This window comes from Quercus robur, chromosome 7 (assembly GCF_932294415.1).
Source record: "Quercus robur chromosome 7, dhQueRobu3.1, whole genome shotgun sequence".
NCBI lineage: Eukaryota > Viridiplantae > Streptophyta > Magnoliopsida > Fagales > Fagaceae > Quercus > Quercus robur.
In genome coordinates this window covers 22407484-22479572 of record NC_065540.1, presented here as the reverse complement: position 1 = coordinate 22479572, position 72089 = coordinate 22407484, and the positions used below count along the sequence as shown (strand labels likewise).

General features: G+C 35.1%; 3 protein-coding genes and 2 non-coding genes across 6 annotated transcripts; 2 read left to right on the top strand and 3 right to left on the bottom strand.

The window, feature by feature from the left end:
• Positions 1-773: 773 nt before the first annotated feature.
• LOC126693853 (U2 spliceosomal RNA) lies at positions 774-969 on the bottom strand. Its single transcript, XR_007645564.1, has one exon. It is a non-coding gene; the product is annotated as a U2 spliceosomal RNA (small nuclear RNA).
• Positions 970-17361: 16392 nt separating this feature from the next.
• LOC126693815 (U2 spliceosomal RNA) lies at positions 17362-17557 on the bottom strand. Its single transcript, XR_007645537.1, has one exon. It is a non-coding gene; the product is annotated as a U2 spliceosomal RNA (small nuclear RNA).
• A 10421-nt stretch (positions 17558-27978) lies between these two features.
• On the top strand, positions 27979-31992 carry LOC126692778 (arginine-specific demethylase JMJ22). The gene is made up of 2 exons (XM_050388541.1): positions 27979-29324; positions 31585-31992. The coding sequence occupies exons 1-2, from the start codon at positions 28042-28044 to the stop codon at positions 31820-31822; spliced, it is 1521 nt and encodes a 506-aa protein (XP_050244498.1). The 5' UTR covers positions 27979-28041; the 3' UTR covers positions 31823-31992.
• Positions 31993-35784: 3792 nt separating this feature from the next.
• On the top strand, positions 35785-38358 carry LOC126692777 (pentatricopeptide repeat-containing protein At5g06540). Its single transcript, XM_050388540.1, has one exon. The coding sequence runs from the start codon at positions 36016-36018 to the stop codon at positions 37885-37887; it is 1872 nt and encodes a 623-aa protein (XP_050244497.1). The 5' UTR covers positions 35785-36015; the 3' UTR covers positions 37888-38358.
• A 1510-nt stretch (positions 38359-39868) lies between these two features.
• Positions 39869-50981, bottom strand: LOC126692776 (uncharacterized). Of its 2 annotated transcripts, none has more exons than XM_050388539.1 (14): positions 50476-50981; positions 48121-48194; positions 47885-48023; positions 47505-47593; positions 46629-46779; positions 46346-46548; positions 45860-46056; positions 45673-45771; positions 45094-45215; positions 42947-43048; positions 42399-42508; positions 42148-42235; positions 41487-41683; positions 39869-40255 (listed from the first exon to the last, which is right to left on the bottom strand). In XM_050388539.1, exons 1-14 carry the CDS (start codon positions 50578-50580, stop codon positions 40039-40041), a joined length of 1893 nt encoding a protein of 630 aa, XP_050244496.1. In that variant the 5' UTR covers positions 50581-50981; the 3' UTR covers positions 39869-40038. The 2 variants fall into 2 exon arrangements, with proteins under 2 accessions (XP_050244496.1, XP_050244495.1); XM_050388538.1 differs by having other exon boundaries at positions 45860-46065; positions 50476-50979.
• Positions 50982-72089: the final 21108 nt, after the last annotated feature.

The window sequence follows — 72089 nt, the reverse complement described above, 5'->3', positions numbered from 1 at the left end:
CTATTTTCTTTAAATAATCATTTTTTATTCATCTTTAAAATTATTTTAGCCTACCTACACATCAGAACACACACACTCTTAACCCCGCCCCCCCCCCCCCCTCCCGCGCCAGCCTCCATGGCTCAAATCTGAAAACTCCCTCCACTCAAGTCTCCATGGACGAGCATTCTACCAAAGGTCAATTTACAGTTTACTGTTTAACATTATGTTATATTTGTTTCTTTAATTTTACTTCTTGTTATTGATTTAAAGCTTATGTGGTGAATTTTAAGCGTTGGAATTGGCTGGGAACACAATGAGAGACAATAAGAAGACTTAGGTAGTGCCTAAGAAAACCGGTGCTGGTTCCAAATGATGGCTATTTTGCATTTGCCTAAGAAAACCAATGTTGTTTCCGAATGGGTTTTCCCTTGGGTTTGGGATGGGTTTCGGTTTATTTTGGTTTAATTTCCATTTATTTTAGTTCAATTTTGTGTTTGGAATATAAAGATGTTGTAATGGATCGTGATGGTGAAGTTTTATAATTAAATTTGAATTTTACCCCAAGTTTATTTTGTTTTGATTTTCGTTTACCTTCTGAAGTTCTTAAAGTTCTTTGTTGATTAGAATTGCTTAATTTTTTTTTATTTACACATCGTAAGTCTGGAGAGCGCAGGATTTATTAGCCTCTTCCATGAAATTATAGGTACGGTACACCGAACAAGTTTGGATACTAGAATTGAATAAGCCTTCAATGCGGCCCACTCACTTCATAAATATTAAGACTTGAATTGGTGGGGTGCGCCAGGCCCGTGCAGCAGTGCAACGCATGGGCGACGCTTAAGAGCCCCAGTAGCAAGCTACTGTGGTGGGCTCTACCCCTCAAGAAATAAATTTAATATCGTGTGGGCCGATGACCCACATATCAGATATTAAACTGATAAGAACAGATACTACACTTGATCTTAGCCAAAAGGCCGAGAAAGGTATGAATTGGTCAGAGGCCTGACATGGTCTTTTATTTCCTGATTTACTTCCCTCTCCTGTTTCTTATACGATGTGGGACTAATCAATTAATAGTTTAAGACCAACAACGGCAGCGATGATTCATTGTGGCCGTATATCATCTTATCTCTATGCCTGTCCCTTGTTACAGTTCCAGTAACTGCCTTCTTCAATTGGCATTTAGATTCTTTGTTTTGTTCTTCCAACTTGCAGCTTTTCAAATCAAAACCAAAGGCTGTTTCAGTGTGGGCAAATAGATATGGATGGGGATCGTTTCAAGTAAAAGGTATTTACAGCTAGTACCCTTCAAGGTCCCTTTTAAAAAAAAAATGTAGTACGCAAGATACCCATGTGGATGACCTTCATCATGTTTGGGGTTGTTATCTCCATAGGAAACACTTATTTCATAGAGCAAGCAAAGGATATGAATCAAAAGGTCGGAAAATGGAAGATCCCTCTTCCCATATTTAAACTATTCTATGACCTTGTAAAAGACTATTTCCCTAATCTGTATGTCAAAGTAACTAAACTAGTTATTAGAGAAAAATATAATTAGCTATAGCACTATACTGTTCACTTACCCATGTTACCCCCACGCACACAGAACACCTCTCAGTGGGGGATATTGGGCTTTTGCCCTTATTTTGTAAAAAATCTAACACAATATTTCTATTTTGAAATTATTTAGATTTGTGTCCCTGTTTTAGTACTCAATTTTAAAAAAATCAAGTTACAAGTGGAACTTGACATTAGTAATGTTGAGTTTTATGCATATTTTGCCACTTAATTTTAAAAAAAAAAAAAATTAAGTGAAACTCGATTTTGCTAAAGTTGAGTTTCAATTAAAAATTTATATTTAACTCGATTTTGAGAATATCAAGTTTCAAAAACAGAGACACGAATCTAAATAGTTTCAAAATATAGACATATTGCTATTATTTTTGCAAAATAAGGGCAAAAGCCTCATATCCCCAAGTTTCCTCTTGTAGTTTTCTTATATTTATGGCGTAAATGCACTTTTAATCCATACATTTTAACTTTTTTTCATTTTGGTCCCTACATTTTAATTTTACCACTTTTAGGCCCTAAACCAATTAGCGTGTGTTATATCAGTCCTTGCCATCAGCCAACTAACAAAAAAAGCTTATGGCACTATTAAAATTAAAAAAAAAAAATTTATTTTGGCATTAAAAAATGCCACATTAGTATTTAAATTAAAAAATTAATTTATTAATTTTAACTAAATAAAAAAATTAAAAACAGAATTAAAATATATATATATATATATATATCGTGAATCGAGATTTAAGAGTGCCTTGAACAAGAAAAATAAGAACACAAATTCAAATTTAAGAACAAGAAGAAAATTTTCCTTTATTTGACATTTTCTCTTTTTTTTTTTTCTTAGAAAACAAACACAAGATTAAGCAAGAACACAAACACAAATGCAAACAAATCCAGCAAAAACAAAAGCACAAATCTAGCAAGAATACAAACACAAACCCATCAATCCATCTTCAACAAAACGAGCAACAACCCAATTCGCTCTCTCAAACTATCTTAATTTTTCTTAAATTTTCTTGTCAACCAAACACAACATCATCAATAAACACAAAACTCAAACTCATTTTCATTTTCCTATCTCTCTCTCTCTCTCGGGTCAAACACTCAAACTCCGCTCTCTCCCTCTTTGCTTTCTCTCATTTCTTTTTCTCTTTAAGTTCAGGTTGTAGTTTTTGGGATATGGCTTTGATCTGGGTTTAGAGAAAGAGAGGCTGAGATGTGGTGGTTTGGATTTGGGTAGAGAGAGAGGGGCTGAGGTCGGCGGTGGTTTGGATTTGGGTTTAAAGTGCATTTACCTCCAATCTCTCACAGATCAGTGGGTCTCTATTATATCAGTGGGTCTCTCTCTTTCGTCTCTCAATCTCTCAGCTCGGTGGTAGAGATTGCGCTAGAGATAGGTGGTAGAACCAAGCTCAGTGGTGCGGTGGAGATAGGTGGAAGATTTGTGGCAGAAATTGCGGTGGAGATTTGTGGGTTTGTTTCTAGGTTTCTGGAATTTGTGGGTTAGTTTCTTGAATTTTTCTAGGTTTAAAATTTCTGGGTTTGTTTATGGGTTTCTCGAATTTGCGAGTTAGTTTCTCGAATTTTTCTATGTTTGGAATTTATGGGTTTGTTTTTGGGTTTCTCGAATTTGTGGGTTAGTTTCTCGAATTTTTCTGGGTTTGTTTCTGGGTTTGATGTTTGTATGAAGGGTTTGATTTTTCATGTGATGTTCTGGGTTTGCTAGAGATTGAGGGTTGGGTTTGGGTTTGGGTTTGTGTTCTTTGTGTTTTGAACCTTTGATTTTACGTGTTCCATGTTGGCATGTTCTTGATTTTTTTAAATTTCCTCGGCAACCAAACATATTATTTGAGGAAGAACATGATGTAAAGATTTTTTTTTTTAATTTAATTTCTTTTTTAAACAATCTGTTTTAAATTTTTATTATTATTTAGTTTGTTTAAAATAGTTTGTTATTGTGTTCTTTGTGTTTTTAAATTTGAGTTTGTGTTTGGTTCTGGGTTTGTGCTCTTATGTTCTTGTGTTGATGTTTAAATATGTGATCATGTTCTTGTTCAAAATGAATTAGATCTAAATTTATGTATTTTATTGTTTTTAATGCTATTTTTTCTTTTTTCATTTAGTTAAAATAGATAAATTATTTTTTTAAAAAAATAGATGTTGATGCGGCATTTTTTTATATAATATTTTAATTCCTCCGGCAGCCACCTCAGATATTTCCGTTAGTTGACTGACGGAAAGGACGAAAATAACACGCGTTAATTGGTTTAGGGATTAAAAGTGGTAAAACTAAAATATAGGAACCAAAATGGAAAAAAGCCAAAATGTAGTTACTAAAAGTGCATTTACGCCTATATTTATTGGTGGTTTGAACCATCGAGACTATGCAAAAGTTGAATAAATTTTTATTTAGAAGGTAAGAAATTTGATTAAAATAAATCACTTTGGAATACATCTTCCAAATCTAGTGTTAGATCTTCTAACTACATATCAGTGTCTGCAAATAAAATTGCTCTAGCTTCTAGCAAGTGCATGGGCTAACTTATTACCCTCCCTTTTAACATGATGAAAACTACAACAAATGATAGAAAACATTAAAGGCCTGTTTGGTAATGTTGTTTAAGTGTTATAAAAATAGGTGAAAAAATGTTATGGAAATACATGTTATGTTGTTTAAACAACAAAAACTGTTATTCAAACAACGTTACCAAACAAACCCTAAGTGTCTAGTCTCTTCAATAATATGGCCATGCCCCTTGACTTTTTGAAATTCCTTCTTACAGTCTTAACAAAATCATAAATTATATGCAAAATATATTTGCGGGCCACCTAGATTTTTGAGGAAAACAAATACACTACACAAATTTAGTTAGTTTAGCCTTAAATTTCGAATTTGGTAAAAAAGAGAGATTAAAAAAAAAAACCCCCTCAAAAAATTAATATAAAGAAGGAAAAAAAAATCAAATCTACAATATATATATATATAATAAGGATTCTTCTTTCATCTAAAGTCTAAACATGAACTGTTAAACAAAAACCCAAATCTGGAAAAAAGAAAAAAAGAAAAAAAGAAAAAAGGAAGAAGATGAGCCCTTACGCCTCTTCCCAACTTTCTAGTCCTTGACAATTTGCCTCTCCACCCCCGAGTTGTTACCTAACTCCAATCAACTACCAGTGTCGGCTACCTCCAGATCAGTCATCACTTATCAATGTGCAATAATCTCTCTCTCTCTTCATATTTCATGTTTGAGATGTAAAGTGAGATTTTGTGAATATGTGCAAACCAAAACAAAATAAAAGCCGGTGTGTTTTTAAAATTGTGAATTGTGAATCTGTGATACAGTTTGCAAGTTCTATAGGCCGTTTGGTATATGTGTTTAAACACATGTTTTCAGTTTTTAAACAATATTACACATTTTTTCACTCACACGTATTTTCAAAAAATACAAACAATGTTCCTAAAACAACATGACCAAACGAGCCCTAATGTTTTAACAACATAAATTATTATTTTTCACTAAAACTATTATTTTATTGCCATATTCACCCAAGCAACTACTATTTTATATTCTTTCTCAAAAAAAAAAAAACCTACTATTTTATATTATTTTATAGGTGTAAAAAACAAAAGTATTCTCTCGTGGATTACTGTTTCATATCAATACAATTACCACAATTTTTGTCATAGAAAGATAATTTTGAATCTAAAAAATAAACATTGTTTTCTTTTAGAATTATGAAAGATAATTTATGACAAATTTTTTTGTCATGATTTTTTTTTTTTTTTTTTTTACTTGAGAGGGTTGTTGTATACGGTCCCCCCACCCCCCGAAAAAAAAAAAACTTGGCTCCGCCACTGCTCTAAGAGTGTTACCCTCCACTTCAACTTGTGAAGTATTGATTTCTTTAGAAAAACTGCGCCCTGCTGGCAACCATAGCCTCCACCATATCAACAGAATTAGAGAGTCTAATCTATTAACCAAGAGCTGCAATAACAAGTCCTGAAGAATCCCGAATGACTATGCCTAACCTAGCAAAAGACAAATTCTCAAAAATTGCACCGTCAAAGTTGATCTTAAAAATATACTTAGGTGGTGCTTTCCATCGAATCTCTTCTTTAGACACTATATTCCTTGGGAACTTCTGTTGCATATTGTGGTACTCTTGAAGTAATTCCGAGGCTCTCTTCACCATTTTCCCCTCACCCCATGAGTCATGAGCCATGATGGCTGTTGTGTTAGGCTTTGTGGAGTCTAGTTTTGTTTAATCCGGTTTGATGACCCAACTTGACCCGAATAATGTTGCGTGGTTTGACAACTTGACCCACTCACAAAAATCACAATCAAGAAGTATCATCATCATCATCATTATTATTTTTAGGGTAAATTCCACAAACCTACCATGAGGTTTGGACTAATACCAATAAAGTCCACAACATTTGAAAAGTGATCGTTTTGGTCCTTTTTCCCAAACGGTTTGTAACACCGTTAGCTTTTTTTTTTTTTTTTTTTTTTCATTTCTCTTTGTTCTTTCCTCTCTCTCTCTCTCTCTCTCTCTCTCTCTCTCTCTCTCTCTCTCTCTCTCTCTCTCTCTCTCTCTCTCTCTCTCTCTCTCTCTCTCTCTCTCTCTCTCTCTCTGAGTACATATTATCACTCACAACTCACAATTTCAAAAAATCAAAAATTGAAAGATAAAGAAGAAAGAGACCTCGAAAGAGACCTCGAAATCGACGAGATTGCCAGAAAGGCCAGGGCCACTAGGCCAGCAGAGGCGGTCGATGATGGCATTCATCTCGGCCTCCAAGGCGCTCCTCGTCCATCAGAGCCATTGTCTCCGATTTCACGTTCGTCGCCACCATTGTTACTAGTGTGTGTTTCAGTCACCGGCATGGTGGTTTATCAATGCCTAATTTTTGAGCGGTGCATTTAAGTTTTAGTGAGTAGTGAGTGAGAGGAGTTCCAAAAACCCGCTTAGATCTAGCGATGTTTAAGCTTAGACTAGTAACGTTTCACTCTCCTCCGCTCGAATCCGGCGACATTTCAATCTCCTCTACTCAAATCCAGCACTGTGGTGGTGGGTTTGCAATTTCTCTTCTCTCTTCCTCTTTGCGGTGGCGCTGTGGTAGGGGGTTTTGTAGTGAGTCGGTTTTGGTTTGGATTGGTGATAGAGAATTTGGTTTTTTGTGGGTGTGTTGGATTTTTGTGGGTTTTGGTTTGTGTTTTTGGACTGGGTTTGTTGTGGGGTGGTCGGTATTGCTAATGGGTTTGTGAGTTTTTTTGGTGATCGATGGTCGGTGGCTCTGGGTTTGTGGGTTTTGTTGATGCTGTTGCTTTGCTAGTGGTTGATGGTTTTGTGGGTTTTGCCGGTGGTTGGTGGTTGGTGATCGCTGGCTTTGTGGGTTCTGTACTTAGAGAAAGAGAGAGAGAGAGGCAATTCTGCAAAAAGGAAAGAACAAAGAACCAAATAATAATAATAATAATAACGGTGTTACAAACTGTTTGGGAAAAAGGACCAAAATGGTCACTTTTTAAATGCTGTGGACTTTATTCGTATTAGTCCAAACCTCAGGGTAGGTTTGTGGAATTTACCCTTATTTTTAATATTATGTTAAAGTTTATTGTTCTTTTGTTTATGATTATGTGTATTGTTATTAATAGTAAGTAGTCACAAACATGCACAATGCAAAGGAAAGTTTAATACAAAGATGGTAAACAAATTATGTAGTACCAAAATTAAATAATTAAAAAAATACAATATTTCTCAAGAATGCAAAGGTAAGTTAGGAAAAATATTCATTTCTTAATAATAATTATTTATAACATTTTGTACATCATTTAAAAGCGTGTTAGAAATTGAAATTTATTCTTTTAGTTTTAAACTAACTTTCTCAAACCCAAATTATTTTTCTTCCTAAGATCCAAATTTCCCAAAAAGTATCTCAAAAAATAATAAAGCACAACAAAACTACGATTCAAAACCAAAATACAAAAAGATTTACTTCAACACCGCTTATATGATATTAAATTTGAAGTTGGAACAAGTGATGAGAAGAAAGAATTGTGGGAAAAAAAATTAGTATATTACGGGATCCTTTTAATAGCCAAAACTCGGAAAAAATCCAATTAAATTTTAATTGGATTATCAATTTTGCGCCAAGTGTCCCATTAATTTGTAATTTTGTGCCAAGTGAATTGTTGAGTGTAAAAATCGAAGAGTCCAAATCTAATTGGATTTCAATTGGGGTGAATTATTGGATGAAAAAACTGAAGAGTCTAAGTCCAATTAAATTCTAAATCACACGTGCGCACGTGCACACACACACACACACATATATATATATAATGAGAAACCATTACATATTTTAGAAATGTATGGTTTAAAAAGTGTAAGTTAATACTATGTATTATTTGAATCTCTTCTAAAAAAAAATTTATAATTGTGATTGTTTTTAGTTGTACCCCTGCATATGCACGAGACTACACACTAGTATATATTAAAAGCCAAAGCTGAGAGAAAATCCAATTAGATTTCAATTAGAGTCTAATTTTGCGCCACGTGTTTCATCTAATTTATGTTTTTAAATTTTTGTACCAAGCGAATTAATTTAGTGTAGAAAATAGGAGTCCAATATAAATAAACCATAAAAATTTTTAATTATATATCTAACTTTATATATAAAATTAGATGTAAAGAGAGTTTGAGTGTACGTGCAAATTAGATTTGAGCTTATATAGGGAAGTAAAATAAATTATCTAACAGTACATCTACATGAGAAAGCTTGACAAGATGCTAGATTTGACATGACACTTGAACAAGAATAGGAAAGTGATGGTAAGACATGAAAAAGATGCAAATTTAAACAAGAAGAAGGAACCGATGATGAAAGAAACACAGGGTGTATGTGAAAAACCCTAGAGAAGGGATGAAAAACCATGGTTTGAGCAAGAATGTAATGTTCTTGCTTTATTCAGATTGTATTATGTGTGAAAAGAGATCAATTTCTTACAACAAGGTTGTTCCTTCCTCCTACCAACTCCCAACTCTCTTCTACCAGTATCTACTTGGGTTCTTGCCCTAAAAATACTACTACATGTTCCTCTTATAATCTGAGGAATATGACTGAGTACAAAGATAGATGTCAAGTCATCATTTCTCTATTTTGGACCTTTTCACAGTTGTGATATTATCTGCTGACTAGAGGATAGGAATTGCACCAACGTGGCACTAGGACCCATGGGTAGGTGACTTTGCCACTGCTTGGAAAACAAGTCCTAGACATTGAGAGGGACATCAGGAGTACTATGATTGATACATATGTGTCTTTGACGTGGTCCAACATGCATTCAACCAATAAGGGGTGTCCTCATAGCTTCTGACCTTAGAAAGTCACTATCTCCTTTTTTGTGAGTGCTTAAGTACCATATCAGGTGCAAATCTTACTTCCTTCCCAAGGCAGTCACACCTTTAGCACGGACCAAGACAAAATCCCTTAGCCAACACTTCCTCTTCCTTTGCTCATAGTCGTTCCACGTGTAATGTCCAAATTCAACCACTTATACATTCTCCCATGCCTTAGTGGTGTTATGTACACTGAGACATAAGCAAAGGTAATTTTCTTAGTACTCTTTTTTTTTTTTTTTAATGTTTTCTTACTCGCATGTTTAAATGTGTTTCTTTATTTTATATGCAAGTTTATAATTTTGAAAAGATTTTACCACCGCACACCCTTGGTGCGATGGCCACTCCACAAATATAAGTGCTTGTGGGGTGTGGGGGACAAGGGCCGGGGTTTAAGTTTCCAAGAAGGAGCTTCACACACATATACACTTAGATTAGGTTAGAGTAAAATTTATATTTTGTATCAAAAAGAAAATATTTTCCTCTAACTCTCTTTAGGTGTTCAAATTTCAAACATTTTTTTTTTATGTTAGAATTAGTATATATTTCAAATAGTCATTGTGTATAAAGAATACAAAGAAAGAACAGCAAATATAATATGGAAATACAAATTGTTTTTTGAATTTAAAAACAAAAAAACAAAAACAAAAACAAAAAAGCCTCTGAACACACGCTAGTTGAATATAAACCCCTCTTGCTTCAGTAGACCAATTTATGGTCATGTTACCCATGTTAGTTGTTACTCACACAGAACACCTCACAGTAACCTCTTGTAGCTTAGTTATATTTAATTATTATTTATCAGTGGCTAGCTACATTTCATAGCCTTGAACCACAGAGACTATGAAAAAGTTGAATAAAATTTTTAATTTGTAAAGTTCAAATTTCATGAAAATAATGCACACCCGAAAGAGGGCAGGAGGTTAATATTCATAAAAAATAAAATAAAATAAAAAAGAGTGTAGAAGATTAACACGATAGAATTTCAATTTGATACATGCCATGTAACATATATAACATCTAATAGAGGTATTAATAAAGGCAATAGATCACAAAATCTTATTTTAAATATTTTCTTACACTTAAAAAAGAGTATATGTTATCCTCACATTTTTAAATCCCTGCCAACATTGCTTAATTTTTTTTTTCTTTTTTGAGAACAACATTGCATAATTACAAACTCCATTTGTTTGATAACCTTTCTTGGCAATTGACTTTGCTAAAACTACAAAGCCATTACAAGAAATGTAATTCAATAGATGTAGATCTTTAGAGAAATCATGGTATAGTATGATATTTGCAGCAAAGCTGTGATCTGAGTTATATACTCATGTTTGGAACTACGGTTTTTTGGAAAAATAAAAGTTAAGGACTTTGTTAGAGATACTCAAGCCTAATAGTTTAGGTCCAAGCCCAATCCTACTTTATGTGCAAGCCAAGAACATTACTTGTACTATAAGTCTATTAATCATGGTTCAATATATGGTTAGTTTAGGGTCTAACCTTTTATAAATACCCATATAAGGTTCATTGTAATATAAGATTTGACCATACAGTAAAAATGTAACCCTTAACGGCTTTCTTCCATAAACATAAGCCGTTAGGTTGTACCACATAATTTCATGTATTCTTCTTTTATGCTTCCACTATTTCTATCTACAACAATTTACTTAACAAATATCATTTGGGAGTTTCTAAAGTGATGGAGCCATAAGCCAATTCATTGAATTAATACAAAGTAAACTTAGAGTACACAATCATCCATTGAAATTTACAAGTAAAATCCCCAACAAAAGTAAAAGAAAGGGCATGCATAGCTGTGATTGGTGGGAATCACAAGAGAGTTGTCATTTTTGCCTGGACACAAGTGATGAAGGATCAAAACCCTTTGCCATGTGTGGCTTCCAACATAAATTTTTGGTTCAAGAAGGAGATGCTCTAAATGTTATCCTCCCATTACAGAACCATCCCTTGGCGCCACAACCACATTGGTCTATGGAGAACCTGATTAAGAAACCTAGAAGTATCTTCAAATATTTCTCTGGTTGATGGGTAAATCATACTTTAGAGAAACCGATTTTGTTGCCCATAATACTAACACGTCTTTCGCTGGCTGAATACATGCCTTTGATCTACTTGTCCTCAGTCGAAAAAGATGACACTTTACCGAATCTATTTTAAAACCTTTCTCATGAGTAATGACTGAAATGGATTGGACCAACTCAATATTGCCAGCCAGCCAACCATTTTGTATTATTATTTGGCCTCAAGCACTCTTGAGGTATAGAAGGCATTAGGCTGGGTGAAACTTTATTGTCCTTCTCAAATTTTTCTTGTTTTGTTTTTGAAAATCTTCCTTCTCAATATTAAAACAAAAGACAATGGCTACTAAGCAAGCAAGCAGCAAGAAATATACTATCAAACACAGTAGAGAACATTCTACGGGAAATATATTTGTCAACAGATAAATTATAAATCACAGAAGTTCTCTTAAGCATATCTAAGAACCATAAGCTTGAACTTTGGATGAGAGAAAACATTAAGAAAAATATTTATTTGTCAATGAGCCCAAATTCAAATGGTAGTTAATAATAGGATTGAGTGAGGTTATATAGATTCAACATTGAGTCACTAGTGCAAGTGTAATTTTATCACTAAAAAAAAATGTTCATCTAGGAAGTCAAAAAAAAAAAAAGTTTTCTAGTTCATGATCTTATATAATCCATAAAAGAAAGGCGAAAACATCACTTTGGTCCCTACATTTTGGGGTCACAGTCAATTTGGTCCATACATTTTCGTAGCAGTCAATTTGATCCCTGTTATTTTCAACTTAGAATCAATTTGGTCTTTACCGTTAACTCACTAATAGAAAATGCCTACATGACTAACAATGTGCTTTGTTGGCGTACATGTGGCAAAAAATATATATAAAATCAAACAATTGACATTTAAAAGGCCACATAAGCATTTCAATAACAACAGAAAAAGCCATGTCAAACCAGAAACTAATCTGAAAAAATTAATTTTGAAAAAAAAAATAAAGAAAATGATTTTTTTATTAAAAAAAAATCCTCAATTTCTTAAATATTTTTGTGTATTCTTGCACTTTCTTGTCTACCAAACACAACCAACAATACACCAATCTGAAAATCCCAACCAAAATAAAATCCTTTACAAACATTACAGCTTAGCAAACCATACAATAAATTATTTACAAAATCCCAACCAACCCCTTACAAAACCAGACACAAAAACAACCAATCAAACCCCCAATCAAGAACAAGTTCTCATAGATCAAACACATACATCATAGATTCCCAACCCATACAATAAATTCATTTATTCACAAATAATGTGTAGCCTAATTACACAAATTAGAAACCTTGACAACCTCCATTTCACATTCTCCGATCTAAAACCTTGACAACCTCCATATCACATATCTCAAGTCATACGACATAGATGTTCCTCTAGACACCAATTTGAGAGAGAGAGTAGAATGTTTAGGTGAAACAGATAGAGAGTTATGGCTAGAGTGAGGAAGGGCAAAGGAACGAAATCACCACTAGAGATGGTGGTGGTGAGCTTGCTAGATCAGCCATGGAGGCCCGATTAGATGTCTGGGTGTCACACCCCAAACCCAAAAGGGTCCAAAGCAAGAAAAACCGAGCCTTCAAGAGGTATTGTAGTGATTTTTTTTTTTTTTTCTTTCCATTTGATAAAATAAATAAATGTATTTATCTCTCTACAATATAAGTCAGAGCTCTATGACAATCTTACAAACAATACGAACTACAAATCATGTGTCTCCAAATATACATGAAAATCCAAAGCTCCAAATAAATAAACACAAAATCACGATCCTCTCTAAGATACGTAATCTCAACAGAAAATTCTAGGCCTATCATGCCCAAGGCTAACAAACCTCAAGAGCCCAACCTCTAGGAAAATTAGCTATGGCCTTGAATAATTTAGTAAATTGAGTCACCAACCAATACTAGCATAAATCTCTCAAATAGCATAATGCTCCAGTCACCACCAATAAAACAAGCTTCATGCCCGACGTATAGCAAATTTATCTGAAAAGCTGTTAGAGGGTGGGATGAGCTAAAGCTCAGTAAGTAGCATAATTAATGGGGGTGGGGGAAATGCAAGTTTCATGATAATGAGCATTTTACAAATCATGCTATAATTTGGAAATTTTCATTTAATTTATGCAAAATCAATTTCATTAACAACACGATGAGAATGATAGAGATAATATAGCACCAAGCTTTCCAAAATAACTATGAAACTATATTTGATTCACTGTGAGCCATAAAAATATCCAATACCATTTCAAAACTAGAAACTTCACCCAAGGTGCCACTAAGAGAGAAATGTCACTAAGACATCATACCGCCACAGACAAGTCAGAACCCAAACACACTAACATGATATGTACCTCTTTTGGCATGTGGTCTATTGGAACTGCCTAGCCTCACCCACACCCTCAAGGATTTACCTATCCCCCCCATGGGCAGCAGGGGATAACACGTCATGTAGTACCTCTTTTGTATGTAGTCTCTTGGCCCTACTTGGCCTCACCTACACACTCAAGGATTTACCTCTTCCCCCTGTGGGCAGCAAGGAATGATGCGTCACACAGTACCCCTTTTACATGTGGTCTTTTGGCCATAGGCAGCAGCCTCATCCACACACTCAAGGATTTACCTGTGTCATGCAAAGTGGGAGCCTCCAACCTGACTTTTCGTCACGAAGACGGGGTAATCACACGTCTCAAAGACAAGGTAATCACACATCACAAAGACGTTGTCGCAAGGACGGGGTAATCACCAATATCATAGCACAAGGGCAAACCCACATCAACAGCTCACAAGTTAAATGTTTTCAAATACATAGTTTACTTCCTTGTAGTTTTATAAGATATTTCAATAACCAAATATCCACAATATTCTCAAAGTCCTCAAAACCATTTCTTGTCATAAATATTTTGCATAAATTTCCCAAATAATACAATTTAAGACAAAACATCTTTAGTATTTGCAAATAATACTATAAATCCATGAAATCCACTATCAAATGAATTTAATGATACTTTTCTTTTCCATGCCAATTATTCATGCATTTCCTTATATGCAAATATTAAACATGATGCATTTTTCATATATAATCACATATAGTAGGGCCACAACACAACTCTTTTTAGGAAGCATAGTTTCAAGAATTATTTTCCAAAATGTATTTAACCCAAAACAACATTTATGCAACATGATTATTTTCCAAAATCCCATTAAAAAGCTACTTACCTCAACAATCCAATCCAAATTAACCTCAACCAGGCACCGCATTCAACAATCAAGTTACTAGTTTCATCACCAAGTATGTTGGAACCTAGAAGCACAAGTATCAAGCCTATTAATAACAAGGCCTACTACAAAATTACACTATCAAATTGTCTCCATAAATTGGAAAAGATTCCCTCAAAAATCAAACCTAAGGCCCTAAAGCCTAGCTTGACCATCCCAAGACAAGTACCCCTACCCAAACGAGAACCAAACAAGCATCCAAGAAACTCATAGTGCTGACACAACCAAAACATTTTAAATTCATTACTGCAAAAATGTGCATCATAAGATAATATAACATACTCATGAATCTCTTTGACTACTAAATAATATATTTAAGCCAAGATAAGATCAACCGAGGTTTGGGATTAATTCCACAATTTCTCAACGTTTTAGTCTTACCTTCAGATTCAGTACATAGCAGGGCAGCCATTTTGTAAAAATTGTTTGGTCAATGAAAAGTTATCCGATTAATTCAAAACTTTAAGGGGACATTCCCATATATGTATACAATGTACCACAGAAAATTCAGCCCAAAACGATTTTTCTATAATTTATTAAAAATCATGCATTGTGGCTGACTCAAATCTGTCATAACAGCTTTAGAAAATTGCTATAGTTGTAAGACTAGCCCAAATTATTTGAGAATTTACTCACATCAAAACCACCATATTTAAAGCATATTAAAAACAAGGAATCAAGCCCAAAAATCTCATATAAGCAACTTATCAAATACTTGGTATGCAAAAGCACATGCTCACACTTAACTTGCATAAATTCGTAGTTATCACTCCACTCACACCCACAATTGCCAAAGTCATTTAAAATGCAAAGAACACACTTCCAAAAATCAACCCAAACTTCCAAAAAATCAACCGACACGATTGCTCAAGGAACCCAAATTTTAACCATGGAGAAACCCCAAATGATCACCATTTGTGAAAACCCTTAACCATTTACCAATTAAGTCCACCAAATCAAAAACCCATGTACTCAATCACATGTATATCATTCAAGTAGCTTAGATTAGAAAGAAATCTTACAACAACTTGAAAAGCTACCAAAATAGTTAAAGAATTTTACCTTTAAAGTTTGAGATAATGGAGCGTATGGGGTTTCTAATGGGGTTCTCCAATGAAATCTACCAAAAGTGGTGGTAGATGGCTGGTTTACCAGTGAGGGAGTGAGAGAAATAGAGGGAGCTTGAGTGTGTAGGTGTGTGGGCTTCGGTGGGTGGGTGAGATTAGGGCTGTTCACGGGTCGGGCCAGGTCGGTTTTGGGCCCAACCCGGACTCAACCCGCCGGTGTTGTGTGGAGGGCAAAGAAACCCAGAACCAACTGCAGAAAAAATCGATCAAGTCAATTTTGAGTGAGGGTGAGCATTGGTCGGTTCGGTCAGTTGTCGGAGTAAAAAAAAATCATCGAAAACTGAAAAAAAAAAAATGTTGCAGGAATCTGGAAAATCATGTCGGAATCTGGAAAACTCACCGGGATTTGGAAAATCATGCCAAAATCTAGAAAATCTCGCCGGTATCTTCAATTTTTTTCGCTAGAATCTAAAATTTTTCACTAAAAATTGCTAGAATTGGCCGGATCTAGCTAAATCCCACTAGATCTAGCCAGATTGGTCAAGATCTTGCCGAATCTGGCTTGATTTTGCAGGATTTGGCCAGATTTTTTATACAACAACGGTCGGGTTCGAGTTGCTCGAGTTTTGGAGTAGCAAACCCACCACTTGACCCGCCGGTGTCAATTCTTGAGAACTAAAACCCACCGCCAACTGACTGGACCTTTGGTTTAGGCTGGAATCGGGTCGACATCAGGCGGTTTGGCTGGGTTGTCGGGCTCCGATCTGGTCTGGACAGCCCTAAGTGAGATAAAAAGATAGAGAAATAGAGAGAAGGCCCATACGTATGGTGATAAGAGAAAGGGGGTGTGTTGATGGGAGCATTGTGGACCACTTGTTCCAAAATATCTTGGGATCAAATTACAACTTTACCCATAAAGTTTCTCCCATATTTAAATTTGCCCATTCCAAAATTAATTAAATACTAACACATGCCCAAATATTCAAAACTCCTCCATAAAATAGTTAACTACATTAATTAAAAAAATAAAGTCCAATTAAGATATTATTCTCATTGGAAAAATTGCTTTTAAAAAAATATTTGGGGTGTTACACTGGGTTGTGTGAGTGAGAGCATAAGAGAAAGTGAGATAGAGAGAGCTTTAGAGTGAGAGAGAAAGAGAGGTTTGCTGTGAGAGCTTCACGGTGAGAAACGAAGGGAATGGCCATGGTGGTCAAGGTTTAGTTAGAGAGAGAGAAGATTTTATTTTGGTAGGGATTTTCAGATTGTTGTATTGTTGGCTATATTTGGTAGCTAAGAAAGTGCAAGAATACACAAGAAAATTAAAGAAATTGAGGATTTTTTTTAATAAAAAATCGTTTTTTTTTTTTTTTTAATTAATTTTTCCATAAGAGTTTTTGGTCTGACATGGCTTTTTTGCTGTTATTGAAATGCTTATGTGGCCTTTTAAATGTTAATTATTTGATTTTATATTTTTTTTCCACGTGTATGCCAACAAAGCACAACGTTAACCACGTAAACATTTTCTATTAATGAGTTAACGATAAAGACCAAATCGAATTTAAGTTGAAAATAACAATGACCAAATTAATTGTTACAAAAATATAGATATCAAATTAAACGTGATCCCAAAATGTAGAGACCGAAATTATATTTTCACCTAAAAAAAAATAAACAAATTGCATAATTTTTGCCCAATTGCCTCTATATATTATCTTATCTCTATGCCTGTCCCTTATTAGTTATTACAGTTCCAGCGACTGCCTTCTTCAATTGGCATTTAGATTCGGAACCAAATATAGATTGCGTTATTTTGTATCAGATATGGTAATTAGCATGAAACCCCAACTGTATCTGAGCCTTAAAATTATTGAATAAGCCAACAGTGTATCAAATAGAGAATTTATCGTAATAATTAAGATGAACATCTAGAAGTTCATTACGGCCCACTCACTACATAAATATTAAGACTTGAATTGGTGGGGTGCGCCAGGCCCGTGCTGCAGTGCAACGCATAGGCGACGCTTAAGAGCCCCAATAGCAAGCTACTGTGGTGGGCTCTCCCCCTCAAGAAATAAATTTAATATCGTGTGGGCCGATGACCCACATATCAGATATTAAACTGATAAGAACAGATACTACACTTGATCTTAGCCAAAAGGCCGAGAAATGTATGAATTTGTTAATGGCCTGACCTGGTCTTTTATTTCCCTGTTTGACTTCCCTCTCCTGTTTCTTATACGATGTGGGTCTAATCAATTATAGTATTTTAAGCCTTTTAATTAAGACCAAGAATGGCAGGGATGCACATCAAAAGCAAAGGCTGTTTTCTTTTTCTTTTTTTGAGAATAAACGGCAGAATTTTATTCAAAGAATAAATTTATACAAGAATAAGGCAGTATCAAGGAGAGCCAAAAAAAAATTGCACAAGCTACAGAGCTTTCCCACCACCTATCAAAAACAGCAGCAATATGCAAGGTTACATCAAAGAAAGCCAAAGAAAAACAAGACTATCTTACAAACTCAAGACAAGCTTCCATAATTAGCTTCCAAATATTCTATAGCATGGGCTGCAGCAGACCTGGCTAGAAAAGAGGGATCAGGGCGTGGAGTACCGTAATGGGCCTCATTCTGCTTATTCCAAATCATCCAGCTAGTTATGAAAAATATTGCAATCTCTGGGTTATTTTTTCTTTACATAATTTGATCAGCCACATCCACAAATGAAAGATTTGTGCAATGAGATATGGTCCCCCTTAAGCATGTGACTTCCAAACCATATCAGAATATGTACAGCTTAGCAGAATATGGTCTGTTGACTCCACCCCATCCTCACAACATTCACATCCAGCATTAAACAAAATTTTTCTTCTAGCTAGATTTGCTTTTGTAGGCAGTATATCTCTACAAGCTCTCCAAATGAAAGTTTTGATTTTATTACATACCTTGGCCACCCAAATCACATTCCAAATTTTATTGCACCGTGAGTAATTGGATGATTGGCCATGAGAAGATCTCAGTTGTTGAATTTGTATCATCTTGTATGCACTTTTTACCAAATATTCACTCGTGTTTGTGTATGCCCAAGTTTGGATGTCTTGCACTGCTCTATTGCTCAAAGGGATGGATTTAATAACTTTAGCTTCATGCAAGAGGAATACATGATCAATCATGGATACCGCCATGATCTTGTAATTGGATCGATGAGGTTATCCATTGTGGCCATTGATGACATTGTGGAGCATGGGGTTACCACCTTGAATGATGGTGGAGTTGGAAGCCATCGGTCTTGCTAAATTCGAATTTTATTTCCGGTTCCTACTCGCCATCTCAAACCACTGTCCAAGACAGATCTGGCTGCCACTATACTTTTCCATGCAAAACTCCCTGAATTTGGTGAATGAGCATTTAAGAAAGATATATTGGGAAAGTACTTTGATTTGTAGACTCGATAGAACAAGGAGTGTGTATTTTTCATAAGCCTCCATCCTTGTTTGGCTAACATGGCTAAGTTGAAGGAATGAAGCTCCTAAAACCCAATTCCTCCCATCAACTTGGGCATATAGAGTTTAGACCAACTCAACTAGTGTACTTTCCTTTCTTGCATCTTTTGACCCCACCAAAATCTGCTCATCATCCCTTCAAGATCTTTAAGCAAACCTTTTGGTAGCAAGAAACATCCCATGGCATATGTGGGGATAGCTTGTGCCACGGCTTTAATCAAAATTTCCTTTCCAGCATGAGACATCATCTTTTCCTTCCATCCCTTTAGTTTACTCCGGACTCTTTCAACGATTGGAGCAAAAGCTTCTTTTTTGTTGCGCCCCACTATACTAGGCAGCCCTAAATACTTCTCATATTCTGGGATTGTCTCTACATCCAATGCCTGTTTGATTGATTCTTGAGTCTCAACGCCAGTATTGCTGCTAAAGAGAAGAGAAGTTTTATTAGTATTAACCTTTTGTCCTGAAGCATCCTCATATAAATTAAGCAAAGAAATGACCTGTTGGCACTCCTCTACTGAGGCACAACAAAATAATAAACTGTCATCGACAAATAGAAGATGAGAAAGACAGGGACCAGCTCTGCTAGTTGACACTCCTCTTATAATTCCATTTGTTTCTGCCTTTCTAAGCAAGGCAGTAAGCCCCTCAGCACAAAACATAAAGAGATAAGGTGACAAAGGGTCACCTTGTCTCCGTCCGCTTGAAGGCAAGATATTACTTGTAGGCTTGCCATTGACTAGAACGGAAAAATGAGCAGTTGTTATACATGCCATTATTAATTGCACCTATTTTACATGAAACCCCATTTTCTCCATCAACCTTTTTAAATAACCCCATTGAACCCTGTCATAACCTTTGCTCATATCCAATTTAATAGCAACCTGACCTATCTTGCCCCACCTCTTCTTTTTCATGCTATGCAAAGTTTCATATGCAACTAAAATGTTATCTGTAATTAATCTCCCCGGGACAAAAGCGCTCTGAGTATTAGAAATTAAATTTGGAAGGATAAGTTTCAGCCGATTGACTAACATTTTAGATATGATTTTGTATAGCACATTACATAGGCTAATAGGTGATATTGTGTGATTAATTCAGGGTCTTTGGTTTTGGGAATTAGTGCTATGTGGGTATTATTTATATTTCGAAGTATAATTCCAGAATTTAGACATGATAGCACAGCATTAGTTACATCAGCACCCACTATATGCCAAAACTTTTAAAAAAAGAAAGCAGTCATACCATCAGGGCCTAGAGCTTTTGAAGGATGCATCTGAAATATGGCGAATCGAACCTCTTCTGGATGAAAATCTCTCACAAGCCAATCATTCATCTCCTCCATAACTACTCTAGGAATATGGGCCACCGCTTCTTCAATAGCATTCGGATTTGAAGATTGGAAGAGAGTTGAGAAATGTTGAATTATCACCCTTTCTATATCACTTTGTTGCTCTATCACTGTACCATCCATTTCCTTTAGCGAGACAATTAAGTTTTTTTTCCTCCTTGCAAATGCCTTTGCATGAAAAAATTTTGTATTACGATCACCTTCACGCAACCAACTGATTCGAGATCTTTGTTTCCAATAAATTTCTTCTTTCTCAATTAAAATATTAGTTTCATGCCTAAGAGCTTCACATTCAGCCCACGATGCTTCCCTATTGTTTTCCTCAAGCACTTGCAACCTATTTCGCTTTTCCTCAATCTTTTTGCCTAAGGAACACAATGAATTTTTACTCTAGGCTAACAACCTCTTCCTGCGTTCTTTTATTTTGTTACACACCTAGAACATAAAACTTCCATTAAAGGAAATAGCCTTCATCTTTCACCCATGCTTCCTCAAACCGAAATCGTTTTTTATACGTCCCAATTTGAAACTGTGGTTGCCTTCTTAGTTGCACCCCAATGGCCATGTGATCAAAATTTGAAAAGTTTAAATGATGAACATCAAAGTGAGGAAAAAGATTATACCATTCTTGATTAGCTACCCCACAATTGAGTCTAAAATATACCCAATCCTGTTCATCTCTCCGATTGCACCATGTGAAGTGAGCACCTTTAAAACCCATGTCCTTTAATCTGCAATCATCCAGCACTTCTCGAAAATTCACCATTTGCCACTCACTTCTTGGTTGCCCTCCTTGTTTTTCATTTGCTGAAAGTATCTCGTTGAAGTCGCCTATGCATATCCATGGCAATGTGACTTGCTGATGAAGCAGGCGCATCAAATTCCATGTCTCAATATGCTTCAATTTTTCAGGGTGCCCATAGATACCTGTCAATCTCCATGAAACCCCATCCTTTTCTATCACAATAACATCAATATGGCTTTTTGACAAGGTCCTCAATTTCACATCCCATTCTAAATCCCAAAATAGAGCCAAGCCTCTACTCATTCCAATTCTATCTACACACACTACATTATCTATTTTTATTTCATTCCTCACTTCTTCTATCCCTTTCTTTTTTAAGTTTAGTCTCCATCAGAAATACAATCCGGGGACGTTGAACTTTAATCAGCCTAGACAGCTCTCCAACAGCACTTTTGTCCCTAAGTCCATGCAATTAAGACTTAAGATACCCATAGTTCAGCTGCCTTAATCACCTTACTTCAAAGTTCACTTAATCACCTTACTTCAAAGATTCAAAAATCCAACACAAAAACACCTAAATCTATGATCCTTTAAAAGACAGATTTACCTGTAGCCAAGATAAGGTGTTGTTGAGATGATATGGAAGCTCTCCACTTTGCAAAGACCCAACCACAAAGTATCTTTTATTGCTGATAACAATCAGCCCCTTCACTCCAAGAAATGGTTGGTCCACGAAGCTAAGAGCTCACCCAATATCTGACAAGTCTTCAGAGCTACAACGAAGTTGATCAACGCCTTGAGATTTTGAGGCGGTGACCTCTGTCAATGATGAAAACCCACAAAATGGGCAAGGGAAACCCACACAACAAAAGCCCACACACTGGGCAAAGACTGACGATGGAACCTGAGCTCACAAGGCAACCAAGAAGAGCTCGTGCGTACTCTAGCAGAAAGGCCAAAATGTGCGCCGAAAGAGAAAGCTAGAACTCTACGGTCCGGAGAGAAAGAGAGACAGAACTCTCTAGAAAGAACTAGAACCCTTCGGTCCAGAGGACAATAGCAAAGGTTGTTTTCAATGTGGGAAAATGATGGATGGATTGAAGTAAAAGGTATTACAGCCAATTAGCTATGGCATGATATTGTCCACTTACCCTACGCAAGAGCATTCACATCAGAGCTAAATTACTATTTTAACATCAAATGCACTCAAAAACTCACTATATCAAAGTTGCTAAATTTAAAAAAATTTACTATCTAGCAACAGTAAACTACCATGTGTCATTTATAGCAGTTTACTATAACAACAAAGTTATAAAAAAAATATATTAAAAATTTATTCAACTATCTCTTTCTTCTATTATTTTACATTTTCTCTTTCTTTAGACATCTCTCTCTCTCTCTCTCTCTCTCTCTTTTTCTTTGGCAAAACCACCTGCACTCTCCTCCCTTTTTTTTTTTTTTTTTTTTTTTTTTTTTTTTTTTTTTTATAGTGATGAAAACTGAGTTTTTAACTAGGAAATTAGCTAAACCAAACACCTTATCGGTTGCTGGCTAAAATTCCTAGCCTTGAACCACGAAGACTAAGCAAAAATTGAATAAAATTTTCATTTGGTAAAGTTCAAATTTCATGAAAACAATGCACACCCAGAAGACTACAAAGGTTAAAATGATAGAATTTCAATTTCTCAGGCTCAAGGCTTGATAGAATTTCAATATGATTATGTAACATGTACAGCATGTAATTGAGGCACTATATCACAAAACCTTATTTTAAATATTTTCATAAACTTGGAAGAGTATATGTTATGCCTCCCATAAGCAAATGTAGCTTGTATTATAAAGGATAAAAACCCTTTTAGAGCTAAAGCATGTGTGGCATCCAACATAAATTTTTGGTTCAAGAAGGAGATGCTCTAAATGTTATCACATTGGTCCATGGAGCACTTGATTAAGGAAGCTAGAAGTTCTTCAAATATGTTTTAGGTTGGAATGTAAATCATACTTTGGAGAATCCAATTTTGTTGTGCATAATCATGGTCTCGCCAAAATTTTTAAAACCTCTATAATAGTATGAAGAAGTAGGTCTCACACCTTATCATTCAAGAGCTAGCCCTTTGTAAGAAAAGCTTAGCCCCTTCTCCAATATGTTAGCCATAAAAATTCCCCATCCCAAGTCCCTACTTTTCATCTTTTGACTTTTCCTTTCCTCCTCTAAGTATGTCAACCATATCCCTCAATTTTTTTTCTTAAGTTAGACCATATCTCATGTAGTAGGGAGGCCAAAAAAAAAAATGGTTATTTGGGCCTGGACCCTCAATTTAATTGTTATCTGGTGATGTTCTTGCCCACAATGGGAGATCCCAAAAATAGTTGGCTGCTGCGATGGATCAGGCCTTTAAGTTAATCCTTGCTAGTTCTTTGGAGGTCGAGTCGAGGATATTATCCTCTTGCCATGCTCACACTTTTATGTCCTGAGCTGGGTCTTAGTTCCCTAGTGTTTTAGTCTCTCCTTTCTCTCGTGTTTCACACACCAATTTTTTCAACCCCTCTCACCTTCACCTCATTTCCCTTTTATACTCTCTCATTGATGGAGTCCTTATGAATCTCTCTAGTGGGTGGGACCTACCGAATCAGGGGTTCAAGTGGCTATCTAGGTCTGTGACATTGTTCCTACCTATCAAATCGGTTATCAGCAGTGGGACCCATCCTTCTGACATTGGGGGATTATTTGGTAACTTGTACCTGAAGTCAAGTTAAGTGCTCGAGTACATGTTAATCTTCGGATGGGACCATGGGTCCGAGCGTCGGGCCTTTTCATAGCTTGCTCATCCTTAGGCCAAGTGTATTCTCTAGAATGGGCCTCTAAACATCTTCGGCCCAACTCTAGGATGGGCCAAAGACCTATCCCACTACATCTCATATCTATTCAAGGACCTATGTTGTACTAGTGTGAGAATTATCATTAGAGAGTAGAGAGACTGGTAGGGTACAATATTAGATTATTAGTAGGAACTAGTGTCAGACACCAAATTTAAGATAAGTTTTGAGCTAATGAGCATCTTGTTGATGAAGTCCACACTCTCCTATCCATGTGTGGGTTTTGGAGTTTTAGTATAGTCCCTTGTTAAGTTTGTTAATAGAGTAATCCAACTATTATCTTCTTATGCCAGGTAGGCAATGAGGATAATATTGTATGGATGGAAGAAATTCATCTATTTTCTACAGCTCTGGATGCTGATGTACTTGTTACTTTGTCTTAAAAAAAAAAAAAAAAACCCTCATTGAATTGAATTTAATTGCCCTTAAAAATGATAACATTTTTTTTTTATTTTATTGGACATGGAAAATTGGTGTTTAAAGTTAATTGAGGAACCCAATGTACTACACTTAAGTATTATAGCTTGTTTTGACGTTTCCTTCTTCTTCTTCTTTTTTGAATAAAGTGTCGGGCACTAATAGTCCAGTTTCTCAACAAAAAAAAAAGTTTTGCACTTTCCCAAAACTATTACAATATCCCCTTTTAGTTTATAGCCACCCAAAAGACTTTCCTCATAACCCATTGCTCTCTTTCTTCCTTATGATGCTCTCACGTAATCAAATTTTAATTGGCTTCTCTCCCTTCCTTAAGAAAGAGTTTTCTTATTTGAAGTTAATTAAATATTGAGAGGTAAAAAATTCTTCTTCTGTTTTTATTGATATTTTAGTTTGATTCCTATTTATTTATCTTATGATTTATGATCTTCTTCTCTAGTTCAATTTCAATTTATTTGAGAGGCATGAAATTGATTTTGAATTTATTTTTTACCATAACAGTCTAATTTGGTTGAATTTAAATGCTGTATTTTATAGTTGCTTATAGTGACTTTGTTATATTTAATTTCTATAAATATTATTTTTTTGTAAATATAGTCTACTTTTTGTTAGATTTTGTAAGGATTGAAATGGGATTAGGCCCAAAATAGGATTGGGTTCTAGCCCAATCAACCCAAACAATAAATTTGTAGAGCGTGGATGAAAGAATTAGATCTACTCCAGAAGAAAAACGATTAAATTTTGTAATTTAAGATTGTTAGACACACGTAAGATGAGAAAATCTGTCCTCGGAGTCACTCGATGGGTTTATATTATATTGAACTTGTTAAACAAATAAGATCATACAAGAGTTTGCAGTCTTTTTCTCAAATTACTTGATTTTTTCTCTCCCTCTTTTTTGGTACGTCTTCTTATGTTATATACTACAATCTTGGTATCATCCTTACCACACACATGTAGGTTAGATTTGGGGAACTCATTTCTGTCCCATCCAACACCTCCTAGAACCATCAACTAGTAGTTGTAAGACTGCTTGATCACTGTTCAGGCATCACTTTCACATTAATATGGCCTGAGAGTTGGTTGGGAGGTATTTAATGCGGAGATAGCAACCTTTGAAGATATTTGTTTGCCCTTTTCCTTTTTCTACCTCTTGTCCAACGTCCAACCCTTATTTGTGATGTAATTCTGAAGAAGGTCCATGATGATATGGCACTCTTACTGACCTTGGACACTAGATACCGAGATGGCTATTCTCCTCAGATATTCGTTGAACTTATCTCTTATTATCTCTACTCTTCTCTTTATTCCGTTTCCCTTATAATTTCATTTAAATATCTTGGATGGTCCAATGTCCTCGGATTGGGCCATAGGCCCAATTAATACAGCCTTAACAGTACCTCCTAATTAAATGACCTCCACAGATTTAATATATCATATTATTATATATAATAAAAGTTAAGCTTAGACGTCAAGGTTGCACCAAGTGGCAGCACCAAATTGAAGAAATTTTGTTAGATTTTTAGATTTTAAAAAGAAAAATGAATATAATTTTTTTTCTTATCTTCTTCTTCTAAAATTTCTAAGTTGATAAAAATATTAATTAAATTACAAACCAAATTCTTTTCTTCATCTATTTCTTCTTAATTTGATTACAATCCAAAATCTTCATCTTCGTCTAATCCTTTTTTTTTTTTCATTTAAATTACTACACCTATTGCTACATGTAAAATAAAATTAAATTAAAAAAAAAGTGATATTTAATTGAGTTAACGTGATTATTTTTCACACCTCATTAAGTTGAATCCAAGAGAAATTGAGTTAAACTAAAACTCTAAGTCTACTAAATGGATATAATTTTTTTTCTTATCTTCTTCTCCTATTATTTCTAAGTTTATAAAAATCTTAGTTTAACTATAATCCAAATTCTTTTCTTTATCTCTATTCTTTTTAATTTGATTACAATCCAAAATCTTCATCTTCATCTATTCTTTTTTTTTTTTCATTTAAATTACTACACCTATTGCTACACGTATATATAAATAAATAAATAACTAAAGCACCAACATGATATTTAATTTTATTTTTTACACCTCCACAAATTAAGTTTGAATCGAAGAGAAATTGAGTTAAACTAAAACTGTACTAAGTCTACTATACTCTACTATTTAAGAATGCTAAAATCAATCAATACAAATTCAAAATTAAGTGATCAAGAATTGTAGAAGGAAGGATCTGACGGCTTTTCCGTGAGAATAGCTATCTTTTTTTCTTTTTTTCTTTTTTGCACAACTTTGGTACATCATCAGAGAATACATCTCTAATTCTGAGGTATGGATAGTGAGATTTTCTTTGGTAGTTCACTTCCAGTTCCTTTGTTTAATAGTTCCCCATCTCTAATACCAGTTTTCCATCTTATATCTGGATTTTCTGATTTTGGTTCAGGAGCAAGGTGTGGATCCAGCTAATTTAATTTCATTCCTATTAGAGCTTAGCTTTCATGTCACCAGTGAGGTATTAGATATACCTTGATATTCCTTTATATATATATAATTACAATTTTACTACAAAGAGCTTTTAGAAATTTAAAACTACTTATCATAATTTTTAAAAATATTTTTAATATCTTTTTTGCAAAAAAAAAAAGTTACATAATATACATTTTCCATGTAACTTAATTTTTAAAAATATTTTTACTATTTTTTTATTAGATTTGATTATATTATCAAAAAAATATATTTTTTTTTAAATTTATATGTAATTTTTTTATTAAGCCGTGCATCGCACGGGTATAATACTAGTTTTTTTCTTAAACTAATGCAGGAAAACATGTATCTATGGTGTATATATCGTATTTTAAATTTTTCTTAAATTACAAATTAATATGATAGTGTTATCTCAGCTCCAACAAAAAATTTCTAGTTACACTCCTATGCATAATGTTGCTGAATGGGCTTTTTTTTTCTTTTCTTTTTTGGTAATATTTTGGGATTGATCCACGTCTCAGTCATTCCAGACTTTTGCTTTTTCTTTTTTTTTTAATAATAATTCCAGACTTTTGTTGTTGTCCTCGAGATAGAGATAGAGATGGAGATAAATCTCCTACTCTCTGTTGTCCTGTTCCTCTATCTAGCTTTTCTTTTTCTTTTTGTGTCCTTCGATGAAAAGTTTACTTAGGAAAGAATTAAAAAATAATAGATATGGATATCAAAATAATAATAATAATAATAATAATAAAATAAGAGTATATAATTTGACCAATAGAGACTTGAGGTGAACTTGGTCATCTTGGCAAGGTGGCCACCTGGTTCAATGCCCGTTTGGTAAAGCATTAAAACTACTTTTTTTTTTTTTTTAATTTCTCTTTTTTGTATAAATTTTACAAGAAATTCCAATTTTCAAAACACTGAAAAATAGGGGTAACAAATCAAACAGGCAAAATATATATATAACCCACCAATCCTCGTTTGTGTTACAAAACGACAAGTCGTTCGGCTTCACTGGTTTTTAGGCCTACATCTCCCTCGGGCTTTTTGACTGGTCTTGTGGCTAGCACATACGAAAGCCCAGCCTGGCCCAGCCCAAAATACACTACGAAACGTGTTTCACTTTTGCGTCGAAACTCGAAACCGTTTCTCAAAACACCGAGAGAAACGCCTGTTTCTGTTTTTACCCACCAAATGCTTAACGCCTAAACCCTTCGCATTTGGACACCAGAACCCACAGCGCCACACAAAAACCTCGGACAATGCTAAGGTGCAAGAGCTTATTATCTCAAACCATAAACAAGAAGAGAAAAAAGAACAAAAGCAAAAACAAGAACAAGAACTCAAACACACGTGTTTCCAAAAAACAAAACTATGAAGAAGAAGAAGAAGATTGTGAAGAAGGTTTCAACCTCAAGACCTCAGCTGCTCCTTCACACACTCATGGGGTTCAACCACTGGGCAATCTGTATATCAACCCGGGTTCTATCAACTCCAGAAACACTGGCTTAGGTAACCTCCAAACCCTCACTGATGAGCTTGTTCTTGACATTTTAGGACTCTTGGGTGGGACCCACTTGGGGGTCTTGGCCACTGTTAGCAAATCTTTCTATGTTTTCACTAACCATGAACCTCTTTGGAGGAACCTTGTATTGGAAAATCTGAATGCTGGGTTTTTATATAATGGGTCTTGGAAATCTACTTTTGTTGCGGCTTGTTACCCTTCATTTGATGTTTCAAGTGTTGGTGTTTCGGGTTTGAGAGTGAGAGATTTTTATTCTGATTATTTGTTTCAGAGTTGGCTCTGTGCTAATCTGGAAATGAAACCTGAATGGCTTCAAAGGGATAATATTATACGAAGGAAGGGAATTTCGGTGGAGGATTTCGTGTTGAACTTTGAGGAACCGAATAAACCAGTGTTGTTGGAAGGGTGTTTGGATAATTGGGTTGCATTGCAAAATTGGGATAGAGATTATTTGCTTCAATTGTGTGGTGATGTTCAGTTTGCAGTTGGGCCGGTGGATATGAAGCTTCAGGAGTACTTTAGGTACTCAGATCAGGTGAGGGAGGAAAGGCCATTGTATTTGTTTGACCCAAAATTTGCAGAAAAAGTTCCAAAATTGGGTTCAGAATATGAAGTTCCAGCGTACTTTAGGGAGGACTTGTTTGGTGTTTTGGGCAATGAGAGGCCAGATTATAGGTGGATTATAATGGGACCAGCTGGGTCTGGTTCATCATTCCATATCGATCCTAATTCGACATCTGCTTGGAATGCAGTGATCAGGGGGTCCAAGAAGTGGATCTTGTTTCCTCCTGATGTGGTTCCCCCAGGAGTGCATCCAAGCCCGGATGGTGCAGAGGTGGCATGTCCTGTATCAATTATTGAGTGGTTCATGAACTTCTATGGTGCAACAAAAAATTGGGAAAAGAAACCTATTGAGTGCATCTGCAAGGCTGGGGAGGTGATCTTTGTGCCTAATGGATGGTGGCATTTGGTGATCAACCTTGAGGAATCTATTGCCATTACACAGAATTTTGTTAGCAGGTATGATCCTTACAATGTTTATTTGTTTCATGGCTTAAAACATCCATTACCTGCATGTTGAGATTGCCTTCGTTAAGCGGCAACTGTGGTGAACAATGTTTTTAAGTCATTAAGAACTGACCTTTACTTTTATTAAAATAGTAATATTAAAAAAAAAAAAAAAAAAATTAACAACTGGCCTTTGCTACGTCCTCTTCTTAATGATTTACTTGCCAATGAGTCAATTACCTTTAGGCCAACTCATACGTCCCTCCCAAGTGGAGGGACATGTCCAGGGGTCAAATCCACTCAACCGATTTACCTAGAAAAGAGTCTTAATAATTTACTTGCCAAAGTTGATGACACAAAACGTTTCTTATGCCTGTTTGTTCAATAACTACAGCAGACTATAGTCAATTTGCCCCATAAATAATTGAGCCAATTTCTTAAGCATTTGCTTGTAATTCTGTTGTTGTAAATATGGTTCTATTAAGAGACAAAAAGTAGGACAGTCAAAAAAAAAAAAAAAAAGAGACAAAAAGTAGGAGTGCTTTGCAAGTCAAGGAAACGAAGGTGATTTGCTTGTTCCCATCAAGAGTCTGAAACTTTGCTCATTATAAGTGGTCATGTTTCAAATGAATATTTTGTTTTTGATGATTTAAATTCAGGGACTTCTTTTGGATGATTGCTTCTGGTATTGGATCCATGCAAAACTTAGATCATAGTGTAAACCACTCAAAAGGAACTACTTTTAAGATGAATGGTGTTGATAATATTTTTTGTTGAAATTTGAAGTACCTAATGGAGCAACATATTCAGTGGGTGTTTAAGGAAGTAAGTTGATGGAGAAGAAGCTCAAGGACCATTTAGGCTGGGAGCAAGGCCATTATATTTCCTCAAAAAAACTTTGGTGAAGTTAATATTTGATTGTAATGTAGTTGTGGTTGGGTTCTGACTTAAATGACACTTTCTCCTCCCACAAAAATGGGTGGATGGTGAGGTTTAGGTTTAAAACTCATCGGATGCATGTGTAACTTTCCAATTAAAAAAAATGAAGAAAAATGATTGTATCATTGTAATGTTCTCATGTACCTCAAGGAGCACTTAGCTCACTGTTTTGAGCAATGAGATGTGAGATTATAGTTTAGATGCAACTGAGCCATCCCAAATGTATTCATCTAATGTTATGATACCCATATCAAGCCTAGGTGTCCGGTAAAAGTGGAATAGATGACGAAATCATGGAATATTATGAGATCCTTATGAACAACCTTTTTAAATAACAAAGCCTTTTATCTTGAAGTTCACTTCTCAAGTTGATGGGATAGGTACTTATCAAAAAAAAAAAGGTTGATGTGATAGGCCTATGAGCTCTCTCAAATGGCATCTCCTTCTATTGTAAGAGTAAGGTGGGGGATGAGGTCCTGGGTTCAAAACCCACAGGATGCGTGGGTAATTTTAAAAAAATGATGGTACAGTCATGGTCATATGAGTGGACAGTATGCCTTTGTTACTTAACCACCCCTTGGAGAAGGGGCCAAGCAAGGGTGGCAACAGGTAGGAAGCGGAGTGGAATTTAGCTTGGAGTGCAGACAATAATCAGTGGTCAGTAAATGTTTTTGTTTCCCCTAGTACCTTTTATTTTTGGTGGATAAGACAAATTTGCAAAGCCAACGGTCCATTTGCATCATCTTGTGGTCTGAGTTAACCCTTGTGTGGTTGCCCAGGTGGCATATTCACATTAGTCATGGATGAAAATATAGCAATGAAGAAATGTAAGCGATCATGAAATGTATGCCTCACTGCTTTAGTTTTACATCAGCTAGGCTAATATCAGTGCCTTACTGCTTTAGTTTTACATCAGCTAGGCTTTTGGCTTTTATCAGTGCCTTTGGGATACTGCCCTTTTTCCTTAATTTTGTTTCATCTGTAGATAGAAATTCTTCTCTCTTCAGTTAGAGCAGTAATTCAACAACCATGCCTTTACTAAAAAAAAGACTACACTCAATGAACAAAGCTCCCACTTTTACGGGGTTTGGGAGAGATCATAGTAGGCTGCCTTACGCCCTTACACCAATTTAACAACCATGCCTGTACTACTTCATATTAAACCTGGACTTTTTCACCACCTGAAAATTTAATTGAAAGGCATTGAAGAACTGGAGTAACTTATACCAGTGATCTAATGACATTACTCTTCTAATTATTTCAAAATAGGCAGTATAATTTTCCTATTAACTATATTAAAATTATTTATGGATCTATGGTTTATATGTGGCAGGAGAAATTTGTTGAATGTTTTGGATTTTCTAAAGCGCCCGAACGCAAACGCACTAGTATCTGGAACAAGAGATCGGGTGAATTTGCATGATAAGTTTAAGAATGCTATAGAAACTTCTTTCCCTGGGACTATAGGCCAGTTGGTTCAAAAAGCAGAGGAGAAAAAGGCACAGCAGAAACAGTCCTTCTGGGATTCAGTTACGGATTCCAAGGTGGGTGCTTTCAAGTTTTCTTTCTAGGCAGACACATATGAAGGCTACAAAACCAGACTAATACTCTGGAATGATAGCTGATTTTTTGGAGTGAAACAGTTTTTGTATCTGCTTCAAGCTTTCTGAGAGGTGTACCATTTAAACAATTTTGACATTGATTTTTTGATGGACATCAATTTACATCAGTACTTTTTTTTTACAGTATTAATGCACTTTGCTTCACAATTTGTTTATGTTTTAATGCAAGTGATAAAAATATTAAGAGGTAACTCCACCATGGAATTCTACAAATCCTATTCATCTGTTGTGAAAAAAGTGGATTGGATTCTGCTACATCAACATTTTAATAAACATTGATTGGTTCTATTTTGATGACATGAAAAAATTCAATTCACTTATTTTTCAATGAATGGATAAGCATAGCATTTTAAGAATTCCACAACAAAGACATCCTAGAAGTTTTAAAGGATCTAAATCCCTAGCAAAATAAATTCATTTCATACTATTGAGCCTAGAAGTTTTAAAGGATTTTAACCCCTAGGGAAAAAAAAATTCATTTCTTAAATCAATAATGAAAGAATTATAAATATCTGTTTTATTGGAATGAATGATTTATAAATTGCAGTTAAGAGCAGTGTTCCCAGAAGCTAATGCATAATGGAAAACATTGATTGCCCTTAGGGTTCAAAGGCCAGGCGACAGCATGGGAGTAATAAAACTGCCCGGCTTGATATAGTTGGGCATCTAAGGCAATAAATTTGAATGAATGGAGTCTTTTAGACTTAATATCAATTAAATTTAGTACTAACAAAATCAAGGTTAATTTGATGAATTAAACAAATATTTTGATGAATCAATACTAACCAAATTAAATAAATTTCATATAGTGAATGATATGTTGATTTGATGAGTTAATACTAAGCAAATTAAATAAATTTTATATAGAGAATCAAATATAATGGTTCGAACATAAAATTTAATAAAAAAGAAGAAGAAATTTTATTATTCTTTTAGAAAAGGAGATTTATTTTATCTTGGATAAAGTAATACATCGTTATCAATTTTGGTTTTGGTGGTAAACTGTTAATATTGACAATTTACCGTATAGAATATTGATTTAAAAATTAAAATCAATGTCTCAAAACTATTTTTTTTCCTCAAACAAATTTATGATTTTCAATTGGTTTGAGTTTCTATTGGTTTAATATACTGGAAACATTTTTGGAGGTAAGAAAAATAGAATACAACTTTTTTTAATTTTTTTAAACCACTTTATTATCATATAATTCCATAAAATGCTAAAAGTAGTACAGATTTTACTACATAAACATACAAATTGATGTAGTAATTAATGTGATTAGTGAGCTTCAATCACCTCTTTTTTTTTTCTTTTCTTTTTGAGAAAGAAAACAGCTATCTTTTTTTTTTTGAAAAAGATGCTAGATTAGCCTGAATAAAAGGAAAAACTGATGGCGGAATATCCTCCATCCAAACACTCACAATCTGTAAAATTAGCCTCTAAGAGCATCTCCAGCAGCCATTGTAAAACCATTTTTGGACCACCAAATGTTACTGTTCACACTCCAGCAGCTTCTCCACACGCGCAGGTTCTCCAAATTTTTTTTTAAGTTGCTACAGTAGTTCTCTAAATCTAGAGAACACTGTAGCACCTTCAAATCAATTTTTTTACTCAAAAAATTATCCCAACTACTATTATATCAATTCTTTCTCTCTCCTCCGGATTTTTTTTTTTTTTTTTCTCTCATTCTCTCCGTTTCTCACATAATCCAAACACAAAACACAAAACAAAATCTAATTCGTAAAATAAAGTTGAATCAGAACAAGCAAATATGAAAAAAAAAAAAAAAAAAAAAAAAAAAAAAAAGAAAGAAAGAAAGAAAGAAAAGAACAAGCCGATCTGACCCCGTTTCTCACATAATCCAAACACAAAACACAAAAAGAAAAAAAAGAAAAAAAAAAAAAAAGGAACAAGCTGATCTGACCCAAGCCGATCGGTAGGTAGGACGACGAGCAGCAGTGGAGATGCATGCGGTGGAGGCCCAAGCCGATCTCTCTTCTCTCTCTCTCTCTGATGTGAAGCACTATAATGTTCTTGAGGTGAAAAAGAAAATAAAAAGAAAGGGGGGGGGGGGGGGGGTGTGTGTCTTGTGTGGAGGAGAAAAACAAGAAAAAGAAAAAAGAAAAAAAAGAAATGAAACGTGGATGAAAATGAAATGAAAGGAAGAAAAATAATATAAAAATAAAAAATTCTAATTGAAAAATACTACCACAATATTTTTACAATACTTTCAAAATAAATTTTAAGTAATAGATTGTTATTAATTAATATTGGCGAGTAAAAAAAAAAATTCAGTAGTGGGTTCAAATTAGAACTAGTAACAACTTTCCACATAAATTTTGTTGTAAAAGTATTGCGTAAAATGTTGTGGCCATAACACTTCTCATTGAAAAATATAATTGTTAAAAAAAGAATAAATGATGATTAAAAAAAGAATAAACAATGAATAAAGAAATAATATTTAAATGAGATAGAGAATGGGATAGAGAATCTATTGGAAGTGTATTTGGAAAAGTTGGTAGGTAAAAGCTAGATGTCACTGTTCATTCTCTAAACAGTACAAAAATTTGGAGAAGCTGCTGGAGATGCTCTAACTTGGCCAAACAATGAGCTACTTCGTTACCCTCCCTCTTAACATGAGAGTAGGATAATTCAGAAAAATTACTTTCAAAAACACATGCATCCTCAACAAGCAAACCATACACTGCCAGACCTGTTTCTTTACCGTCCAAAGCATCAGTAATTATTTTCGAATTCCGCTCCACCATAATTCTGTCCAAGCCAATTTTTGCAGCTAATTCCAGGGCTAGAATAGCAGCCAGAGCTTCAATATCTACTACTCGGTATGCTTGGTTTAGCCCTAGCTTCAATCATCTAATAAATGAATTTTTGAATTTTTTTTTTCTCATAATTGACGACACATCGGTTTGTAAGCTCATCTAGTAAAATTTGTAATATCGTTAACATCACTTTACAATTTATAATTAGGTGTGACCTTTTTATAAAAGGGTTTAACCATTAAAAAATGAACACCTTAGGCCTTAGATAGCATCTTATGCGTCCGTCCTATAAAGCCCTGGCACTCAGAAGTATATGGGGCCATACTCTATAAAACGGATACACAAGATAATTTTTTTGAGTTCTGGGACTTGAGCCGCCATTAAGACACACTGGCCAATCCATGAACTTCGAATGCTCCGAACTCCAACATAAACTTAACCGAAATCCTGAGATCCAAACCGAACTGTTAACTAGGCGTGGGTACAAGTTATAACACAGTTTTTACCTCTGCTGAGCCATGAACTTACCTGCCTGGTGCTTGTAACATTGTAAGCTGAGGGCCATTAAAACTTTTAAAAGTTACAACATAAGCTATTTGCTCACCCCTAAAAGTTATGAGGTATATAATCTTATTAGAAGAGTTCCATGTAGAATTTAAAATTGTGATAAATTTTTAATTTTTAATTAATTTAAGAATTTTAAGTTAAACATTAGATATTGCATTCTCTTCCCTAAACGATATCAAAAAAAAAGTTTGTGTACGTTTCTATCTTCTTCTTCTTTATTTTTTTGAGAAACAAATGTATGTTTCTATGTCATTTAGCTATATTGGACTTTTTTCCCCTTTTTTAGTGACGTGTATATCCAAAAAAAATGTAACAATATGTGAAAAGAACTTTGATAAATTCTATTTTACTTTTATATAAAAATATATGGAGAAATGCTTCTGTTCAGTGGCTAGTTCCACTAGACACGTTAGGATATGGACACATGTCCAAAACTAGACACGTATCCACATCTCAATGTGTCTAATGGAACTGGTCACTGAACATAAGCCCAACCCAATATATATATATATATAGACACTATTAATATTTCATAAGTGCAAAACGGTGTAAATCCAAAAAAATCCACCAATCCATTGGGTTACCATGTATATAAAAATGAAGTAGCAAGAACCACAAGAATAAGTTGTTGCAAGGTAGAGCCTAGAAATGGCTTGTCACGCTCTCACTGCTTTCGTTTTTATGTTATGTGGGCATAATTACTAGCTCCAAACGTGCACTTCACAATTTTGAATTTTCAACTCCATTGGCATTTGAGGTGTTTGTAACTGAAACATGTTATAGTGTTTTAGACAATGAATGGTAGCAGTAGCAGCTTAATATTGAAGACACTGAAGCTAAAGAATCCCAAGCTATTGTTACTTGAATCCTGCTCCACCCTTTCCCACCTGAAGATCATACATGGTCATATGATAAGAACCCATATCATCTTTGATGTCTTTGCAGCCAGCCGTTTGATTGCCTTTTGTATTGACAGCACACTCAAAACAAGTAGTTTGCTAGACTATGCCACAAGGCTCTTTTCCCAAATTGAAAACCCCAACCTCTTTATCTACAATGCATTAATAAGGGGTTATTCAGCTAGTGAAATCCCACACAAGTCCTTTCATTTTTATACCCAATTGCAGCGCCTAGACCTATTGCCTGATAATATAACATTCCCATTTTTGGTCAAGTCATGTACTCAATTGGGGTCTGTAGCTATGGGCACTCAAGCCCATGGTCACATCATCAAGCATGGTTTTCAGTTAGATGTTTATATACAAAATTCCCTTGTTCATATGTATGCTACATTTGGGGATATTAAGGCAGCAAGCCACATTTTTTGCGGAATAAATCGTTTAGATGTTGTCTCTTGGACTTCCATGATTGCAGGTTATAACAAATGCGGGGATGTCCATTCTGCACGTCAATTGTTTGATAGAATGCCGGAGAAAAACTTGGTTACATGGAGCATAATGATAAGTGGGTATGCTCGGAATAATCATTTTGAGAAGGCTGTTGAATTGTTTCAAGTTTTGCAGTCAGAAGGGGTACGGGCAAATGAGACGGTCATGGTCAGTGTGATATCTTCATGTGCTCATCTGGGGGCTCTTGAACTTGGGGAAAGAGTTCATGATTATGTTGTGAGAAATAACATTACTATGAATTTAATCCTTGGAACTGCTCTTGTGGACTTGTATGCAAGATGTGGGAGTATTGAGAAAGCTATTCGGGTTTTTGAGGAACTACCAGAAAGGGACGCGTTGAGTTGGACAGCCCTGATTGCTGGATTAGCTATGCATGGTTATGCCAAGAGGGCACTTGAATACTTCTCAGAAATGGTGAAGACAGGGCTAACCCCTAGAGACATAACATTCACTGCAGTGTTGTCAGCTTGCAGCCATGGCGGAATGGTAGAAAGAGGTTTCGAAATATTTGAGAACATGAAAAGATATTACGGGCTTGAGCCTAGATTGGAACATTATGGATGTATGGTTGACCTTCTAGGTCGAGCAGGGAAGCTAGCAGAAGCTGAGAAGTTTGTCCATGAAATGCCAATGAAGCCTAATGCTCCAATATGGGGAGCATTGCTTGGAGCTTGCCGTATTCACAAAAATGCGGAAATTGGGGAAAGGGTGGGCAAGATTTTGATCCAGTTGCAGCCAGAACACAGCGGCTATTATGTGCTACTATCAAACATATACGCACGAGCAAACAAGTGGGAAAATGTTGTAACCATGAGAAAAATCATGAAGGAGAAAGGAGTTAAGAAACCCCCAGGCTACAGCCTGATTGAGATGGATGGGAAAATCCATAACTTCACCATGGGAGACAAAACACATCCAGAAATAGAGAAGATTGAAGAAATGTGGGATGAGATTCTGAGGAAGATAAGGTTGGCAGGGTACACTGGGAATACTGCTGATGCATTGTTTGACATAGATGAAGAGGAAAAAGAAAGTGCTCTTAACAGGCATAGTGAAAAGCTTGCCATTGCATTTGGAATCATGAAGACTAAAGCTCAGTCACCAATTCGGATAGTCAAAAACTTAAGGGTATGTGAGGACTGCCACACAGCTACAAAGCTGATCTCAAAGGTATTTGAGAGAGAGTTAATTGTGAGAGACCGAAACAGGTTCCATCATTTTAAAGGAGGTGCCTGTTCTTGTACCGATTTCTGGTAGAAGCCTGCAGTTGACAATCCCTTGTTTTAAAACAAACCTACAAGCTGTACTGCTGTTCTTAGCAAATAGGAGAGAATTCGAGCTTAATTATTGAAACTAACAAATTTGACCTGAATCACCCAATCTTCAAAGAAAACCTTGTAAGTGATCATAAAGCTAAGCCCAAGTTTGTTGAAGCACACGATACAACTCAATCTCCAGCAGAGCACTGCAACTGAACTAGTTTTGTAATCAGTTAGCAGCAGTGAAGTTAGTTTATTAGTTGTTAGCCATTTGTAACCAAGTCAACTGTTTTACAGTTAGAATCGGAGAAGCTGGTGCTCATTATACATTCAATCACACGGTGGATTCACTTGGATTGTATAGGATCTGTACTAGTATAAATAAAGATGTAAGGTATCAGAAGTGAGTGTTATGAAATACAACTTTCATTTCCTCTCTTCATTTTGTTTTCTGTCTCAAATTTCTTTCTTTTTTGGTTTTCATAGCTTGCGTACCCTTTCTTTCATTTTGATAAAAACTCACAAATCCTTTCTAATACAACCATTTTCATCAGCATCAAGAACCCCGAGGGCAGTGACCATTCAATCGATAGAAATGAGATCATAATGAATACTACATTGCATTGGATGGCCCCATCAAGCTGTGATGTGTGCCAACTGCCAAGTACTATCTATTCACATGCATAGTTACAACTTACAAGAATAAAGAATGAAGTAAATAAGAAAGGTTTCATTAATTTTCACAAAAAGAAAGCGGTTAGCCACCTTAACATTTTTGTTGCATTGGAAATTCATTTGGTGAACTACACAATGGGAGATAACTCTGTATCCCTTACATTCTTTAAGGGTATGAATTGATCAATAATCCCTACAGGTTAATCTAAGAGGCTTTTTGACTAAAGATCACATGCCTTGGAAATGGCTGAGCCAAGTTCAAGTTCTTTTACAACCCCTTGGGTGACATACCCACAAATTTATCCCAATTATCACACAAACTACATGTACAGCATGCCCAAAAATGAGGTGTCCTCAAGCACCTGAAATCCAGGTAAATGGCATAAACTAAACACTGCCCAAAATAGGCATTGCATGGTTTTGACACTGTTATTGGATGTATCCCCCTCCCCCCGGCAGCTCTCTTTGTCAGCACCCACATCCTTACTAAGATTTTCAGATAGTGATCGATGGCCAAGGTCTTTTTTTTCTTGTTTATTTCTAGAGGGGATTGGGTTTGTGGTAGAGATCAAATGCATAACAGAAAAGGAACTTAACTATTGGTTATATTTATTCAGACATGGCCTTCAAACTTCAAAGTTCCAGATACCCTACTTAAAATCATTTTTCCCATTAGGATGACAGACCTGAGCCACCAATAAGTGTCAATATTTGTCCCAACTGCAATGCTTTTTTGTTTAGGACTCAAAAGTACCAACAGCAATGAAAAATCGTACTTGAGTTGCAGGCATATTTACAAGGAACAAGAAAATAAACTTAAGATAATATCATTCTCTTGACTAATCTTAAATAAAGGGGGCAGGGCACCACAACCACCTTGGAACTTTATAAATTAACCTTGCTAGACTGAACTATTGTGAACTGGGATAATTAAAAGATATATTAGTCAATTCGAGGTAACTAGCCTCCTGAACTAAGAGTGAGAACAGATTTTTTGGTTAATTTACTGCTTGCCTCTTATTTCTCATACTAGCATTTAAATACATATTGGACTGATTCAAATGGCACAAGATAACTTTATCATCTAATCCTATCCACGAGAGTCCTATCATCAGATGGTCCCCATCCTAATCCACAACTTAAATTCAAGTAACTAATACTTGAGGCGTTATCACTATCTCAGCATCACTATTTGCTACAGCTGCATCTTTTTGGTTCCACGTGTACATGGGACATAACATGAACACAGCCAATTTGTGAGGCAAATTTCACTTAGCCAAAATGGGAAAATATTTTTAAAAGAATGAGATGATAAAAGACTTTTATAGAAGCATTAGCCAAGAAATATTACTCATAAGATTATACAAAATCAAAATGCAAAAAAAACGGATCAATCTGGGTTTGAGGATCAAATCAATCAGCAACAATTTGTGAAAACATGATTGCTGTATCTTTGGATCATGAAAGCAGAATGTCATATAGGAGAAAGAGAAGCTGTATAAGAACCATTGTCATATTTCAACCCTTTTAAATATCCTGAGCACAAGGAAGGAGTAACAATGGCTTCTGGAATACCAAAAGCAAAGCTACTTTCTTGCAAGCCTTCGCCTGCTGCAGCTTGAGAATCAGATTTCTCACAAGTTGCTCCAAGGGCTACATTCAAGCCAACCGAGGTAGGCTCTGTTATAAAACTGAAAAACCACCCAAAATTAGTAAGTACTAAATAACAGTAATCATCATCCAGTAATTTCAAAACATATGACAATTGCTATTAATGCACATGAACCTCTATTTAATTTGTAAAATAAACCTCAGGAGGTAGCACAGTCTATCAGCGTGGTGTGACAGTTGCAAAACAATGAAGACTCAGATTCAGGACAAATTGGGTGCACCTGTGTGTAGTAGTCTAGGAAGACATTTTTGGGGGAAAAATACTCAGGTTCAAAATCAAGTGATACTCATAAATACGTTAATTCATGCAACAACCGGGTGAAGCCTAATGGCTTAGCATGAATTGTGAGGTGGCACTGACACAATGAGGTAAGGAGGGCAGCGGTCAGAGTACTGTGTGTGTGTGTGTGTGTGTGTGTGTGTGAGAGAGAGAGAGAGAGAGGCAAGAGTTTTGAGAATGGTATAGGATATGTATAAAAATTAAATTAAATTATATATATATATATATCTTTTGGGGCAGGCAAAATCCATTCCTACCGGCATTTTGACATCTCTATGAATTCACCTCCCAAAAAAGAAAAGAAAAAAACCCGCTTCTATCATTTTTTGCATCGATACCTTCCCACACTTCCAGCAAATCAACTGAACTATCCATCATCATAACAAAGTAATTGAACCACTTATATACTTGATATGCTCTCATCCTTCCTTGTCCAATTTTGCTAATTTAAGAGTGGCAGCACTTTCTAGCTGTTCCAACTACAATTGAAGACTAGAACTGCTAGTTTTAGCTTAAAATGTGACAGTGGACCTGTGGTAAGGTCACTCTCTTTTAATTGGATAAGTAGCCTATTTAGCAGTTACTAGTGTAGCAATATTACAGTAATGATTACATCTTATGCTTGCTCAATTAACATATGAGAAGAATAATACTAAAATGAGCAATTTACAATAAAAAGAAAGTCACCTTGCTCTTTTTCAGCCATAATTTCTTTTAAAAAGGCAGATAATGACCCAAGCATTTTAGCTTTAAAAACACAAACAAGTTTTGCCCTTGGTACCATTAATTTTATTTGTCCAGAATCCAGATTAGCCTCCAAAGACAGACAATTATCAGATTAGCTGGGCCCTACAGAGCCAATCCCCCAAATCCAAAGCAATTTTATAAGAAATGATAGCTCAAGAACAACTCAAGAATGTCAATCATGTGAGAGCTAGTATCACTTTAAAAAAGAAAACTTTTTATGATACCTTGCCTCAAAGCTTCTGCCTTCAGAACCCATAACTGCGCATACACTGCATATAATCCATGGTGGAAGATATGCATCCTTAATTTCAATGGTATAGCAGAGACCAGCAGATGAACCTTGTATGCACTCACCATCTTTAGTGGAACCTTTGGGAGGTGCAGCAATATGGTCTGCCCTTTTCAACTCCATGCATCTAACCTGGGAAAAAAAGAAAGATAGATTTAATGTGTTTCACAGCAATGAGCAATAGCAACAAATACTTATTGACTCAAAATAACAAGTGCTGATACATTCCAGAAAATTACAAGTAATGGATAATACAAGTCAAACAAAAAACCTTCTCCCCTAAAGTACCATAGAAGGTAAAACCACTTAGCAACAAGTTATTAGTAATAAATAATAAAGGCAGCAATGCAGAAGTTTGACAACAAATAATTTTTGCAAGAGCAATGATCTTTTCAAGCATTATGCTCCAACCAAAAAAAGACTCTTAATGAAATAAAACTCTGATTTATGGCAACTACCAGATATGCTGACTCATGAGTCTAGCAAAGAGAATAACCCAAGATTTGGTGGTTTGAGCATGTTTTGAACTCTAATAAGACCTATGATATGTGAAACTCTCTTGTTTGAGGAACCCTAGTATACATATTTACACACACCTCTGGAGCAGAAAGAGCGGCATTCTGAAATGGCACAGGTGAACATAATAAAGGAACATCCATAGCAGTCAAGGAGGTCAAGAAAGATCTGGAGACAACCACAAGAAAAAAAGAGTGAGATCTGCAACAGGATAACCGATAATTGAGAGTAGAAGTGAGAGTTCAATTCATTTACACTGATAATGTAGTATCTGAAAACTCAAGTTACTAACAAAGTTGTCTTTTAGAAACTTAATTAACTTCGCACGTACCTATAATTTAACAAAAAATCATACAAACCATGTACATTCTTATTGCCACTGAAAACCAGCAACGACTGTGAGCTATTATCGATGTCAGACAAGGAACTCAGGCGCCGAGTCTGCATTCAGAAAGCCCAATAAGTTAAAATGCACAAAAAGCAACATCAAAAGTAGTTGGGCTTGGGCAAGACCCTAATACACAACTACTCATACAGAATACTTCCCCAATGATAAGACAGACCAAATTCTTCCAAACAAACGACAAGTTCAGAGGGGTTGGCATGCATGATCACCATGCTCCAACCAAATCTTTGCCAAATGGTTGCCCTTTTGGTTTTCTTTACAAGCCAAAAACTGTCATACATCAAATGGTCAATAAAGTCCAACAGTGACCATGGCAAAACTAGGATAGGTTTCTTAGCAGAAAAATGAAGTGACTAGTCTCAACTACCAGTGTCCAACATGTTGCAGGGAAAGTTATCTAATGGTCCACCTCAAGCATGAATGCAGGAAAGCCAAATGAGGAAAGGACAAAATTAAAAGGCATCAATATAAACCTGGCCCAAATTATGCTTCTCGATCTCTGAGAGCTCAACCAGATCTTCAGTAGTTACTTGCTCTACTTTGGAGTGGCAAAGAGGCATAGAGAAACAAACATCCTAAAAAACATTAATTGCAGTCAAAATAAGATGTCAGACATCATTGGACATATAGGACTTTACAGAAGGAATACTATGCATGTGACAACATGTAGAACTCAACAAAAACATTCTTTGATGATAACAGTTCAGTAGTACATAATTTACACTAACTGTAGAGGTCTACAAATTCCTGGAACAAAATGATTATCATGACAGGCACAAGTGTGCAATCATATTCTGTCACGGGAAGCCTATCAAGAGTGAATATCAGATAACAATGCTGAAAAATCCATATTAAATATAATTCTGTCAGTGTGGGTTGTTAACTCATTGTTATTAAAATGAACCAAATATACCTTAATCAATCCAAGAAAAATTTGAAGTAGCAACAAGACATACTGAGATAATTTTTTTTTTTTTTTGATAAGTAATAAGGATTTATTGATAACGAAAAGAGAGAGACAACCAAGTACATAGGAAGTATATAGGGGTGTACATATCAAATACAAAAATTACATAAATCAAGAAAATCCAAAAAAGAAGAAAAATGATGGTTTCTCCATACTGAGAACCAGTCCAGTAAGGTTCTAAAAAAAAGAAGCTTGAGATCAGGCATAGAACGCTCATTGTCTTCAAAACACCTACTATTTCTTTCCTTCCAAATACACCACATCAAACAATGAGGGACAACCATCCATATATCTCCATTGCGATGGTGACCAAATCGACCTTGCCAGCAAGCAAAAAGCTCAACAACAGACATTGGCATAACCCAACAAACTCCAAATAAACCAAAAACCATATCCCACAACTCCAGAGCAACCGGACATACTGAGATAAATATAAGTGTACTGTCACTGTCAGCATTAGCCTTTCAGTGCAGACATCAGCACCATTTCTACCTCTTGATACTGTAACTTGGATTATGGTCAACCTGTGACTATCATCTTCTCATATTATCTGATATAAAGGCTTGAAGACACTAAATTAGTCTTGATTTTCTGACAAGTTTATAGACTCCAACAGCACAATTAAGTAACATAAAAACAGAATTCAGTTTTGGGTTTTATTGAATTAATCATATTACTAGATAGAAATCAGATCTTTGCTTATATCGTAAAGGATTCAATCCCATTCATAGAGCCAAAAATATGATAAAACAAAACAAAAGGTCCAATCCTCTGGCTGTCCAGAATATATTAATAAATTTTATGGCTTTATAAGAGGAATTAAAGCACTATTAGCAACCAAATTGAACAAAACCTCATCAGTAATTTCAATATACACTCCAGTTAACCTGAAAATCACAACCCAACAAGAGCTTTCTTTGAGTAACCACAACATGAGGTAAAGTTGAGTTATAAGATCCTTGTTCAATTATACAGGTTGAACTTGGGCAAGGCTTCTACCCAACTCCCAATTCAGTCCCAAATAGCATCTCAATGCACAATCCAATTCCAGCGGCTATGAAGCTATGATGCTACCTAACTTAGGGAATAACAGCAAACCAGTGCCCAAAGATATATAACACTAGAGTTAGTCATAAGCAAATCACCAGAACCAGAAATCTCCAGTGTTTCTTCATGCGATCAGCCCATCATAAGCCAAATAATAAGGTGGTTATAATACAATGGCACCACCACTATTTTCTTTCTCCAAGCAAGAAAGCTTTTCAATTCGGAGATCTGAGAAAATGTGAAGGCCAACAAATCCTTGATTTATCCACTTTAACCACTACTTAAGTAAATCTTAAATGCAAACAAGGCAACATAACCAAACGAAGCTTGATTTGTTCCAAGTACAATGGGGAAAATAGAGTCAAAGATTATCAAATTAACATTTTGATTATAAAAATTAAAATTATCACTTTCACATAAGAAATGCCTACCATGTTCTATCAAAAGCAAAACTATTTTTTAGCCACAAACTAACAGTATATAAATAAAATAGAACACACTTATAATGATCAAAGTAACAAAATAAAAAAGACTAAATATTTGTATGGTAAAAAACAAGTGCAAGCTCTGGACAAAAAGATTAAAAAGTAAAGGGGTACATCTTACATGCTCTCTTAACATTGACCTCAAACCTCTGGTTGACCGCGAGATATAAGCATTGCACGAGCGCTTGTTCCTCCCCAAGCTATCACCACCGTTGAACATCACCACAAAATGTGAAGTACACACTAGAAAGTTTTCCACACAAAAAATTATATAAATATCAGCATGTCATTGTAGAATTTCAAACTAAAATGAGAGTTCAATGGTTAAAGAAACAGGCAAGAGCATAAGACTCCATAAAGTTGTCTAGGCAAGCCTCATAAATGAATAAAAGCATGTAGATTTTCATCAACATAGTTATGGTTATGTGCAAATCTAAAACAATTCTCCTGAAACAACTACAAGAACAAGAATGTAGTGAATCTTAAGAAAATAACAAGGTCCCCTCATCCCTGATTGTCGCAACTCACAAGTATCATTAAGGCATAACATAATAATTTAAATTCTAAAGGTATTGCATGTGCCTTATGATGCTAGCATAAAGCATAATTCATTGATTGTAAGCTATGTTTCAAATGTACTCCATGAATAAATACTAAAAAGGTGTTGATAAACAGTACTAGTGTGAAAAAAGGTGATTACCATAAAATAGATTACAAACATTATTCCGAAGCATGTAGTAGAGACTCCGAAAAGAGTCCTCCCATGCAAGCTGTCGTTTTCTTAAGAAATCCATTTCCACTGCATAAATGAGAAAAGCTGTTATAGAGCATCAGGGCAAGGGGGGAAGACTTTTATCGCTATAAGCAAGCAAATTTATTCACCATACCTCCCTCTGCTGCTGATGAAATCAACACTGATATGAGAGAAGATGGTAAGGTAGATTGAGGGTAAACCCATGAATGCATAACTTTAGAACTTAAAACATGTGAAGTTGATGTGAGAACGGAGCTATGACTGTTGTTTTGATCCTCAGAATGACCAAATTGGAATGTGAACTGGGGCATGGTACCAGATATGATTGACCTATGAATCCTTATTATTGGGAAACAAGATAGAGTTAGTCAACCAACTAGAATAACCAGCTATATATAACTCATACTATCAAAATGGACAAACAATAAGCGTCCTAAACAACTAATACCCAGAGGATATGGCATAAGCACCCACATATGTATACATGTCTACTAAGAAATAGCAGTAGATCTCCCAACCAAAGGGATTTCCAAATCCCATGGAATGGTCTCATGTCCAAGCATTGGCAACAAATAAACTCTTAAGAATGTGACAATCTTTGATATACCAGTACACTCACCGATTCACCGGGGAAGAGGACACCATTCGCACACAAGTTTTCAGAGTAAAATCTAGAGGAGCCTTTCGGCCAGGTAAGTGGCACTCTGAGCAAAAATTGCCAGAATAAGTTGATGTAGGATCCCCGGGTCTTTCAGAAGAATCAAAATGTGAACCAGAAATGGCAGGGGGATCAAGGGCAGCCAGACCTTTTAACGCTTTATCCTATGAAAATAAGTGGTAAGTTAATCTTAACAGATTCTTAGCTTAAATAATCTGAAAATAAAACTGCAGAGATCATATACCATATCAATCGTTGCCAAGCCAGATGATTTATCACTGACTGATGAAATCTCGTTAACACTACGAAATGTACTTTGACTACACTTTCCAATTGATTGAAAGACTTGCGCTGCACCATCTTTGGCATCTTCAGAAGCAACAGAACCTTCTCTACTGCAGGAGATAACAATGTAAAATTCAAAAGAAAATGAGGACTTGTTGATTAACTAAAAAGGAGCAATGAGGACCCTGATCAGATTATTAATCAGGAATACTCTCTGTTTGATATCTTGTACTCTAACATCCACATGGTGAGGGCCATAATTGCATGAGGTGGAGGTTGACTCAATGCAGTGTTTCCCTAGAAAAGTATTTGGTGGGTAAAGGCTCCAAAAAGGGTGGCTTTCTTTGTGCGGATAGCAACTCCTAACTGGTGACAATCTTATTAAAAGAGGGTACATTGGTGTTGTATGTGTAGAAGTAGAGATGAGATAGTAGATCATTTGTTGTGGCATTGTGACACTGCTCATGAACTGTGGACTTTTATATCTGTGTTTGGGTTTCATTGGGTAATTTCCAAGAGTGTTGTTGAACTACTTAATAGTTGAAAAAATTGGTTTGGTAAACATTCTTCCATTGTTTGGAATTTGAGACTGTTATGCCTGTCATGGACCCTATGGAGGGAAAGGAATTGGTGCACATTTTGGGCCTTGGTGAGATACTTTCTACTGTAAAATTCATTGGTTTTCTTTCTTTTAAATTGTAGCTTTCATTCTTTGTCATTCTTTAGGAGTACCTTATGCATATTTCCTCTGTACATGAGGTAGTTTCTCTTCTTCAATAAAATTAATTAAATTGTAAAAAAACTAAAAAGGAGTGGACCATATAGAAAGGCATACCTTAAAAGTTGGTGACGTCTCTTGGCAGCCAAGGATGAAATTAGAGATATATTCTTAAGGCTGCCAGTTTGCTCAATTGAGTTATTTTCCTGAAAAAAATAAAATAATTTTTATGTAGTATTAACCACATTCACATTCAGAGATTTAAACTACACTGATAAGGTACTCCAAAAAAACTAAAATTAAAGAGAAGTGTTACACCCACAACACTTTCACAACAAATTCTAGGTGATAAGTTGTTATTGGTTCTAATTTGAACCCACCACTGAAATTACTTTTTGGCCCACTGGTAACAACCTACCACTTAGGATTTGTTGTGAAAATGTTGTGCACTTAGCATTTCTCAAAAGTAAATCACATACAAAAGGAAATGTATTCACCTTAGCATTTTCTTTTCCAGAAAGCATTCTAACCCTGGACTTTTTAACAGGAAATACTTCATCCATTCGGGTGTCAATGTATCTTGGATTCTTTGAGATTTCAGGTTTCTTGAGCCCATTATCCACCTCATTAGTGTCACTGACAGAAACAGGCAAATTTTCAATGAATTATAAACACCCCCCCCCCCCCAAAAAAAACAAAAAAATAAATAAAAGGGAAGTAAGGAAAAGCATACTTTGCTGTACCAACCAAAGGGCCTGGAGATTCATCTACAAGGTCTATAACATTTGTCTGCTTCAACTGCTCCCCCTGTCATGCATTCACCAATGAATGAACCATAAGTACTTTTGTCTCTATCAAATTTGTTAGTGATTGTTAGCAGGAACAGGAGACTTCTTGGAAGCCAAATTAAAATTAAAAGCAATTGAAATTGTCTCCTAAGAGCACTAAGCTAGAAACATCAATCCCAATTCAAAAGAGAGACAGAGAGAGAGAGAGAGATTAGCAAATTTTCTTCAACATAATAACTAAATAGAACAAATTCACTGGCAAATAAACACAAAAGTTCCGCATGAAAATGAAACAGGCATCCTATGCAATGATGAGGGTTACCATAGGTGATGCAGGATCTTTGAAATTCAACACTTTACTAGATTTCTTGATGAGTTCTTGAAGGGTTCTTGAATAAGGATTAATGTTTAAGGGTTTTAGGTTAGAAAAGAATGAATCTTGATGGCTGTTTGGGTCTGGAACAGGGGATAGAACAAAGAACAAGTTAAATAAAATGCTAGGCAACCACACCCTCAAAGCTTAAAAATAAGCTGCTGAATTTAATTAGAATCAAAATCACTATGAATATTATTGACTACAATAAAGCCTTTATATGGGCTATTATTGAATCCTTTCCTAGGACTAGGACTCTAAATAGGTTATCCTAGAATGACTAAGAATACTAAATACTAGTAACACACAAAAAATGACTTACTAACCTCTAAACGAAATGGGAAAATGACTCAAAACATAAAATAAGACTCATGGGCCTTTGGTACAACCAAGGACAGCCCATTCCAGAAAATCTTGAAATTGCCAAATTGCCCTTATTTTAGTAAACTTAATTAAAAATGATCCAACAGCTTTCTAAGCTAAAAACCTCAATACTAAGACTTAATAATCACTAAAGTAACCTATTAAAGGTACCAAGGAAGTCCCACATCAAAACTAGACCACAAATCTTGAATCTTTATATATTTAATATTGTTTTTCCTTGAACTCTTCCTGGTCTGCATCAATAAGCTAAGCAATAACAACAAAAACAAAGTGTTAGTCCCAAAAAAATGAGGTTGGTTATAGATCCTCGACAAACTAATTAGGCACAATTACAAATATTCTTCTCTGTCATTCTATCCTATCCAACATCATACTTTTTGTCACCTCCTTAATTAACATGTTATTTTCTATTAATTCTAAAAACTACTGTTTTAGGTCTTCCACTAGCATTTGTTGTTTACTTGACTTAAATCGAATCACTCTTTCTCAATGGTATATTAATCACTTTCACTTACACAAGACCATACCATCTCAAATGACCCCTCACCTTTTCATTAACAGAAGCTAACTCTATGAATAAAACATGGATTACAAGGCATATACAATAATTAATTTCCTATGAATATAAGACATTGATTACAATTCAAATCATCCCCTGATCAGTGTGCTCTGCATGACAGATATTATTTGTAACAACCATATGATCATGACATAGCCGATCAATTATATGTTCATTTCATTTGAACCATCAGGTAAGTGTTAGGGGTATGGTCTTTGTATGATTATGTCAATTCTACTCTTCCAGGAAGATGTCCTACTCATGGTGGACACAAGTTATAGAGGCCTATAGATTTTCCATCTCATGGTCTAGACTAACTCCAATTATGCTCACAAATTTCTTTCAAACTAACAATTTTTTTGTTTAACAAAGTGTTAGAATAATGGTTAACGATAAAATTTACTCTTTCCTAACAACTTAAGTTTTTGGAACCCTGTCTCCATGATATCAAAAGGTGGGTGGTCCTGAGTTTGGACCCTGCCTCCACTCCACCTCCCATTCAAAAGTTAAAAATCCCACACGTTAGGCCCCTCACTTATTAAGGGGAGCTTAGACCCACACATGAGGTAGAGTGTTAGAATAATGGTTAAACAGTTCAATGATTAAATTCATCCTTTGAACAATTGATAATTTATTAGAAAATGTAATGCACTGTTCAAAGTCAAATGTCCATGAAATCCCTGTAAACAGTTACACAAAATTTTCCTCCACCAACAACTGTCTCAAATCCACCTTACAAATTTCTTTTCCGTTCTTGCATTTTCCCATCACCCAAACAAAACACAAACCTGGACAAAAACTAAAATAGATATGCCAAATTTGTCAAGCGTTATCAGATACATTTGAAATCTAGATTTATTCAACATATACCTAATCAAATCAAGACCGAATCAAGAAAATAAAATAAAGCAGCCAAATCAATGGATTCTCAAAAACCTATATAAGTATGAAAATCATTCATTTTCTATAAGTTGAGCAACATACTCTGAGTTCTGATGGTGTTTTCCTTCTGAGTCCCGTGCTAGCCTTCATAGCTCCTCCTCCGCCGATTTGCAAAGAACTAGGTGCTTGTGCAGCGACCTTTGCCATTCTATCTATACTGTTCAGAACACCACCACCGCCACCACTACTCAACCACTCAACTCACCGCCTTCTACGATCAATTCAAATCAATGCAAGCGATTCAAAACCACCAGATTATCTTTGCCTGTGCGTCGAGAAAGAGCGATGAAAATCTAGGGTTTCGAATCGATTTGTTTGCCCCAAATGTTAGAAATTTGGGCTTAGGGCAAACCCGCACAGAGAGAGAGAGAGAGAGTTGGGTTGTGTTGAGTGGAGTGGAGTGGAGTGGGAAAAAATGCGGTAAAGTTGAGGAATTTGGGAATTGTTTGAACGAAATTTGATTTCCCTCCCCTCTGTGATTTGACGCCGTTTGTGCTTAGCGTTAGATACCGTTTGTGTGTCAAGAGAGCTTGGTGAAATAGAAAAGAGGGAAGTCCTCTTACTGGTTGGTTTGCTCTCGCGCAACATTGGAAATTTGAAAATTTCGGAAACTTCTCGAGGGCCTCTTTGAAAAATAATGCTTTTTTTTTTTAAAGAATAATTTGTAATTTTTTCTATAATTTTTTTTTCAATTTTTTTTTAATTTGATAATTATAATAGATGAGAAAGGATTTGAACTCTAGGGTATGATTGGATCGAGGGAACGGGAGAGAGCTAGATATCAATTGAATTGCAATATTACATACATACATATATTTTCTTACAATTTGTTCCAGCAATAAGTTAAAGTTGATCATGCCCAATCAGGCTATTACAATTTGTTCCAACAATAAGTTAAGGTTGATCATGCCCAGAATTAATGTAGTTATGTTTTTTTTCCCTTATAAATTTTATTAACACCTTTAAAGGCACAATTTAATATGCATTTAATGGTCAGTTTGATTTTTTTTTTTTCTAAATAATATAATCAAAGTGTATTTTTTATTTTCAAGTAAAAGGTAAAAGGTTAGAATTTCATTAATTTAAAGAATCAAATTAGGGGTGTGCATGAATCGAATTTGGTTTTTTTCAACCCAACCCACCATAATGGGTTAAAAAAATTTTAACTCAACCCAACCTATCATAGGAGCCCAACCCAATCCAACCAAACTCATATTGATCGGGTCGAATCCATGGGTTGGATAATTTTTTTAATTACTATTATTATTATTAAATTGAGTATTAGAACAACACCACCATAAATAAGAGCAAATTTATAACCAAATAATCATGAGCATAACACCAAACTAACATAAACTATATAACCTTCTCCAAAAATAAAAACATAAACTATATAAGGAGAATTTAGGGTTTGGGTTTTATTTAGGAAGATGAGCAAAAAAGTAAATAACAAAATTGTATAATATATTTTTTTTAATTTAAATATATATTAAATTTAGGCAAATCAGGTTGGTTTAGGCGGATTTGTGAATTTTATGAGCCCAACCCAACCCAACCCAACCCACAGTAAAAAAAAAAAATTTATAACCCAACCCAACTCAACCTACCAACCCTTAAAAATCGACCCAACCCAATGGGTTGAGTTAGATCAGGTTGGCAGCACACCCCTAAATCATATACATCCAAATCCAAAACAGCAGAAAAACAAAAGGCAATTCCTTCATCCCAAACATTAATATCCTCATTATGAGCAAATGAGGCTAGCTGTTGTGCTACCCTATTACAAGACTTAGTGTACGTTTGGATTCGGCTGAAAGCGTTTGTGTCTAGCGTTTTTCTTTTCTTTTTTTTTTCTTTTTTTTCACGTGTTTTAGGGACAAATTTTACTGTTACGGCTACTGTTCATGAACAGTAGCCACAATATTTGACTTGTCAAACAATTTTCAGCCACATTTGTGGGTCCTGTGAACAATTCACGGGACCCACAAACCTCACTTTTCAGCAACTTTTTATTAAAAATGGGTCCTACGGTACTATTTACATAATTAAAAATTATTTTGCTACAATATTTTTCAGTTTTCAGTTTTCAGCTGTATCCAAACGAACCCTTAGAAACCTTTTTTTTTTTTTTTTTTTGAGGATCAAAACGATGAAATGTTATTAGAAAACTATAAATCTGAAAGTACAAAAGGAATCACATCCGGTGGAACATGCTCCATCCAGACTAACAATGGAAATGCAAATCTTGCTCTCTTTGCTAAGGCATGAGCCACACAATTACCCTGCCTCCTAATATGAGAGAAAGAGAAAGTTCGAATCGAACCGGAAATAGACATTATATCTTTCACATACTGACCAATTGAGGAGTGGCCCACATCACCTGACTTCAATGCCTTGTAAACAATCTCTGAGTCTCCTTCAAATATTGATTGTGCCATGCCCAATTCTACAATGAACTGGACAGCCCTTCTTGCAACTAGGATTTCCACCAACACCACTGTACCGGGGTAAGGTATTTTTTCTGAAAGTGCAGCAAGTACTTCGCCATTTCCGTTTTGCACCACCACACCTATCCCTGCCTCTCCCGCCTCTTCAAAAACTGCTCCATCATAGTTGGTTTTATACCCCTTGCCCAATGGTGGACTCCACTTCGTTGCAATCGCAGGGGACTTAGCCATTTTTTCCGAAAATTTCAACTGGAACGCCGAGAGATACTGAGCTGCTGTACTGAAAATTTTGCTCTTGTCCAAGCTGGATTCTTGGAGCCGTATTTTGTTCCGACGATTCCAAACAAACCAAGCCACTACCGCAAATAGTTCCAGCCTCTGCTTTTGTACTCCAATCAAATTAATTAGTTCCTGTACTTCATTAATATTTGGATACTCTGTTCTAACCCAGCTGAAACAGGGGAGCCAAACTTCTTTCAATTCATCACAATTCCATATTGCATGGAGGGTGGTCTCTTGAGCAGAAAGACAGGCGCCACATCTTGTGTCCTCAAGGATTTTTCTTTTCTTCAAATTCACTTTTGTAGGTAGTGCGTCGGAGCATACTCGCCATAGAAAATTTTTAATTTTGTTTGGCACCCGTATCTTCCATAGACGTTTCCAGAAGGCTTTCTGGATTGAGGCATCCGAAGCCGATGCTTCCATCATGTTTTCCTCTTCACACAACTATTTGTACCCAGATTTCACTGAATACTCCCCATTTGTACAGCCCGGCCATATTAACACATCCCGCTGGTTTGTCAAGCACAAAGGAATGGTCATTATGCGTTGGGCTTCAAAGGAGAGGAAATGTTGAGATATCAGATCCTGATCCCAAGTTCCTGTGTCCTGGGATATAAAAGCCGACACCTTTGCCCCTTCTAGCTCAGGTACCCGTGGAGAAACTATTTTGGATGACCCTCCGCCTGGAAGCCAATTGTCACAGTACAGACTTATATTGTTGCCATCACCAATTCTCCATTTCATTCCTCCAGAAATTACCTTCCTGGCTTTCATGATACTTTGCCATGCATATGACCCCGATGAAGTTGTAGCTTCCAAGACCGAACCATTTGGAAAATATTTGGCCTTGAAGACACGGAAGAAGAGAGAATTCTGATCCCGTAGTAGCCTCCATACCTGCTTAGCTAGCATAGAATCGTTGAATTTTTCCAGATCCTTGAATCCCATGCCTCCCTCCACCTTTGGTTTGCAAAGAATTTCCCATTTTTTCCAATGGATCTTTCTTTGTTCCCCCTTCTGCCCCCAATAGAATTTTCGGATCATAGCCTCAATGTCATTGCATAAACTCACCGGTAATTTGAAGCAGCTCATTGCGAAGGATGGAATTGCTTGCACTACCGCCTTCAATAGGGTTTCTCTACCCGCTTGGGATAGTAGTTTTTCTCTCCACCCTTGTATTTTATTCCAAACCCTTTCCTTTATGTATCTTAGACTCTCCTTTTTATTTATTCCTACCACCGCCGGCAAGCCAAGATATTTTTCATACTCTTTTACTTCCGGAACCCCCAAGAAATCTGAAATCTCTTGCCTTCTAGCAACATTTACTGCCTTGCTAAAAAATATAGAGGTTTTCTCCCAGTTGAGCTTTTGACCTGAAGCACGTTCATATAAGGATAGAATGGCTCGGATTTCATGTAAGTCTGACATGGTAGCTCTACAAAACACCAAGCTATCATCTGCAAAAAATAAATGTGAGATTTTTGGGCCATTTTTGCATAAAGAAAAGCCCCTTATTTTGTCATTATGGGCTGCCCTTTGAAGCAACCTATTCAACCCCTCCGAACATAGCAAAAAGAGATAGGGTGACAAGGGGTCGCCTTGTCTAATTCCCCTAGTAGGTCTTATATCTCCCTTTGGCTCTCTGTTCACCAAAATCGAATAAGACACAGTGCTAATACACTCAAAAATAAGAGACCTCCACTTTTCACAAAAGCCCATTTTCTCCATGATCATCATCAAAAACTTCCATTCAACTCTGTCATATGCCTTGCTCATATCTAACTTCATAACCATAAAGCCATTCTTTTTAGATTTTTGTGATTTCATATGATGTAGGGTTTCAAAAGCCACCAATATATTATCAGATATAGCTTTACTAGATTGAAAGGCAGTTTGAGATTCCGAAATAACACATGGTAATAATTTCTTAAGTCTATTTGCAAGGACTTTAGAAATAATCTTGTAAAGAGTATTACAAAGAGCTATAGGGCGGAATTCAGAAACTTTTACCGGGCTCTTGACCTTCGGAATGAGTGTGATGAAGGTTCGATTAATGGAAGGAGGGATTGTACCAGAATTAAGGCAAGTTAGGACTGCCTCTGTCACATCATCACCTACAGTTGGCCAAAAATGTTGGAAGAATAATGGAGGCATCCCATCCAGACCAGGTGCTTTTAGAGGATCCATCTGCTTTATGGCTAATTCCACTTCACTTCTTTGATAGGGGGCGGCAAGTTCATCATTCATCTCTTCTGTAATCACCAATGGAGTTGCTTCTAAAGCTTCCTCAATCGAATCCGGAGAGGATGAGGTAAATAAATTGGTGTAGAATGCTATCAATATATTTGCTATCTCCCCTTCTTCTTCACACCTTTCCCCAACCAGATTTTCGATCACTTCAATTCTGTTTCTTCGATATCTATGTGTAGCTTGGCTATGGAAAAATCTAGTGTTTCCATCCCCTTCATGTAACCATGTGCGTGATCTTTGCCGCCACATTTTTTCCTCCTTAGATAGAAGATCATTAATCTCCCTCTTAAGCTGAAATACCCTACTCATGGATTTCCCAACAATAGCTGCATCTTCAGCCTTACGTAGCTGCACCTTTTTTTCCTTTAATTGTCGAGTTATATTTCCAATAGCCAGCTTACTCCACCATGTCAGTTTGGATTGACAGCGCCCTATTTTGCCTTCAACCCGAGCCATGGCATGCCCAGTGGTTTCGTGTACCCATGCTTCTTCAACTACATCCTTGCATCCTTCTTCCCCCATCCACATGTGTTCAAACCGCCATGGTTTTTGTCGGATTTTTGGTATCCCATTCAAACAAATAAGAATAGGTTTATGGTCCAATGAGCCACACTCCAAGTGCATCACTTTAGTGGCAGGAAATTTTTCAATCCACTCCATCGTTGCTACCACTCTATCTAGTCTTTCCCAAATAGTGAAACCATCCGGATGGCCATTACACCATGTGTATTTTCCTCCCACAAGACCAAGATCTCTGAACCCACACTCATCAAGGACATCCCTAAAATCACCCATTTGTCTTTCAGGCCTCAATCTTCCTCCTTTTTTTTCATGACTGCGTGTAATTTCATTGAAATCACCTGCACACAACCAAGGGATCGCATTCCTATTCTTTAGTCTCCGTAGGCAAGTCCATGATATATGATGATTCTGTGTTTCTGGCTCCCCTTAAAACCCCGTAAACCTCCATTCTTCCTCCTTTCCTTTGTTCAAAATGCCATCGATATGGTTTGGAGAAAAGGTGCCTAAAGAAAAATCGACATCCTTTTTCCAAAAAATTACAATACCTCCTCCTCTTGTTTCCCGACATACTTCGATCATACCACCAAGTTCAACTTAACACGTATCTCTTTTAGCCTTGCTTTATCAATCCATGTTTTGGCTAAGAACACGACTAAGGGATCTTGTGCCCGGATCAAATCCCCAAGCTCTTGTTCTGTCTGGAGGTTCCCAAGCCCCCGACAGTTCCAACATAGGAGATTCATTGCTCTTGGCGGGGCTGACACTCAGCCTCCACCACTGGTAAATTCGTTTTGCTCTTCGAAGGAGCCAACCTTATTTTCTTCTGCCCTCACACCCATCCACTTCCATAAAAGTCCGTTTGATGCTATGCTCAATCCCTCCTTTTCCTTCATCATTCAAATCTTTGGCCTTTCTAGTTATCCTGATCCATGTTCTTGTAGCATTCTGCCCACTGTGTGCACTGCCAGAAGTTTGTCCACACACATCGGGTTGGAGTATTTCCTTAGTAATATTAGGGTTTCCACTTAAGTTTGGCACGTGCTCAGCACCCTTTTCTGTTGCAAACCCAGCGCCGCCTTCATTTTTTCCCTCCTTATTATGCTGCCTGTCCAGATCAGCCCCTTTATTAGCATCATTAACTCCCCTTATTTCATCCCTTGAAAATCCTATCCCATTTAATTCTCTGTCTATTTCCAATATCTACTCATCCAATAAAGATCCTTTAATTCCGTGATTGTCTCCCTTAGCCGTTTCAGCACTTAATGATTCTGGTGCAATCAATGAGCCCATAATTTGCTCCTCTGTTTCTTCTGTAACTGTCTCCGCCCCCTGCACTGGTTTAGTAACGGCTGCCCCTGTTTCTGACGCCGGCGATGAATATTTCCCAGGCACCGGTTTGGTTGGCTTTGACTGCTTTCCTTTTTTATCTTCATAAAACCCCGGCACCACCACCACTGTCTTGCTACTCGCCGGAGCGAAGGTTGCTCTAATCCACGCTCCATACACCCGATCGTTTTCTTTAAGCGTGCCTTCACTCTCCAGCCATCTGTCACAATCTTTGTCCGAGTGATCCAAACACCCACACCAGTAGCATATGTTAGGGAGACGTTCATATTTGAATGTCACCCAATGATCATCACCGTCTTCTATGGATAGAACTCGTCCCCTGCAAAGAGGTAGAGAAATATCCACTCGCACCCGAACACGGATAAAACTGCCTCGGTCAACCTCCCTATCACTCGCATTACGATCCACTGTCCCCATTGTATCGCATAAATCCTCAGCTACTCCCTTGTTCAAGAAACCCATCGGAATGTTGTGTACTTGCACCCAAAGCGACACCGTATTTAATGGCATTTCATGTACTGGGATTGCCTTATCCAGTTTCTATAGAAAGACCAAATGTCTATCAAAGCTCCATGGTTCGCTTGCCAATATTTTTTCGACCTCCTCCGGATTGTCAAACACAAACAACAGAATGTGGTCCTCGGCGCAACGGACCTTAAACCCGTTCCGTGAGCGCCAAAGTGGACTGAAAGTTCTGATGACTGCATCAGTATTCAAGGCTCTCTTCGTTAGGAATTTTGCCACTATTGTATGCTCATGTGATGCTCTATCCCTTTTCACTGCTAATTTTCCTCCTTCCCTATCGTTTAGCGATAAGTTTCGCCAGTTGTTCATAAGATTGTCCATCCTAGCTATCAGTGTTTCCCAAACCCCAAAAACAAACAGACCCCACTAGCCCTACAAGTAACTCTGTTACCTTAGGGAACAAACTTCTACCAAAAAGGAACAGCTAATTCTACTGACAAAGAGATAAGAGTTCAAAGTCTCTCTTCTCTATTGACAGAGAAACTCCTACTATATGGTATCCGCTAATCCACCACTTTAGAGAAAGAAGGGAGACAAGATTGAGAGATTAACAATCGATAGAGATGCTAGAATAAAGTTTTAACCCTTAGAAACCTAATTGAACTGGGATGATCGTATTTACAACAGCTACCTAAATGCATCTTATGCCAAGTGACTACGACTTGCTATGAAGTTGCAGAAATAACGTCCAAAATAGCATCCAAAACGCCCATGTCAAGAGTAAACCTCATCAGCAGATAAATAGGAAACCAGGGCATCATAAAACACAGGGATCTTGTTACTCGTTGATGCGATCACCAAACCACGATAATCTCTCACAAATCACAACAGCTCCAACCCCATAACATTGAAGGGTTTTTCAGAGGCTGTAAAGCCCAATTAATCTTAGGGGAAAAACATTTTCATATAGTATGTAATTATAAATGAAAACGTGAGTTTAACTCACATTTTCAGTTTATAAAAACACTGTACCCCACCCTTAATTAATCTTATATCTTCCTTGCAACGAAGGCTGCCAACGCACACTTAGATCTCGGGAACCACCTGGATTTTGAGTCAATGAAGTTTGCATTGAACTAACATTACTTCACAGATAATCATCCTATAACTTTAAACTTGCATCAACTAAAGCCTGAGGTTGGGGTAAAACCCCTCCATGATGAACCGAATTGTGCTAAAACCATATCCGCCAGGCAATAATTGCAAAAAAAAAGATGTCCTTATCAAATAGAGAAATCAACAACTCAAAAAACTCCCTAAAATCTTGTTGGTTTTGAACTTAAGATCAACTTTCTGGATCCAATTTTCCATGTAGTCCATACACCAAACGCAACAGCACGAGACCAAAGGGAATGCACTATAGATTCTTCACATTGTTGGCATAATAAACACATAGAATCAATATGGACATGACAAACTTTTAAATTCTGCAAAGTAGACAAAGTATTGCTAAAAGCTCTCCAAAGAAAAAGCAAATCTTATGAGGAATCTTAAGAGTCCATATTGATTTCCACAGCTGATGATTTCTCCTAGATGATGATGGAAGAGCAGAAATGGTTCCCTTGTGAGAGAGTTTCAATAAATAAGCACTACGAACTGAAAAATCTCTAGATTTAGAAGCTCCCCACATAAGCTTATCTGGTCTATTGTACTGATATTGAGGAATCTGCCAACTTTTTTCTGCATCATACGATTGAAAATTTGGCGATTCAATTGGACATTCCATGAACGCAGGTCACTATCCCTTAGATCACATACTTTCTCCTTTTTTTTTTTTATAAAATTGAAATATTACTATATATAAATATTGAGAAAAGTATACAACAGTACCTTTAATTTGTAGCACCAACCAAAGGGCAGCTAGAAATTTTGGTTTGGGGGCCAATTTGTGATACTAATTTATTAGCCTATACAAACTTTTATACACATGCACAAACACAAACATTTATACACACATAACTTAGTATTATCTATAGTGAATCCTTAAAATTTTTATTTTTAATATAAATTACCGAATTGTCTACCAAGGGTATGTTTGGATACCGCTTATTTGCTAAAAATTGAAAACTTATTGCTGAAAACACTATAGCAAAATAATTTTTAAATGTGTGAATAGTGCTATAGGACCCAAATTTACCTAGAAATCTGTGTTTTGCTAAGTTTGGTGGAAAAGTGAACAATACCTATGAGACTCACTAAAAAATGCAGAACATGCGGATTGGGCAAAACGCCCAGTCCAAACGCAAGCCAAAAGTGAGTAAAATTTTTTTAATTGAACTAATGAAGTATTCAAATATATGGACAATCCAAAACTTTAACAAACACAAGTACATATTTTAAAATAAAAAATGAATGTGAGAACAAAAAAACATTCTCTATACCTACTAAGACCAATTGGACAAATTTTTTAAAAGTATCATTGGACTAACTCAAATATTTGGGGGCCAAATTCCATTTTTGTAAGCTAATTATTAAAATGTTAAATATTTATATATAGTATAAAACTATTTTAGGTAAATTGCAGATTACACCCCTAAAGTTTGGGGGTGTTTAGATTTTACATCCTAAAATTTTAAAATTTGGATTTTACCCTCTGAAATTTGGGGATGTTTGGATTTTACACCTTAACTGTGATGCCCCAATTTGATTGATTGTGTGATGTGTGTGGGTGTGTGATGAGTCCCACCACATCGGGTATTTATTGGGTTGAACTGGATTTTATTAACAACTGCAAGGAACCTCAATTGTGACTAGTCTTTTTGAGGTATAGCGCAGATGTGGCTAGCGCTTTTCCTTGGGTCGTTACATATGGTATCAGAGCGGGCCCGATAACCCCATGTGGGTTCGGAGACATTACCCCACAAAGTGGGCCCTAACGAGGACGTTTGGGATTTAAGTAGGGGAGATTGTGATGCCCCAATTTGATTGATTGTATGATATGTGTGGGTGTGTGATGAGTCCCACATCGGGTATTTATTGGGTTGAACTAGGTTTTATTAACAACTGCAAGGAGCCTCAATTGTGACTAGTCTTTTTGAGGTATAGCGCAGATGTGGCTAGCGCTTTTTCTTGGGTTGTTACATTAACGTTTCAGAATTTGAATTTTAATCCCTAAAGTTTGGGAGTGTTTCGATTTTAGAGCATTCGCATCTACAACTTCCATCATATTCTATTTTACCATCTAAAAAATTTACTTTATCAATTATATCATACCATTTTACAACACAGCTAACATCCCAACTTTTATTTTCCTATTCTACTCATTAAAATAATATAAATTACCTACTAAAATAATATAATATATTCCAATACAACTCTCTCATCTCTCTTCCACTTTATCAATTAAAATATATTATAATTTTTACTAAAGTGCTATGGCCTACAGTGCCATCCTACATTTAGGATGGCACTGTAGCACAATTGCAAAAAAAAAATGGCAATTGTAAGATTTTACAAGTCCAGCTGCTGGGCTCTTTTTGTGCCTTTATGCTAAATTTTCCCTACATATACCAATTACAATTGCCAATGGGAATGCTCTTATACCCTCAAATTTTAAAACTTCAAGATATAAAATTCAAATAACCTCAAACTTTAGGGAGTAAAATCCAAACACTCTTAAAATATAGGGGTAAAATACAAATTTTGAAATGTCAGGTGTAAAATCCAAACACCTCCAAATTTCAAGAGGTAAAATCCAAATTTTGAAATTTTAGGGTGTAAAATTTAAACACACTCACACGTTAGGGGTGTAATTTACAATTTATCCAAATATTTTTCAAGCTCTGACCCTGGCACCAACCAATAACACTTATTTAGAACTATATTTTTTATTTCTAAAAAATGCGTATGCGATTGATAATTAAAAGTTTAACATTCAATAACTTGTATCATTAGCCAAAGATCTTGTAGCTGAATTGGCACCTTCCCGTGTACAAAGTGCTTGGGGGTCTAGGGGGGAAAGAGTTCGAACTGTGGAGTTAGCAGCATGTTATAATTATTTCTCAACAAAAAAAAAAAACTTGTATCATTAGGAGTAATAATTTTAATTTCGATTATTGTCTTAATAGCACTTATCAAGCCGGCAATAACAGCTCCTCAAAGAAAAAAAAAAACTAGCAATAATAATTTGGTAATCTGAGCACAATTTCACGTATACAAATTCACACCTATATATAGACAAACATTGCGTATACAAATTCACACATTTTTTTTTTAGAAATAATTATAACATGCTGCTAACCCTGCAGCTCGAACCCTTTCCCCCCTAGACCTCCAAGCACTTTGTGCATGGAGAGGTGTCAATTTAACTCCAAGGCCTTTGGCTACTTTTTTAGAGTAAGATATTCTCTTATTGCTCTCTAATTTATGCTTTCATGGTATTAGTTTGTTAACAATAAAATGCTTTAAGAAAACTAAAGGGTAATAGTTTGTTAACAATAGAAGGCTTTAAGAAAACTACTAGGTAGGGCCGCATGTGCAAGGCATGTGCTGGCATTAGTAAAAAAAAAAAAAAAGTAATTAAGTTTAAATTTAAATTATATTTTTAACATGAAGGCAAAATATAAATCAATTGATTTTTAAAGTGCATATGTATTTTACCATCAAAAGAGACATTAAATTGATCACATCTGAAAGAAATACAAAGATTATAATAGCTAACATGATACATCACAACATAATATATTAACAAAGTTCAAATATATACATGTGCTTTGAAATGCACCATAGTATAAGTATATAGGATGTACATACTTCAAATATATACATGTGCTTTGAAAAGCACCATATGATAAGTATATATGATGTGCAAAAAGAACCCCAAAATGTTTTTTTTTTTTTTTTTTTTTTGATGCTCAAAAGAACCCCAAAATGTTGATTTCTAATAATAGGCACATAATGGAGTAACAAAAATGAGGTAATGTTTTGGTCACTTCATTTAGTTATATGAAAAGACAAAGTGATACATTATATAGGAATAATGTATCTATTTGTCTTTTGTATGTGCCTATTTTTTTAACAAGGTTCCAAAAGGAGATGTCTTTTATTATATAGTTCTTTTTGAACTTCATTTTCATGGATTTGCTTGAGGTGGATCATGAATGGCAACGATGTTGAACTTATAGTGTGGTTTTGCAGGGATGTCCAGCTTTATTGCTCTCACTTGGATGAGAAAGTTCTTATCAGAGGAGAGCTTGACAAAGCTTTCAATATTTTTTATTCCATCCTATAACTAAATAAGTACACTTAATTAGACTAAAATAAGGATATGATCAAACTTAAATTGACAAGGTGAGGGAAGTGAAGCATCATAATATCATTTTGTAATATCAGTGTTAATAATAATTAAGAATTCAAAAGATTGTCATCCACTAAATACCAATGGAAAAGCTTCAAGACACATTTAGAGAACCACAAAAATCTCCAAGGAGACAAAAATCACAATTCTCCAAGAAACTCCTCTAATCAATAAATCTCCCAAAAAAAACTCCTTATTTTGACATAAATCCAAAAGGCCAAATTAAATATGATTCCCTTAGTCCGTAAAACTTATAATTCTCATAAAGAGCCAAAAGGTTAGATCATACATCAAAAATACGAAGCTTCTCATATTTTGTTATAAAAAGTAAAAAATTTAGTTTTTAAATTTTCTGTCATGTTTGTATGTGAAAGTGAATAAACTATTTATTTAAAGATTAGTTATGATTGTTTAGTACCTCTGTAGTCTCCTTCATTAGCTTAATTGTTGAACAAGATAAAAACTTTTCAGCCACATCTCCAAATAGAGTTGCCATTAAATGTCCAGTTGCATTGTCCAATTTAACTTCAACTCAACATCTAGAAGTTGGACAACGAAATTAACAATCAATTGGATACAAAGATAAAGTTAAGATCAACTGCTTTTTTCTATCCATATCATTAGTATACTTACCGTGGATTTGCAACAACCTTTTCCTTGCAATATAAGCATGAAAATTCTTCATTATAGTCTATACCAGTGGCTTTGTGACACTTACTGCAAGCCATGTACCAAAAATGTTGGTCCAACTTTGTAATGCATATTGTTGCATTTATCCAGAAATTGGATCGTTGCATCAATTGATTGTTACACATTTCCATTGTTTAGTTGATATATATATATATATATATATATATATTTTTTTTTTTTTTTTAAATCTAGATGAAAGAAAATATAATAAGAGGTAGAAATAGATATCACCGTTTGCACCAAAGTTGCTATTAAAGCAATCTCGGTAATATTTTCTATTATTGGTGCCAGGGAGCTTGATGAAGGTGTGAGATAGTGATTTTCAGTGATTATCTCATTTAGCTACTTTTCCGTTTCAATAGCCCTATCAAAAATAAAAATACATATATTGCAAGGATTATAACAGTGAACGAATAGTATTGTTCCAATGACTAAAATGTTTTAAATTGTGATATTAATTTCCATTATATTCTATATAGAGGAAAAAGTTGTAATCAGATGAACTGCAACACGAGGCAACATTTATGAAGATAACACTATGAACTTACAAATAAAATATAAAAAAAAAAAAAAATGCACACACACATAAACAAAGGATAAACAAAACATAACAACTAGAAAAATGCATCATCTAAAAACTGATTATATTTCTTCACAAAAGGCCTGCATCATTTTTTAGATTAACTCCAGCAACAAGCATTCCTTTACATGTATAAGTCCATCATATGCTATATTTAATCATCTCTTTAGGTAATATAAACTATCTTTCAAATACAGCCTTGTTTCTAAAAAACCAAATAATCAAAATAAGGCAAGGAATAAGACACCTTTCATCAAAACTACAGGCAAGAAATTATCAAAATCATGTTCAAAATAATTAGTAATCGCTAAAATGTTATTGAGGTTGCAACAAATCAAACCTTGGTGCTACAATCAAACCACATTGCTTTGTCAATTGAAAATTGAACAAGCAAAACTAAATGATTCAAAATTTCTTGATTCTCTATCTTTATAAAACACAAGTTGAAGATATACTTTGTCTTTTGTGTAGTGAGTAGAGCATTTTGAACCAATTTCAACAAGACCGCTAATGGTGAAATTGAGAAGGTAGTCAAATTTCATAAATTAGATTGCAAACGGCATAATCAAAACTTATTTTCTATACTGATAAATACATTAACATTGGCCATTTGAGCTTAAGCCAAAAAAATAAATAATTTTGCAACTCCATACAATTACTATTAACGTTCCCGTTAAATTTCTAAGGTATAGCCAATTATGTACCTTGTTTACAAGGCAGAGCAGGTGAAAGCACAGCTATATTATCACAAATTGTATTGAAAATTCAACAGATAGCTAATCTATATTATACACATCAAGAATTTAACTTTCTAAAAATCCACAAAGAAAAAAATAAATAAATAATCATACAAAGATCTAGAATGAACCAATAAGCGATACAAAGCATAAAAATTAGACACTTGGCAAAATTGTATTTATTAAAAATAAATCTTGAAAATATAAATTAGAATTGAACAATTTAACTTCATTACCTCTGAAAACTCCAAAAAATTCACAATAACAATAAAGGTAAAGATATAATATTTTTATATAGAAGGTTTCCATTAGCATCACAAATAAGCCTCATGGCCTTTAACTGCCACGTGAAGTCAGAGCAACATTATATAATTAGGAATGGCTAAAGATAGGCTTGTAAATGCAAATAAATAAATAAAGTAAAGCCAATATATAACATAATCGGATGATGATTTTCAATTAGTCATAAATTTTTAAAAGTGTGATATACACAAGGTGTTTAGTTGTGTATAGAGGTAAAAAAAATAAAAAGGGAAAAAATGAGTCTATTTATTTTAGTAGATTGTTGATGCACATGAGTCCTAAAGTTTGCTAAGACTAATGCATTTATAAGTTGAATTGAAGTCATTTTGCTAAATGCTTTAAAAAGTGGATATTAATCATTTATATAAAATAGTAAATAATTTAAAAGAGATGTATAATATACCAGGTTTGTAATGCAGTTACTTTAGGAATGCGTGGATCAATGATGAAGGAACTTGATGATCTTGTTGAGAGAGACAAACCTGTGATAGATAAAAATGTTAGGGTAATAAACAATTACAAAGCCAATATTTTCTTCTTTTTTGAAAAGACTTTACCATTGTGGGGAACAACTTTTAATCTGATTGCCATAATAACAGGTCTAGTAGTGATAATCTATTCAATGGCAACTGATTCGTTGGTAACAAACTGATCCCACATTGTCAGAATTATTGGTTTCAGCCTGTAATGTATAAATCAATTGATAGCAATTTTCTTTTTCCTTATAAAATAATCAAAATTTTAAATGGAATAAAATTATACACATGACATACCATGATTAGTGGAGTATAAAATGCAAATAAAAAGTGAGACAGAATATTTGAATTGATATAATACGAACATTATAATATATTTCAAATATATACTTTTTTTAATAGATAGATAGTGAGAGAGGAGAAGGTAAGTTTTGAACTATAGATAGGATCAATACAAAATATATTATTACCATTGAGCTATCGCTTGAATCCTTATAGTTCAAATGCATACATTTGCTTTGAAAGGTACATCATAAAGCTAAGTATATATGCTATCAAAAAAGCTCCCATCTTTGAATTGTGAATCGCTACTTGGTGGCTCTATCTAAAACTTTTTCTTTCCTTATCTTTCCTTTGTGTGTGTTTTTGTATGTAGATAATTTGGTGGAAGTAGTGCTACATTAGCAAACCATGTTGCATGCAACTGTAATGAAACTTTTGTTATTTTCTTTATTCACATCATGATAAACCCTTCTAGGAAAAGTCTTGAAACTCAGCATAGCACCATGTGCAAAAGAAAACACCAAGAGCCAGAAACATTCCCTTTTATCCTCTGTTGTGTTGAGTGAGAAAATTCCTTATTCCCCCATTTATCAATCTTGAAAAAACTCACAAACAATCCTCTATTTATCAATTTGAGTCTTAATTAATCCGTATATTTCCATGTAAAATAATTTTTTGTTGTCACCCACGTTCTCCTAAAAAAATTATATATTAGCATAAATAACATTGTTTGAGACTGCATATATTGCAATTGTTGGAAAACCAAAATAACATCAATCTCCATACAAACAATGTCCACCAAAAAGGAGAATAAATTCCAACAATGCCACGGTTTTCTTACCAATAAAATAAGATTATGCATGTAGTTCGCAATTTTCAAATAAGAAAGTACTTTGGCTTTTAGTTACTTATAAAAAAGAAAAGTGCATACATTTCAGTTGCCTTTTCCAACTTACACCTAAACCATCATATGTCATTAATGAACTCTCTAATTCAGTATCTTACATAACCCATGGAGTACAAAAGGCACACGCTTTTGAAAAATTTGTGATTATAAGTTTTTGTTTTCTTTTGTTTCATATTATTAAGTACTTTGATTTAAAAGTTATATCATAAAAATAATGGTATTCCACATTGCGAATACAGAAGACCAGTGAGTACTCAGTAAACACATTTCGAAAATACTAATTCCCAAGCAAACTGTGATAGTAGAACATTTCCACAAACGCTTGGTGGACACATACACAAGAAGTATGTTTCAAACTTAACCAAAGGTGTATACATATACACATATGTGTATTTTTTTTTTTTTTTTTGGTTGATAAATTCCTCAACCAGAGGTATATTAAAACCCTCAAAATAAATTTAAAGTTCTTGAATGCATTTTATTTTGTTATTGTGTGAAAGAACAGTTCAAAAGTGCCGGTTTATTATACATGTCTTTTTATTAATAACAGTAGTAGCTGATTTAGATTGGCTAGGTATAAAGAATTGAGTAAAAAAGAAATCCATTGTGAGAAAAGATAGAAAAAATTATTAAATCTTTCAATTGGTCAATTAGAATGACTTCCTAAATCATTGACGAGCCATTTCTAGTTTGTAGTTGTCAAGTTGGGCACACATCAATTGCAACAGCAATAACATTTAAAATAAATAATTGTCATATTATTGTTGGTTAATATTAAACTAAAGAAGAGGTATGAGAATTAATCTTGCAATTAATTTTTTTGATAAGTAAATTAAATTAATATTCCAATTCTTACCGACAAGTGCAGAGTAATCCATATGTTTATGGAACTTGGTAAAAGAACAAAACTAAAGGAAGGTGCAGGAAGTGAGGAATCATCATTTGATATTTCTTCAATCAACGTAGTTGGATTGATTGTCCATTGATAAACATTATCAACAATTCAATGCTTTGGTTTGATTGATTTGAGGATTGCATTATGGATGTAGTATGTCCTTATTATGTGCAACAGATGGTTAAACATGTCAATCTCACATTGATTAAAGATAACAGCCTGTATTTTATTTCCCTATATAAGTAGAATTTTTAGATGTGAAAGGGTGAAAATCAGCATCTATTTTACAAGCACTATTACATAAAATTTAAAAAATAGATTGTTAATTTACCTGGCTATTAGCCAATACGAGCCTCATATATTTGGTTAGGTTTTGCTGTGATGTATGTGTTGTTGTCTTTTTAGTAACAACAATCTTCACCTTCCAATTTATAGTTTTTGGATTAATGTCTTTAATAGAATTATGTAGTTTGCACACCCTATTAAGTTAACAATGGAAATAAGAAAAAAAAATCATTAACTATAGATAATAGTACAATATTTAATAAGAATGATATGGATGTTGATCAAAATAATAAGTTTTAAGCAAAAGCATATAAGGAGATGCAATTGTAATAAAAGCAAATTAAGGGCAACTGAAATATTTAAAAGAAAAAAAAAGTACAAATAGAAGACTGGAAAAAAAATGTTGTAGCTATTGTAGCTACAGTGCCATTTGAACAAACCAAAGTGGCACTGTAGCAACTATTCAAAACTTTTAAAAAAATAAATAAATAAAAAGAAGAAGAAGAAGAAGATAAAGACTCAATAAACCAAATGTGTACTGTAGGGGCATTGGTGCTTTTTATATAGCTAACAAGTGTCACAACATTTTCATAAAATATTTATTTTTAGTTATGATTGGTCACAATTTCATATTTTATTATTTTATTTTGACTTATAAGAAATTGACATGTCAATAATTGTGATACAAAGCATAAAAATTAGACACTTGGCAAAATTGTACTTATTAAAAAAAAATCTTGAAAATATAAATCATAATTGAACAATTTAACTTCATTACTTCTGAAAACTCCAAAAAATTCACAAGAACAATAGAAAAACAATATTCCACCATTTACAAACTAAAACAATCAAACCTCTAAAATTAGCCATATAAAGCACAAGTGAAAGAGTTTTTTTTGTAATTTATGCTTAAATGTTTCTTTTGTGTCATGGTTGTCTTCTTGATATATTAAATCATCATTCTCCATATACACTGCCTATTTCACAAAGAATGCTACTGGTTTGGCATTTAAAAAAAAAAATTATGAATCAAAATACTTGCAATTAAGACAAACCAAGATATACACATACAGCCAAAGTTTGGCCAAATTAAGGTCATAACAAAGACTAATCTCACACACTAAACAATTTACACCAAGAATACAATAACAATTGTAGAAAACTGTTTATAGAACTTACACACAATAGAAAACTATCATACACAAATCATATGTATAGACAATTTTCATAGACTTAAATAATGGAATTTGCATGGATTACTCATTAACAACTGTCAAAAATTAATAATCGCTAAGAACTATTGAGCAAAATAATAACATGATGAGTTTAAATGACTTCTATAATTGAGTAAAACATGCATATTTCTCTTACATTTTTCACAAATGAGCAAGATTTCCTAATTCAGCAGGCTGAGCTCCGATTAGACTGAGATCCTTTAGCTAGTTGTCATACCAAATAAAAAAAATATGAAACAATAATATAAAATATTTGTTTTTTAAAAATAAATCACCAAATTGAAAACAAAATTAAACCGAAGAGAGATATAAAATACCAAAGGTCACTACTTTTTTAATATTGTTAAAAAATGAATTAATATGTTGTAGGTCCTAGATTAATAGAAGAAGGGGAAAACAAAGTATGATGAATATATACTGTAAGGACACGTTTTGCAGCCTAAGCCTAAAATGTATGAGATATTGGCCCAATGAGCCCACTACAATAAATTTGTAGAGAGTGGGTCAAAGAATTAGGCCCTAATGAATTGGACAACAGCTAGTATGGATTTAGAGGATGATCAAATAAAAACAAGAAGAATTGATTTTAATGAATTTATTATCCGAGGAGGTAAGTCTCCATATAAATCAATTAAACTGATTACAAGTATAATTTTGATGGCTACAGTGTTCTCTTTCTCCTTTTTGATCCCCTCCTCATGGAGGATCTCTTACATTATATAGCTCCCTTTAGACCATCTTGATCCTACACTTGTTGATTATTTGAGCTCTTACTTGAGTACCTATCCCATCAGACACCCTCTTTGGCTTTCTGTGAGTTGTGGTAGCCAAGACAGTACTGTTTAGAAGTCTTCTCCACGTAAATATGGCCAGAAAAGTAGCTGCAGTACATTCAATACCATGGTAGCAGCTTTCCCTGAGATATTTTTGGGTTCCCCTCCTTCTCGTATGTTCATGATGCACGTCCCTATTTCTGGAGCTTCTTGGAAGGTCACCCTGATTGTTAGAATACATATTTGAGCTGTATTTATCATACCAGAGGATAAATTCCTCCTCGGACCACCTTCCACTCCTTCCTTACTTATGAGACTCTAAACTAGAATCACCCATAATTATTTATTCTTCCTCGGACCATTCATGTTCTTGGCCCAAGCCCAAGGCCTAATATATGATTTGGGCTCTTAACCCTATATATACTATTGGTTTTACTCATCCTAATTTGGTTGCTCTACATCCCAAATTCCAAAGCAAACACCATCTGTAAACAAAGCTGACCTTAATAACATGCATGTATAAAAATAAATATTCAACAACCACTCCATATTTCTTCATCAAATGTCTAACGGAACTAAAATAGAATGATAATCAATCTAAAAAAAATCAATCAACCCATAGACTCCATATTTCTTCATCAACTATTTAATAAAAAATGAAGCAACGGAACTAAAAGAGAATGATAAATCAGTCTTTAAGAAATCAATCAACCTATCGAGAAGAGAATGGAACTAAAAAGCATGATAAATCAGTCTTAAAAAAATCAATCAAGCCAATGTGAAGAGAACTTTAGAGGGAGATACTTGTATTGTGATTAGTTGAGAATGCCAAACCACAGAACAACAATAAGTTTTATCTGATTCTCTACTTCTCTCTCTCAACTTCCAAGAAACCTATACCCACCCACAATCTCCACCAACAATCTCAACTTCCAAGAAAAACACATAACCCACGACCATCCTTTAAACCACACAATCCTCTACCCTTACAAACCTACAGCCCTCTGTCTTTGAGCCTTATCTCCCCAAATATGTATGGATTGCAATGGCATCACACACGTACTCAGCTAAGCTTATCTCTTTGTCAGAGTCTGCTAGAAGAAGAACATATTTCTTCCACTTTTGCCCACCAGACTTGCTTTTCTTTCCCACGCAAAAACATTTGGTGAACTATAAGAGATAAGAGATGTGGTTGTGGGTTATGTGCTTTTCTTTTAAAAATTTAAACCATATAAGCCCAAATAAAACAATAATAAGATACAGAGAAAACAAATAGTAAGATGAAAGCTTTTCTTTTAAGCCCATATAAGCCCAAATAAAACAATGATAAGCCCAAATAAAGCAATGTTAAGATAAAAATAAAGCAATAGAGTGTAGATAGAGGCATGAGATGAAACGGTGAGTTTTGGGCAATGATTAATGAAACCAAAAATTCACTATAGAGGCATTCACGCTTTTTATATAGTTAGCAGAAAGGGTAAGTGGACTAGAGACTCTTTAAGGGTTTATTCACTTTATTGACCACTGGTGTCATATATAGGGATGCCAATTTTGCCTTTTCCCATCTTGCTTTGCTCCTCGTAGGTTTTCTCCACTTCACATAGGTGGTGGGGCAAGGATGGAGTGAGTTTTTGCCCTGCACCTCATGGTAGGGCAAAGATGGTTTAAGCTTTTTAGCCCCTCCTCGACCCACCCCATAGTATGGTCAAAGAAATTGGAAATTATTTTTGAAAAACTAGTCAATGTAAATTTTGTTATATATTAGGAGTTTGGATTATGTCGTTATGTGTCAGGGGAAATTTTCAAATTGCCCATATGATATTT

Bases quoted from the DNA above. Each gene is read 5' to 3' on its own strand.
- LOC126692777 (XM_050388540.1), top strand. From the start codon at position 36,016: ATGAATGGTAGCAGTAGCAGCTTAATATTGAAGACACTGAAGCTAAAG.
- LOC126692778 (XM_050388541.1), top strand. From the start codon at position 28,042: ATGCTAAGGTGCAAGAGCTTATTATCTCAAACCATAAACAAGAAGAGA. The intron at 29,325-31,584 runs GTATGATCCTTA...TATATGTGGCAG, and splicing joins ACACAGAATTTTGTTAGCAG to GAGAAATTTGTTGAATGTTT.
- LOC126692776 (XM_050388538.1), bottom strand. From the start codon at position 50,580: ATGGCAAAGGTCGCTGCACAAGCACCTAGTTCTTTGCAAATCGGCGGA. The intron at 42,509-42,946 runs GTTTATATTGAT...TTCTGAATGCAG, and splicing joins AGAAGCATAATTTGGGCCAG to ACTCGGCGCCTGAGTTCCTT. The intron at 41,684-42,147 runs GTGTGTGTAAAT...TTTTTTTCCCAG, and splicing joins CCGCTCTTTCTGCTCCAGAG to GTTAGATGCATGGAGTTGAA.